The 72,089-nt window shown below is 41.1% G+C and overlaps 1 protein-coding gene across 1 annotated transcript; it reads right to left on the bottom strand.

Annotated features, from left to right (window-relative positions):
• Positions 1-30,059: 30,059 nt before the first annotated feature.
• LOC112865117 (fatty acid desaturase 2-like protein FADS2B) lies at positions 30,060-60,278 on the bottom strand. Its single transcript, XM_086677402.1, has 12 exons — positions 59,672-60,278; positions 50,976-51,086; positions 49,214-49,411; positions 47,613-47,714; positions 43,046-43,171; positions 40,184-40,244; positions 37,476-37,552; positions 37,184-37,281; positions 36,111-36,207; positions 33,542-33,621; positions 32,090-32,215; positions 30,060-30,663 (listed from the first exon to the last, which is right to left on the bottom strand). The coding sequence occupies exons 1-12, from the start codon at positions 59,996-59,998 to the stop codon at positions 30,612-30,614; spliced, it is 1,455 nt and encodes a 484-aa protein (XP_086533528.1). The 5' UTR covers positions 59,999-60,278; the 3' UTR covers positions 30,060-30,611.
• Positions 60,279-72,089: the final 11,811 nt, after the last annotated feature.

The raw sequence follows: 72,089 nt of genomic DNA, 5'->3' as shown, positions 1-72,089 counted from the left end.
ACTGTCAATTGTTCTTATCTTTCTATATTTGCTTCCAGTTTTAGCCTTACACACACACACACACACACACACACACACACACTCACACACTTATTTCCACATGCTTAAATTCAAATCATCATTAGACACAAGATTAGAACAAGATTTATTTTTTTAATGTTTATTTATTTTTGAGAGAGATAGAGTGCAAGTGGGGAGTGTGGCAGAGAGAGAGGAGACACAGAATCCAAAGCAGGCTCCAGGCTCTGAGCTGTCAGCAGAGAGCCCAATGCAGGGCTCGAACTCATGAACCATGAGATCGTGACCTGGGCTGAAGTTGGATGCTTAACTGACTGAGCCACTCAGTTGCCCCAGAAGTTATTTTTTTAAAAGCACCTGCCTCCCTTCACCGTGTCCTTCTGGAATTCTTACTTCTTTTCCAGCTGGCCATTCTCCTGTCTACATTCAAAGACCACTATTGCAGGCGAAGTTACTATCTGCCTATGTGATTCATTTCTGGAAAGTTCTGATCTCTTGCGCCATTTCACTTCATCTTTGATCCTATCCCGATGGACCATAGAGTAAATGTGAATTCTTCTTCCATAGTTGGTAGTATTTGAAGTAGGCTATTATATCCCCCACGAGATTTTTTTTTCTTTTTACCACAAACTTCAAGTATTCTGCAAATGATATAGCCACGAGTTCTCTCATTGGTTATCTTGGTCACTTTCTTCCAAACACAATCCTATTCTGTTGATTTCCTTTTTAAAGTAAGTTTAAGAGAATTAAACTCAAAACTCTCAAAGCATCCTTGCCCCTCATTCTAAGTACATATTAGCTTTCTGTGGAGTCAGATTGTAACTGACTCACAACAGACTTCCTGCTAGTCAGAGTCCCTAAACCCTTTCTGCACGTGCCAGAGTAAGTTCTCTTTTCTCCAACCTGTTTTTGGGCAATTAGTCTTTTTGAATGTAAGTGAAAGGTCTTCCATTGCCATCATCAACTTTCATCTTCGTATGTATAAACCATACCTTAGAAATTGGCAAAATTATTCTAGATTTTTCTCCCATCAGCCAAGACATTTACTCCCCTTCTTGGCTTTCCACCATTCACAGATTTGATGGTCTGACCTTTATATCACCGCTTGATGCAGGGATAAAAATCTTACCGTGAGCAAAGCCAGGAGCCCCTGGTGTGTGTTAGCAGGGACCTTCTTCTAGGCTAACACTGTTCTATTTTTTTTTTTCAACGTTTTTTATTTATTTTTTTGGGGACGGAGAGAGACAGAGCATGAACGGGGGAGGGGCAGAGAGAGAGGGAGACACAGAATCGGAAACAGGCTCCAGGCTCTGAGCCATCAGCCCAGAGCCTGGCGCGGGGCTCGAACTCACGGACCGCGAGACCGTAACCTGGCTGAAGTCGGACGCTTAACCACTGCGCCACCCAGGCGCCCCTGTTCTATTTTTAAAATAGTATTCTGTCTCCACCATTATTTGCCATAAATCTTCAAACTATCATCCAAAATAAAATTTACTAACCATCTACCGAGGACAAATTATGTGTCAGGCATTGTACTAAAAGTTCTTACATTATTTGAATTTGTTCTTTGCTGAATCTCAGAGACAAAAATGTCAGATAGAACAAGGCCAAGACCCTCATGCCTGACTCATGGTTTGCTGGTTTGTGTGGAACCTGAAAAAATTAAGTTCTAACGCTGTTGATAATAAACTTCGTATTTAACTTTTTTTAACCTTTAGTCATATTTTGATAGAGACAGAGTGTGAGTGGGGAGGGGCAGAGAGAGAAGAAGGCACAGAATCCCAAACAGGCTCCAGGCTCTGAGCTGTCAGCACCGAGCCCCACGTGGGGCTCAAACTCACGGACGGTGAGATCATGACCTGAGCTGAAGTCGGACGCTTAACTGACTGAGCCACCCAGGCGTCCCAATAAATTTAGTATTTAGTACTCAATGCATGCTGACACTAAAATGAAATTGGTTGGGGATGCCAAAAATAGTGAACTGTCTTTCACCTTCAGCCTTCAGCTATCAGGTTCAGCTGGAAAGAAGAGTGGGATTAAAGATGATATGCATTGCTGGAAAAAAAAGCCAGAAAGATTGTCTCAAGAAGGCAAGATGTATTTGAGATTTTACATATTTTTTTCATTTTGGAGAAGACAATCCTCTTCATGACATGCAAGTTAATTTCCCAACGCAGGCTTTTAAAACATTTTAGAGACAGAAATGCATTATCTACACAAATAGGGGATCGCCTTTAAGCTCTCTCTGGCTACTCAGTCAGTTTCTGAGGGAGCTGGAATCGGACATTCGTTCTTTTCTCCAACAATGAAGCCCTCATTTCTCCATCTTGCCTGAGAAGCTAATGTGATTGGTTTTGAAAATGCCTTGTTGGAGTCCCAAGGCACCACTTTGTGTTTCATTTTTTTCTTAGGTAACATGAGGTCACACAGACATTTCCAGAATCAGCGGAGTCTGGGAGTTCACCATTGTCTCTCTTTATGAAGTATTCCATCTGAGTTAATCGACCACTGTTTACTTAGCCATTCCCCTATTGTTGGCCATTTGGGTTCTTTCCAATTGCTAATTATTACAAATGGGCTTTGAGGACTGGTAAGTGCTAGACAGATGTAGGGCTCGCTCATTATTCTTTTGTTATCACACTCCCAGGATGCAGGCATTTTTCTGTCTTCCTGACCTTCTTCTTCTTAATGGCATTCTTATAAAAGCACCAAAGATCTGAAAACACATGCTTTATTGAATCATCCAAGGCTGCACTATTAATTTCTTTGTCTCTTCAAGTTCAGTACAGAAGTCTAAAAATTGTAGGTCTGCGTCTGCTCTTCTTCACAGAGTTGCTAATCACATCCTAGACTTTTCTATCCCACCTTTGTTATGCTTCACTGTCAAGTAAATTCATTTCAGTTCCCCAACCCATCCCTCATTTTTTAAAAGTAAAAAGCAAGGATAAATATAAATTAAGTGGGTTAATATTCTAAATGAAATATTTGCCCAGGAAACCAAAATATGAACATATACATATTGAATGAAGATTTACTTTCAAAGATCTCATATGGAATATATATTTATTGTACAAAAGTTGGAAGAATATTTAAAAGTAAGTAAAAGGGAACAAAAATGTTACATCCCATTTTCTCAGAGCCCCCATTACTAATATCTTGGTGGATTCCCTTCTAGTTTTCTTTTTCTCTGCAGAATTTTTTTCTTTGCAGAGCTGTTTTGAAAATTTTCAAAGTTTAATTCATTTGAAAGTATCTTTAGGCTGTGCGAAGGTGGAGAGACCATGGGATGGGGTCAGGACCCCTTAGGTGGGGTCATTTCTCAGGGTACATTTCTCGTGTATGCATTTTGTGGACAGACTGTCTGTATAGCTTTAAATTTTATAGATTTATCAGAGAGCTCCTTACTCAGCAAGATATCTGAGCCTTCCTTCATTGATCTAAGACCTCTTCCAGAAATCCCTCTGTCATGGTCCTCTGATGGCTGCGAGAAGTACCAGGTTGTCCCCGTGAACATCCTCCTTCTTCCACTGTGGCCAGAAAAGGCATGAGACTCTCCTCTTTCATTAGTTATGTGGCCTCAGGCCAGTTGCACAGCCCCTTGAGATAATTTCCCTCCGGCAGAACTTAGTAGTAGCATATTTTATTTCATACCTGCTATTTTACAGGCACTGCTGTAAGCACTTTTGACCAACTATCTCATTTCAGTCCACACGACGATCCTGTGAAAGAGGCACTCTTATTACCCCTCTTTTAAGAATGAGCAGGCAGGCACAGAGAAGTCAACTAACTTGCCCATGATCACACAGCTAATAGATGGTGCAGTTGTGACTCAAAACCACACTGGCTGCTTCTAAATCTATGCTAAGCGCAGCAGTCCCCCTTATCAGCAGGGGATACGTTCTAGGATCTCCACTGGATGCCTGAGACCTCAGATGATACTTCATCCTATATATACTCTGTTTTTCCTGCACATACTCATGTATGGTAAGGTTTGATTTGTAAACAAGGCACAGTGAGAGATGAACAGTAATCAAATAATAAAATAACACAATTAAAATAACATCTGCATATTGCTATAAGAATAGGGTCTCTAAAAATATCTTCCTTTTACAGTACTCATCCTTCTCTTGCGATGATATTGGATGATAAAATGCCTACGTGATGAGATGAAGGGAGGTGACTGGTGTAGACGTTCTGACCCAGCGTTAGGTACTACTGACCTTTGGATGATGTGTCAGAGGGATCATCTATTGCACGATCGTGGCTGACCACGGATAACTGAAACCGTGGGAAGCCAGGCAGCGGTTAAGGGGGGGCACTGTGGTGAGTACTGAGAGCATTAGGACTAATATCTCTTCTAATAATGCAATCAGTAATGAATGATACTAATTAACACTAACAGAACTCACAATATCACTGCTAATACCACTATCTACAGCAGACTAGAATGGAACTGCAAGTGGGCCCCAGCTGGGGGACCCTGACCAAGGGGACTCCTCCATTCTTCTGGGAACCTCTGGGAATTTCCACTTCTTCATTGTCCCCTGGGGATGGGAAATGCCGCCTGCCTCCCAGGGCCGCTGGCTCCCGGGCAGAGCACAACCTGCCACATAATATTACCGGATAGATTTTTTTGTTGTGGTAAAATATGTATAACATAGAATGTACCATTTTAACCATATATAAATGCACGGTTCCGTGGCATTAAATCATTCACATTGTAGTATATCTACTACATAGGTTTTGCTTGTATTTTCTTCACTGTGTAGAGTACTCAGCCCAGAATCTGGCACCTTGCAAGTATTCAACCTTCAGCTCGCCCCTCCCCTTCCCGGGCCCCTCCCCTCCCTCAGCCTTTGACAAGTGTCCCATGCCTCAGAGATTTCAGTTAGCATTCTCTGGTGTGGTGTGAGGCAGGATGACAGGTCTCTCCAAGTGATCGTGGGCACATGACTCCATAGCTCTCCACCTCAGTTTCCTTCTCTGTAAAATGGGGATGAGAGCAGCACCTACCAAAGAGGCTGTCACCTGAGCGAGGCTCTCGGCACAGTTCTAGCCCTGGCAAGCGCTCAGTAAAAGCCGGAGACGACTTTCATTATTTGGGGACCGCATCCTTCCTGGGAAGAGCACGCTGGCAGGGGTGCAGAGGAACTGGAGGCTGGCGCTGGCCCCAGAGGGCTGCTCGTCCTTGCTCCCTCCAGGCCGCCTTGATGGAGGGCGCTCTGGGGAACAAGTGACTGGGCGCTCAGGGAAACAAGTGACTGGGCGCTCAGGGGAACAAGTGGCAGAGTTGTGAGGAGGAGGAGGGAGGCCTTCGGGGCCCACGGAGCGCTTTGTTCCATAAAAAGCTTGGACTCAGGCTGTCATAGTGGCCTCGGATTTCTGTGTCTCTTCAGCTTCTATTTTGAGTGCGGAATTGGTGTGGCAATGTTTTCCTTGATTTCAAGCCCTAAGTAGTTGTTGGGGAACAGCTGTTTTGAAAGATCATCTTTGAGGCACTGAGATGCTGCTACAAAACAAATTTCCTGAACCAAGAAAGGCTCCCCTGTTCCATTTGCCTGACTTTACTTTTGTCCAGGTCTTCACTCCTGCCGTTGCTTCTTCCCAAATCCTCTTTTTCTACCCCGACTCCTGCACTTGGGCTCCCGTCGAAATCCCCCTCTTTGCCTCGCTGCCACTTCTCCAGTGGAACTTTCTCTGGTTCCCGCAAAGTATCTCGCTGGGTGGGCTTGGTTGTGAAGCCCTCTGACCTGGGTGTGGGTTGGTTGTGAAGCAGTCCCTTCCCACCTGGATCTCAGGTTCTGGAAGACTCCAGGGCCTTGTTTGAGTTATGACCCCTCCGTGCTGCCATTGAGCAGGAAACTAGTCAACCTTTCTCTTTGTCAGCTCAACATCCAGACGGTCTGCTCGTTCGGTTGGTGGAGGGAATCCTAAGGGGGTCGGTGGAAGGATCCCACCTCTTGCACAGAAGCCAGAAGAGGGACGAAGACATCCATGCTCCTTGGCCTCTGTCTGGCGGAACACAGGGAAGCCCTTGGCCGGGGTTAGCATTGCTCACTCGGGTGCAAGGCTGATTCTCCAGCTTTCTGACCTAGCAGAGACCCCAGAAAATTCATTTCTGTTTAAGTTAATGAACCCTTGTTTCCGTGGTTCATCGCCAGTAATTCTTACTAGTATAGTACCGTGAACAGAATGAAAACTTCAGGGATGTTGATAAACTTCAGGTTGCTGAAATCAATCCCACGCGATGATTATCCATCGTTTCTGCCTCCTCCACATCCCAGTACCCCTTCTGACGCTAGCAGCCTGAGTTTCCATTTCCAAACCACTGTCTCCATTCTGGGTCCACGCGGTTCAAGGGGAGCTGACTCCAGCCATGGCTGCAGGGTGGGTAAGTCTGGCCAAAGCACCGCACCCTCTGGCTACCGTGATTGGCTCAGAGATGGGCATGTGACCTCCTCCAGGCCAATAGATTCCGTCCCAGGACTTCTGCCAGAATGACTCAGAAGAGGCGTGTCTCTTTGCCAAGCCCCTAGGCTGGTGGCTTAGAAGACTGGAGTTCTCAGGGAGCGCCAGGAGGGTGAGTCGACACGAGGGCTCTTGAGGCTGAGTCCAGAGGAAAGCAAAGCTGAGAGATGAAGAGAAAGAAGTTCCTGATGACATTGGTTAAGGACCTGGATTGAATAGCATCTGAGTTGTAATAATAACAGCTGACATGTCTTAAATACTAGGTACCAGGCACTGGTGTCAACATTTCACAAGTTTCACAAGTTTCTCAGGCTGCCATAACCCATCGCTATGAACTGGGCGGTTGAAAACAACACGAATGTGTTGTCTCATAGTTCTGGAGGCTGAAGAGTCAGATTCAAGGTGTTGGCAGGGCCATGCTCTTGGCTACAGGCTGAATTAGGCCCCCACCCCCAATTTATATGTGAATCTTTAACCCTCAGGAGAAAGGGCATATAGGGAAGTAGTTATGGGTAAATAAGATCATAGAGTTGGCCATTGGTTTGATAGTATTACTGTCCTCATAAGAAGAGACACAAGAGAGTCTCTAGCTCTCTCTCTGCCACGTGAGAAGTTGGCCCCCTGCAAGCCAGGAAGAGAACTTGCACCAGAAACTGACCCTGCTGGACCTTGCTCTGGAACTTCCAGCCTGCAATCTGCCAGAAAACGAATTTCTGTTGTTCTAGCTGCCCAGTCCACGGTATTTGACTCCGGCAGCCTAACCAGACTGATATGCGACCTGTGACCTGAAGGAGAGATTCCTTCCTTGCCTCTTACAGGTTCTGGTAGCTCCAGGTGTTCCTTGTCTGATAGCTGTGGCACATCCTGCCTCCAAGAACCCATGGTGCTCTCCTCCTGTGTCTGTGTCCCTGCATCCCTTCTCCCCTTCTAGAAGGATAGCAGTCACATTGGATAAAGGGCCCACTCTACTCCGGTATGACCTCATCTTAATCGATCACATTTGTGAAGATCCTGTTTCCAAATAAGGTCACATTCTGATGTACTGAGGGTGAGCACTTCAATGTATCTTTTTTGGGCGGCATAATTCAACCCATAACACATGTGTTGATTTACCCAATCCCCACAACGAATCAATGAAGTAGGCATGAATTTATCATCGTGGCCTCACCCACATGAGCGAAGTAAGGCCCAGAGAAGTTAGGTTAACACGCTCAAGGTCCTATGGTGAGTAAGGGTTTGAGCAGAGATCTTACCTCAGACAAAGTGGTGGCAAAGCCTGCACATTTAGCTACTTCACAGTTTAGACCCGAAACATGATCCAGTCAATTCCCTAATTTGCTTAGGCCGGTTTGAATTGGGTTTTGGTGCCTTGTAATGATTCCTTCTTCCTAGCATGGGTCTCATCCTTTCCTGTGTCTTAGCTCTCACAGACATCTCAGCCTCAGGACTTCACTCAGACCTGCCCCTTTGGGGTCTATTTCAGGTTCTACAATTACTTCTTCCGCTTCCTTCCCCCTCCTTCCTCCCCATCAATACTCTGTGCATCAGATGCTAGCTCTCAGCTGGGTCAGAAGGAAGCCAAGGGAGTAAATCAATACAGAGTGAGGTGTGATTTATAGATTGTAATTTTCCTAGGGGCTTTTAGCTTTTAGATGCAAGTTGTTAACCCATTGCCTATCTGGAAGTTCAGATCTTAAGATAAAAAGATGGAGGCCTTCAGGTCAAAGGGAGAGAACTTTAGGGGCTGATGCTCTCTTTATCCCTTTAACAATTCCAAACAGATGGCATGTGTGGGAGTTTAGTGTGAGGGTCCTCCTGTTAGGGTATAGTTATTGATCTCTTCTGCAGAGTGCGGATGTGTATGTACCTTCGATCTTGTACATATGAAGATCATTGCTTTAGTCGATTCAAGATTTTCTCTTTTTTCAGGTTAGGTCTCTTCCCCTTGGGATTGCCTTTACCTCATATCAGTCTTTTAACCTTTCCTATAATTCAAACATAATTCAAATGTCTTATGCATAGAGGATACATGTTTTCCCTGACAGGTATCATTCCAGTGTTCAGCACACACAAAAAATCAGAGTTAGATGTTTTTCTGTTGGAAATCTCAGCTTCTGGGAACAAGGGGTGAGTCTGAATTTTACCCCCTCTTAACTTCTTAACCATCTTAGCTAAAGCTGGTCTGGCATACTAGGTAAGGACACATGGAGTCAGAGGGACTTGGATTGGAATTTCCACTGTGGTATTTATTTGTCTATGGCCTGTAGGAAGATGAGCTGACTTAGCTCCTAGTCATAACGTGGACATTATACCATGTTGCAGAGTTGCTGCAAGAATTAAATGATATACTGATTACCAAGCTCTTAGTTCAACACATAATACATTTCAAAATGGTATTATTTTCTTATTTTTATCTTACACCCATCTCTCAACAGAATAGACTGCCTTGCATACAGTTTAGCACTCAGCAAATGTGGAAATTCTATCAGTTTAATATAAAATTCCCAGACCAGTCAGGACACTGAATTTCTAGATAATGGTGCCCTGAAGGGGAGAGCTATATCAAGTTCAATTTCCACGAATGGATTTTCGTTTCGTGGTGGCCTTGTGAATTGAGATAAGGCCTGGTCTTCTCTGTGGGTGTAGTACTTATAGCAGGGTTGGTAATGGCTGTCTTGGTGTATATAAAGTCACTTTGCTCCCTGGAATTGCTGATTGCAACTTGGAATTTAGGGAGCTGTTTATGTGCTTCTTTATTCATAGGGCAGCAACTCTTCTTCTGTCTGTTTGGATCGACTAAATTAAAGATGAATAATAAGTCCTAGCAGGAGCACCGGGAAAACTTATTTCATAGGATTATAAATATTTTACGAGAATTCAGGAAGAATGGGAATCTTGGGCAACCTCTTCCAAACAGGCATGGAGAGTTTTCTATCCTGGCTTGGGAAGGATAGACGCCCATCTTGAAAACATGGGCGTCCTGAGAAGAGGCTTGCGTTCTAGCTGTGACACTTACTAGTTGTCACATTTGTAATTGGGAGAAATTACTAAAGTTACTGGAAACTCAGGTTCCATATTCATTCATTCATTCCTTCAAAGTTACTGTGCACTAAATACTGTTCTAGGCTCCAGATAGATGGTAATAAGGGAAACAGGCAAGAATCTCTGTCTTCATCAAGCTCATAGTTTAATTCAAAACAAATATACATAGTAAATTATAGTAATTTTCCTCCTCTGAAGGAAGAAAATAAAAGGTGAGGACAGGAGTAAGGGAATGTGTGTATATGAGGGTGAATTTTAGGTGAGGTATACAGGACAAGCCTCAGTGAGAAGCCAACATTTGAGTAAAGACCTGGAGGAAGTGAGGGAGTGAGGACGACCAATATCTGGGAGACTTGCAGGCAGAGGGAATACAGCCCGGGTAAGGATCCAGGGGCAGAGGCAAGTTTGGCATTTTGGAAAAGTTGCAAGAGGTCAGGATGGCTGGAATGGAGTGAGGGACACGGGGTGGTTGGTGCTGGGGTTAAAGAGGTGATAGGGTCAGCCTTGTAGCCCTGGAGCATGTGGTAAGGAGCTTGGCTTAGGACCCATTGGAGGGTCTTAAGCAGAGAGAGGGAGACAAGATCTGACTTGTTTTAGCATGCTCCTCTGGCTCCTGTGTGGGGAATAGCTTGTAGGAGGATACATACAGAAGCAGGGAGATAAGTTAGGCGATTATTACAAAGATACAGAAGGAGAGGTGATTGTAGCTTGGCTGAAATCAGGGTCATAGCAGAGGAAATGGTTGGAAGCAATAGAATTCAGGATATATCTTGAAGATATAGGCAAAAGAAGAGACTGTATCTGAGAGGATGTTCTGACATATTGAATGTGGGGAAAGGTAAGAATTAAGGATGACCCCAGTGTGTTTGATCTGAGAGACTGGAATCATGGAATCACTGTTAAATGAGATCAGAAATGGTTCAGGAGGAACAGGTTTTAGGGGGACTATCTGGGGATTTGCAATATTTATGTTAAATTTGAAATATCCATTAGATACTCCAGTAGAGGTGTAGAGTAATTGTTGAGTATAATTACTCAAAAGGGGGAGAGATCTGGGTTAGACATATGAGTTTGGAAGTCATGGGCATCGATGGTATTAAATGGTATTAAAGCTACGAATGCCTATGGATAAAAATAGAGATTCAAGGACTGATCCCTAGGACTCTCTTTCACTTAGAGGTCAAGGACATATGGAGGAACCAGTGAAGCAGGTTGAACAGCTAGGGAGGTCAGAGAAAAACCAGGCAACTGGAGGCCAAGTGAAGAAAGTGTTTGAGGTATAAGAGAATCACCAACTGTGTTAAGTGCTAATGAAAGGTGAGGTAAGCTCAGGACTGAGGATTGAGCATTGCAATTAGCCACATGAAGTTACTGGTGATCTTGAGAAAAGCAGTTGTGACAAAAACTTGTTTGGAGTAGATTTAAGTGGGAATGGGAAGAAAAAATTTAGACACAGTGAGTTTAGACAACTCTTTCAGTGAGTTTTGCTGTAAAGAGAAGAAAAGGGATGGACCAGTAAGGATTTTGGGTGTGTGTGTGTTATATTAATATTGGGAGAAATAGCAGCACATTTGGATGCTGATGGGAATGGTCCAGGAGAAAGGGGGAAGCTGAAGCTGTAAAAGAGGAAGGAGAAAATGCCAACAACGATGTTCATGACTAGGCAAGAAGAGATGGGATTTGGTGTGCAAATAGAGAGGTTAGCTTTAAATAGGAGCGTGAGCATGGGAGGGATGGTAGGAGTAGATGGACAGAGAATCAGGCAGGCGGGAAAGATTTGGTCAAGAAAAATTGCAGAAGTTCTTTTTAATTTTCTGTGAAATAACCGGATTCTCTAGCTATGAGGAAGGATGGGGCAGTCATGTTAGAGGTTGGAGGAGAGAAGAGATGGGATGAAACAGTTGGCTAAGAGAGCGGATGGACTGAGGAAACGCAGTGTGGTTGCCAGATAGCAGCAGGGGCTTTGGGATGGTGAGAGGATAGAGTGGGACCAGCCAACATGGTAGCCTGTGTTTCTGTTAGTTGAATGGGTAACAGTGCAGAGGGTCCAGCGGGTTGGATTAGAGCTATGCTTTAACCAAGTGAATATGACAAAGCAAGAGAGGGACAAAGGTGTTGAAAGTGTGTTCCCAGAGGATTGCAATGGTGATTGACCATGGAAGGTAAGCTAAAGAAGGAAGGACATGAGACATGAGACATAGTGAAAAAGTGGTAGGATAGAGTGACTTAGAATAATTTATGATTAATACCTATTTTGGCAATTATTCTATTGTTGCCTGTGTACCCCACAAGACTGTATGTTTCATGAGGACAATTACCGTGTCTGTCTCTTGCCAAACATTGTACCCTGGGCTTGGATCAGTGATTGACTCAAAAAAGCATTCAGTAATATTAATTGAGTACATGAATGAATAGTAGCTTCTATTTATTGAATGGTTATAGGCACTTTGTAAACATTTATCCCTCCAAGTAACCCTATGATGTGGGTATTATTATATCCCCTTTTGTAAATAAGAAAATAAGCTCAGAATCACTATGGACTTTCCAAATCTCTAGCTGGCTGGAATCCAGATCCATTTGTCTGCAAAGTCTACAACCCTATTAGCAGTGTCTGAGTGCCTGCTATGTCCTTCTACAGTTAAAAATGCTTTCTCCTCTGGTAAGGAGCCGGCCATGGCCTCCCGACCTTGAGATTTGATCCCTCCCATCCTGCCCTTCGTGATGTCCCTTCTTCCCCCTCCAGCACTACTCATGATTTTAATATTGATTCTTCAGGACTGTTGTGAAGATCCCATTAACTTATGATGTAAATGGATGTAAAAGTCCTTTTCAGATTTTTAATCTTTTGTATTAAGTAAAGAAACCACTTTGATTAGGATTTGCTCTTTGCCACTTCAGGCTGCTTATTCCTTTAATCCCTCCAAAGCTCATCTTCCATTTCTTCCCATTACTTCTTCTCCCTTTGCCACATGTTAACATCCACCCATGCTTTCCAGTTAAGAATGCAGGTGTAGCTTCTCCATAAAGATCCTAGGCCAGAGAAAGAAAGGCAGAGTATGGGTTACGTTGTCTTGGCCAGGGGGAAAATGATTTGAAGTTAAAAAAGTCATGGGAATTCCCAGAGCAGCACCGTAGACATTCCATTTGAAGATGATGGGATGTTATCTCCCATTGCAAGAGACAGTCTTTCCCGAGTGCAGGAAATGCTCTGACGTGGGAGGCTGATATTGGCAACTTTCCCCCTCTGAGGCTCAGTGCTCCTGGATTTGCCAGAAGGGGGCGCTCTATCTGTACCTTCTGTGCCTTTGCTCCTCCGTGGTGTGTGTGGGTTAGGGCTGCTCAGGATTTTTCTGGAGGCTTGATCTGCAGGACCTTCTAGTAGGGTTGTGCAGCTGCATCCTGAGCAAGAGTGCCCTGCTTGAGGGCATTCGTGGTGCCGACATCCAGCTTCCACTCTGCTTGCTGTGATCTGTGTGCTTTGTTACAACTGAGTTTGTCCAGGGGAAGGGGCACCAGTTTATAATTGCGTAAGTGGGCCAGGTAGGCTAGTGCAGGCTTGAAGCTCCTGTTTTCCTGATGTCCCATTCGGACATTTAAACTTGTGTGTCTGTGCGTGTTGTGCACGTGTGCACACTGCTCATAACTTTACCTTTGAGAATTCATATCAAATAACGTGATGCCTTTTTTTTTTTTTTTTTTTTTACCAACAGTGATCTGACCCTTCCAGAATTTCAGATGCAATGTTCGCTGGCAAATTTCTGCATATTTTGTTTGGTCTTTGCTCCCCCAACCCCACCCCCCGCTGATGATGCAAAATCACCATTGGGTGTTCATGATGTGTTTTGTCTCTTTAAATTTTATGCATGCTTTTTTTTAAAGAGCATTAATTTTTTCTTTGTTTGTTTTAGGACCACTTAACTAAAATACAAAATTGCCTTATACTATGGAACATTTCTTTTCAAATTTTTGTTTAAATTCTAGTTAGTTAACGTACAGTGCAATATTGGTTTCCGGAGTAGAATTCAATGATTCATCACTTACATACAACAACACAAAGGGCTCATTATTATAAGGGCCCCCCCCCCTTAATTTCTATCACCCATCTAGCCCATCCCCTAGCCAACTCCTTCCAGCAAACCTCAGTTTGTTCTCTATCATTAAAAGGCTTTTAAGGTTTGTTTCCCTGTCTCTTTTTCCCTCTCTAATGTTCATCTGTGTGTTTTTTTCTTAAATTCCACACATGAATGAAATTATGTGCTGTCTTTCTCTGACTGACTTATTTTGCTGAGTATTATACTCTCTAGCTCCATCCATGTTATTGCAAACTGCAAGATTGCGTCCTTTTTGATGGCCGAGTAATATTCCATCGTATATATGTACCCCTTCTTCTTTATCCACTCATTAGTTAATGGATATTTGAGCTCTCTCCGTAGTTTGGCTTTAGTTGATAATAAAGCTATAAACATCAGGATGCAGGTGCTCCTTTGAATCTGTATTTTAGTATCCTTTGGATAAATACCTAGTAGTACAATTGCTGGATCATAAGGTAGTTCTATTTTTAATGTTTTGAGGAACCTCCGCCCTGTTTTCTAGAGTGGCTATACCACTTTGCATTCCCACCAACAGTGCAAGAGGGTTCCCCTTTCTCCACGTCTCTGCCAACCCTGGTTGTTTCTTGTGTTGTTCCTATTAGCCATTCTGACAGATGTGAGGCAGTATCTCATCATGGATTTGATTTGCAGTTCCATGACGATGGATGATATTGAGCATATTTTCATGTGTCCTGTAGCCATCTGGATGTCTCCTTTGGAAAAGTGTCTATTCACGCCTTCTGCCCCTTTCTTCACTGGATTATTTGTTTCTCGGGTGTTGAATTTGCTAAGTTCTTTATACATTTTGGATATTAACCTTTTATTAAGTATGTCATTTGCAAATATCTTCTCCCATTCCATAGGCTGCCTTTTGGTTTTGTTGATTGTTTCCTTCGCCGTGCAGAAGCTTTTTATCTTGCTTAAGTCCCAATAGTTCATTTTTGCCTTTGTTTCCCTTGCCTCCAGTGATATGTCTAGTAGAAGTTGCTCTGGTCAAGGTCAGAGTGGTCGCTACCTGTGTTCTCTAAGATTTTGATGATCCTATCTTACATCTAGGTCTTTCATCCATTTTGAATTTAGTTTTGTGTATGGTGTAAGAAAGTGGTCCAGTTCCATTCTTTTGCATGTCACTATCCAGTTTTCCCAACATCATTTGTTGAAGAGACTGGCTTTTTCCATTCCATTTCTTTCCTGTTTTGTCAAAGATTGGTTGACTATATAGTTATAGGTCCATTTATGGATTTTCTATTCTGTTCCATTGATCTATGTGTCTGTTTTTGTGCCAGTACCATACTGTCTTCATGACTACAGCTTTGTTATACAGATTGAAGTCCAGAATTGTGATGACTCCAGCTTTGCTTTTCTTTTTCAGGATTGCTTTGGCTATTTGGGGTCTTTTGTGGTTCCATAAAAATTTTAGAATTGTTTCTTCTATCTCTGCAAAAAATGCTGCTGGTATTTTGATAGGGATTGCATTAAATGTGTAGATTACTTTGGGTACCCTAGATATTTTAGCAATGTTTGTTCTTCCAATTTGTGAGCATGGAATTTTTTCCCCATTTCTTCACATTCTCATCGGTTTCTTTTATAAGTGTTCTATAGTTTTCAGAGTACATATCTTTTACCTCTTTGGTTAGGTTTATTTTTAAGTATCTTACTGTTTTGGTGCAATTGTAAATTGGGTCAATTCATTGATTGCTTTTTCTGCTTCTTCATTATTGGTGGATACAAATGGAACCAATTTCTAAATGTTGATTTTATATCCTGCAACTTTGCTTAATTCATGTATTAGTTCTAGCAATTTTTTGGTGGTCTTTTGGGTTTTCTACATAAAGTGTCATGTTGTCTGCAAATAATGAAAGTTTGACTTCTTCTTTGTCAATTTGGATGTGTTTTATTTCTTTTTGTTGTCTGATTAATTACGCTAAGACTTCCAGTACTGTGTTAAATAGTAATAGTGGGAGTGGACATCCCTGTCTTGTTCCTGACCATAGGGGAAAAGTTTTTCATTTTTTTCCCATTGAGGATGCTATTAGCTGTGGGCCTTTCATATATGGCCTTTATGATGGTGAGGTATGTTTCTTCTGTCCCTACTTTGTTGAGGGTTTTTATCAAGAACAGATGCTGTATTTTGTCAAGTGCTTTTTCTGTATCTATTGACAGGATCATATGGCTCTTATTCTTTCTTTTATTAATGTGGCACATGACACTGATTGATTTGTAAATATTGAACCAGCCCTATAGCTGAGGAATAACCCCCACTTGATCGTAGTGACAATTCTTTTAAGAATTTGGAAGTTTTCCTTTAATTTCTTTTTTTTTTTTTTGGAACAATTTGAGAAAATTAGGTATTAACTCTTCTTTAAATGTCTGGTAGCAAATCCTGGGAAGGTGTCTGGCCCTGGCCGTGTGTTTTTGACAGATTCTTGATTACTGAATCTGTCTTGATTACAAATCAATTTCTTTGCTGATTAGAGGTCTGATCAAATTTTATATTTCTTCCTGTTTCAGTTTTGATTGTTTGTATGTTTCTGGGAACTTTTCCATCTCTTCAAGATTGCCCAGTTTGTTGACATACAATTTTTTCATAGTATTCTCTTATAATTGTTTTTCTGCAGTGTTGGTTGTGATCTCTCCTCTTTCATTTGTGATTTTTTTTTTTTAATTTGGGTCCTTTCTTTTTTCTTTTTGATAAGTATGGATGGGGGGGTCTATCAATTGTATTAATTCTTTCAAAGAACCAGATCTTACTCTCATTGATCTCTTCTACAGTTTTTGTTTGTTTGTTTGTATATCCTCTATTTATGCTCTAATCTTTATTATTTCCCTTCTGCTGCCTTCACTGTTCCTATTTTAGCTCTTTTAGGTATAAGGTGTGGTTGTGTATTTGAGACTTTCTTTGATTCTTGATGTAGGCCTGTATTGCAGTACACTTCCCTCTTGGGAATGGCTTTGTTGCATCCCTAGAAGCTAGATAAAAAATAAAAATAAATAATAAATAATAAAAGAATTTAAAAAAATGAAAATGGAAGCTAGATCCTATTTTCCGTTGAGCTGAAGCTTTTGACACTCGATGATCAGTATATGCGGTGCATGCAAGGGTTCTATGCTGGTCTTCTGGGGGTTTATGCTGCCCTGTTGCGTTGAATCTCAGGCCAACTTGCCCTAGTGGAGATGCACCTGCAGGGCGCAGGGGGTTGGAGCTTGGTGTAAGTAGCTCCTGTCTCCACTTGGTGGCACTCTTCAACTCACTGAGTTTGGTCAGTGCTCATGCTTGTGGGGAGAGGGGAATGGCATTGCCCAACTCTCTCATCCCTGGAGCAGAGAGTTCACACCCTCCACTCTTCAGGAAGCCCTCACAGAAAACAAACAATCACCCCTCCTGTGTCCCCAGCTTTCTTCAGATTCGTGTCTTCACCCTGTCTACATCTCAGCTGTCCACCTGCCAGGAAGCATAATATTCCTGTTTGGTTTTGTTTTTGTTTTTGTTTTTGTAATCTCAGGCATGAGGCTGGATTTCAAAACCTAACTTTAGGGATTTGCACAGCACAGACCCACACTGATCTTCTGTGGCAAGGTTCCCCGCCCTTTTGCCATTTGCTCAGTTGCCCCAGGAAAGTGCATGACCATGCAGCTGTTGTCCCCATTCCTATGCTTCGGAATAGTGCGGCACGTTGATGCCAATTCTGTCCCCAGAGAGGCAATGACACAACTCCCAAATGCCCTCCAAGCAGGGGAAATATTTCCCCCCATGGGACCCTGGGGATCATCAGACCATAGGACCCACTCCTGTGTCTCTACTCTTCTTCCCCACCAGAGCACTACTAAACTGGCAAGGCATGAACCAAGCAATGGTGCAGACTTCTACAACCAGATTTTGCACTCTGCTGCTTATAATAATTTGCAGTAGTCTCCATAAGCATGTTCCTTCCCCTCCACAGCACCTGCGTTTCTTATCTCCTCCAAATCAAATCTCCGAAGCTACTACTTTCCACAAGGCAGTCGTTTATCCTCTTGTTCTCTCAGTCCTCAGATGGATTTATTGGGTGTAGAGAATGATTTGATGTTTATCTAGCTGTGTTTGAGAGAGGAGGCAAGCTTTAGGTTCCCCTGTTCCCCTACCATCTTAACTCCCTTTAACATGTTTTTAAATTGTGCCCTCCCATTCAGTATATTGCATGACCATTTTGTGTTTTTGTTTGTTTGGTTGGTTAGTTGGTTTTGTTTGTTTTGTATTTTTGCAAAACGGAAGTTGTCATGCATGCTTTGTGTTACAAAAATTGCATAATGTTATAAATCTCATTCTTACTTTTAATTTTACTCGGCATGATCTTTCTAAGATATGACTATTTTTAATTTTTCAACTGCTTTGCATCCCTCCCTGATTCTCTTTGGCCTTTGTGTTTCCATGGCTTATCAAAGTAAAGTGCAGTTGCATTGCCCCCTTCTCTGGGAAGACTTAACTTCCTTCTTCCAATGTTAGTCTCTCTCTTCTGGACTCCCATAGTATTTCAAAACTTCTGTTGCAGTAACTAGGATTTCATTTTGCAATTCAAAGAATCTTCTTATCTGTTTGTGTTGAGATGCTCCACAGAGGAGACCAACATATACATTTGTGCAATTCTAGCAGCTAGCATAGCTTTTACAACATATATTGTCAACAAATGTGCGTTCAGTGAATGAATGATCAATCTAATTGCTAACGTTTACTGAGTGTGAACTACGTGTTAGACACTTTATCGGGTATTTCATGTCTATTGAACTAATTCTATCCTCACAACAGCCTATGATTTAGGAACTTCTAGGGACTATTATTAACATAATTTTACTATTTATTAACATTATAGTAGAGAGAAAAACTGAGACATGGAATGTTCAAGTAACTTTGAAATTAATGTAACTTATTGGAGGGCCTGGGTGGTTCAGTCGGTTAAGCATCCGACTTCGACCTGGGTCATGATCTTTTGGTTTGTGATTTCGAGCCCCATGTCGGGCTTTGTGCTGACAGCTCAGAGCCTGGAGCCTACTTCTGATTCTGTGTCTCCCTCTCTTTCTGCCCCTCCCCTGTTCATGCTCTCTTAATAATAAATAAACGTTAAAAAATTAAACAAAAAAAGAAATTCATGTAACTTGTAAAATTTAAATTTATAATTTGAATTTCTTAACCTTCAGGGTTGAGTCAAAGTGGGGACTCCTCCTAAGGGATGGACCCCCTGCTTTTCAGCAACTGAAGCCACTTACCCAAGATGGTCATGCTGGGGCTTATGGAAGAACATTATGAACTGGTGAAAAGATTGTTTAAAACAGCTAATGACCCCAAATGATCTCTTGAGAGTCCATGAGGTTCATAAGTTTTCACCCACTAGCTGTTTTAGGGTATTTGCATGGACTTTGTTCCTCTTCTCATAGTCCAGGCTGCTTAATATGAAATGTGTGTACATCTAAACTAAGAGTGCAGTCTCTGGAATTGAAATTAAAACCCCGGTTCCATCACTTAGTTACGTGGCTTGAATAAACCTGTTCAAAACTTCTCTGAGTCACATAACATGAAAATAGATATTACTGGTTTTTCATAATTTGAAAATGGGGATTATCTTGTTAAAGGTCAATGAGATAATGTATTCCAGTTAGAAAGCTGTCCATATTATTATATTTTATCACCATTTATTCATTAATATTTATAGAATACCTACTGTGTCTGAGGCTCTATATCAGATGTTGAATGGTCACAGAAATGCAATGTAGTTTAGCTACCTTATAAAAGATAGTGAGCATCTTAGAGGTAAGTAAATAATTTAGATAGGAAGTGGTAAATAGTATAAAATATTTATTGCTACAAAGAAAGCCCTGTGGGTATTCAGTGGAAAAAAGGAATTACCTCCAGGGGTAGAAGTTGGCAGTAAACATGTGCTAAACTGGGAAAACTTCAGGGAGAGACTGACTCTTAAAGTAGCAGTGTGATTTGGGCATAAAAAGATATGTTGTTTCATATGGTATATGTAATATGTTATATATACTGATTAACTGTATATGGCTTCTTGGCTTTGAAGAAATTACTGCCATGTTATGAGAGGAATTGTGGAGAAGACCACACAGAAAAGACTGTGGGTAGCCTTTAAAAGCTGGAAGCAACCTCTGGCTGATGGCCAAGAGGAAGGCAGGAATCTCAGTCTTAATACTGCAAGGAGATGAGATCTGCCAATAACATTGGGGAGCTTAGATGTGATCCATCCCTAGCTGAGTCTCCAGATGAGTTCTCAGTCCTGGTTGACACCCTTATTGTAGCATCTCAGAGGATACAGTTAAGCAGTGTCCACATTTCTGACCCCTAAAGGTGTAATAAAATAATTGTGTTTTTAAGCCCTTAAATTTGTAGAAATTTGTTATGTAGCCATAGATACAGATTTTGGAATTACAACAATACAGCCCTATTGAGAAATACTCACTTTCTCGGTCTTCCTAAACAACGCTGCAATAAATATCTTTAACTATATGGTGTATTAGACTGGAACTTTTATTTCCATAGATCAATTTGCAAGTCTGAAATTCTGAACTAAAGATATTTTCTTTGTTTTAAAAAGATACTGTCAGATTCTTTCTAGGTTGAAGTAACACTTCAGTTTTCCATTAACAATGGGTGAGAGCATGGGGTGCCTGGGTGGCTCAGTCAGTTAAGCGTCCAACTTTGGCTCAGGTCATGATCTCACGGCTCATGAGTTTAAGCCTCGCATCAGGCTGTGTGCTGACAGCTCAGAGTCTGGAGCCTGCTTCAGATTCTGTGTGTCCCTCTCTCTCTTCTCCTCTCTCTCTCTCTCTCTGTCCCTCACTCCCTCTGTCTCCCTCTCTCAAAATAAACAAACTTAAAAAAAAATTTTGGAGGACGAATGATTGTTACATGAAGGTTCATTATAGTAGTCCCTTATGCATTTGAAAATTTTATAAATAAATAAATAGAAAGTAAATGAATAAAAAGTAGAGCAGGAGAATTCCTTGGGTGCTGGTTCCCCTGGTTCTATACTATCTCCTGGGATTCTTCTCAGGGACCATCAGCCTGTAGGCTGAGCCTGCAGAAAGCTTTGGGCAGAGCGCCCTACCACAGGGGCCACACCTCCTCTGGTGGGTTCTTAGCCAAGGACCATGAAAACGAACAAACACCACCTCCAAGAGGTAAAACAGAAAAAGAACATGGGGATGAAGGAGGAATCCCAAAGACATTTGTCCTGGCAGAGCAGTGGGATGCCTTCTTTGGGCCAGGGCCTAAGCTGCACTTGGCTACGAAGATAGACTCCTGGGTTCAAGTTCTGCCTCCACTACCCCCAACCGTGTGACCTTGGGCAAGTTGCTTAACTTCTCTGTGATTTCGTTTCCCCTCCTATAAAATAAGATAATAGTATCAATTTATTGGTGAGGGTATGTGTAAATGACTGACACACAGTAAGTGCTAAATAAACGTTAGTATTATAATTATTATTGCCCGAACTCCCCAATAATCTATGGCAAAGGGCATGTGGGGAGGTTGGAGGGGACGCCTTTCCTTCCAGCTCATCCATTAGACACAACAGTTCTGGGCCAGGTAGTAGGGCTGGTGGGGATGCCATTCTCCAGCAGGAACTCACCCAAGTACTCGTCTGCAGTCTGCACTCCAGGTAGAAAGACACGCCCTCAAATGGGAAGGTCGTGAATCCTGAATCCTAGATGCGCAGTAAGAAGGAAGCAGATTCACTGCTGCTGCATCATTTGCCTCCAGCTTTTCCAACTCCTTTTCTCAATTGAGGCGCCTCTCGCGTGAGGCCCATACCCCTGAACCCCTCCTTGTCGGTTCCCCCTTGCCCCTCTCCCGCCAACGCCCCACTTTTTCTCCCAAATCTCTCACCCCACCCCCCACTCTGCGACTTCCCCAGCCACTTTCCTCATGCTGCTGTTACCCATCCTCCCTTTCCCCAACTCCCCAACCCCCCATCATCCCATATGACTCCCCCTCCTGCATCCTGACTGGGGCAGCTCCTGCATAGGGGCCCAGTGGCACCCACCTTGCTCCCACCATTTTTGACAGCCCTGGACCATCTTAATTTTATCTTTTATATTAGTCTCGTCTTCTTTATGAAATTGTCAACTCCTTGGGGGCAGAACAATGGCATGTCCAAATTCCATGTGACCGCAGCACCTGGTAACTACAGTACTGGCTCTCCACAGTTATGTGTTGGATTGGATTCAGTTATCTCTGAAGTGGGCATCAGACATCCTTCTCCAAATATTACTCCACTGGATACCGCTGAAGGCTTTGACCTCGGAAATTCCAGCCAGACCCCGACCACGCACCCTCTGCAGGACCCCTGTGTGATGTGGTGGGTGGCTTCAAGAGGAAAAAAGCAGTCCTTCAAGAAAAGTATTTATCCAGCACCAGCTCTGGGCGCGAGATAGAACAGTGGACAAGTCTGTCAAAAATCTGCTCTCAAGGACCCGGTGTCATTTTCCAATTCTCCTTCCACTTTGTAAATGACAAAGACATAAATTCACTCATTGCTTTGGGAAGCACTCTTCCAGCCTTCTGTATTAAAACTTATTTTCCAGTGAGATGAGATGACCAGTAAATAAGATAATTTCAGATGGTGTAAAGATTATGAAGGAAAGAAAACAGTTACTGGTTAGGGAATCTAGGCAATGGTGGTGGGGTGGGGGTGGGGGTTGGGGAAGGCACATGGATTCTGTGCCTAAATTGGAGTGGATAGAAGGTGACCAGAATGATGAATAGGTACCTTTAGTGCAAACATCTGGGAGATTCCCAGTAGGTAGGACATCAAGTTCAAAGGTGCTAATAGAAGAGGAGAGGAAGCAAGAGAACAGTCAGGAAGCCAATGCAGTGACTCCTGAGAGCTGACCGGTGCCAGGCCTGGTTCTGATCATTTTAACATGCATTGTATTTTTAAAACCTCAAATACATTCATCCTGTATCAATAAAGGAGATTCTCTCTAGGAAGAGGCAAGCTCATGATCACATGTTGGTTAGTAGCTGTGTAACTTTTAAGAACCCTAGTTTGGGACTCTGGTGACTGCACCCCTCTGGCTAGAAGCCCCCCACTGTGGCTTAGGGCAGCCTCCCACCTTCCCTCCTCAGCTCTGCCTGGTCATGCCCCCATTAAATCCTGTGTCGGAACACTAATTCTTTAGTGTAAGTCAATGTTTGCGTTTGTCCCCATGAGAAAGGGACCCAAATTGTTCTTGTGCAACTTTTTCCAACTCCTTGAGCAGAGTTCCAAATTACAGGCTTTAATAATTCCAGCTAGTTAAGCATTTTTTGGTCCTCATACTGAACAGAAAGCACGAGTATGACAGTTGGATTCTGAGCAGCAATTATTACGAATGTTTATAATGCTTGTCATGAGCAACAGTAAGATCATTTACGGTTTTTCATTATTAGGTAGCAACATTTTGTGACTGTGGTCGTTGTGCTTAACTGGGAAATTTTGTTAGTAACATTGAAATATTCAAGCTCAAATTATCCAAAGGTTGGAGTTTACATTTTATTTTGGATAGGACATTTGTCTTTTGCAAATAAACTACTTACTTAGTACATTGGAGAGACCTTAAAAGGTATGGAAAATTACTACCCACCACCCCACTCACCCACCTCCATTTTGGGCCAAATGAGGGGTGTGTGTCCTGGGAGAAGGGGTGGGGATCAAGGAGAGGGAGTTGGTAGGAGTTAGGTAGAGAGTAGTGGCTATTGACCAACTGACATGGCAGTGTCTCGATCTTTTAATAAATGATACAGCTAAACGGGCTGTTTCCCATTTCTGTCTGCAAGAATAGCAATGAAATCCAGACTTGTCCCTTGAGGTGGTGTAGACCAGGACTTTCCAGCTCATGTGTTCCAGCCCATATGAGGTCATCCTCATATGCCGATATATTGATATCCTCATCTCTCAGTTCAGCTGCCTGGGGCCCAGAGAACAGAGTCCAGGGTGGGGCCTCTTGGGCAGTGAGCATCCTATCCATTTACCCTGGTGTTTTAGATGAACATTTTAATTTTGTGTCTGTGCCATTGCAGAAAAAACTTTGGGTGGTATGCAAATAGCAAATCCTTATGTCTACTTTTTATAAATGTTGACAAACTTGGAAACATTAGCAAAATCTTGCTTTTAGAATAAGGGAAACATGTTCAGGGCACATTCTTCAGCTTGGATATATCGTTTCTTCTTGAGATGAGCCAAACTCAGCTTTGCAAACTGAACAAAGTTCCACGAAATGAAACAGGCTTTCCTCTCTGATGCCTTCTCTCGGTATTGGACTTGTTTCCTAGCTGCTCCCCTAACTTTCTTCTTTCCCACCTTCTGCCTCTGACATTCCCTTGTATTTCTCATGAGGACCCAGTATACGTCTTTTTTTTTTTTTTTTTTTTTTTGCGGGGGGGGGGGGTCTGGCCTGTATTTGTCCCCACAACTCAGCTGAAAATATCCTTAAGACTCTCTGTCAAATCAAGTCTCTCCCTCTACTCTTTTTTCTCAGAGACTTCTCTGAAGACCATGTCCGAGCTGGCATCTTTTGCCCTTATGTCCCTTCCAAGGTCCAAAGGGTGTTCTCTACAATTACCTGCTAGCCATTCACACTTAGATTTTCCTTCAGTAGCATAAACTCGAGATGTTTAAAAGCAGTCCTTCACTTTTGCTTCTGTTCTACTTGTCAGCCCTTGGCTAATGTCACCACCTGCAACGTGAACTTTTGGTTGTCTAGATTCCCTAATGTTTAATTATGTGACATGTCCCATCGATCCAGCCTCTACAATGTGTCCCATTCATTCCTTTCCATTTCATTATTTATCCCACCAGCTGAATACACATTCTATCTCCCACCCAGGTTTTTGAATTAGTCACCTCACTGGCCTCCCTTCCTCCATGCCACTCATCTTCCAATCTTCCCTTTGTGTGGTTCCAGAAGGGTCTTTCCAGCTCATAGTTTCCCTGTGGGCCCACGTAGTCTACTAAACCAAGCATATATTTTCCAGCCTGGCATTTTAGATTTTGTTTCAGTGTGAACTCAGTTTAACTTCACAGGCATACCTACCATAGCTCTAATTAATTATTCATGAAAACATTTACTAGCACCCACTCAATGCCAAACAATGGGCGGGTCAGTAATAAAATGATGAGTGTAGTGGGTGTACTGGCAGGAATATGTTGTATCCGTAAGATGCACAGGGGATCAGAACTTATCAAGAGAGACTTAACCCGGTCAATTAAGTCTGGGAAAATGTCCCAGAGAAAACCATGCCTGTACAAAAAACAGGAAATTATTTTCGAATGCTGCAGAAAAACCAAGACAAACAAGACCCATTAAAAATGAAGTTGAAGTGTAAGTGAGGGAAAAAGCTGGTGCACTAGTTCACAGACTCACACACCTCTACTCTGTTCTTTAAACAGTAGCTCATTCCTACCTCAGGGACTTTGCACTTGTTTCTAATGATTTTGCTCATCAGGATCTCATGGCAGGCTCCTTCATGTTCTTCTCAAATTCACCTGCCCCTGACCACCTTATCTAAACTAGTCCCCAGTTTATCATTCTCTCTTACAACACCCTGTTTATGTGTTTGTGGGTAATCATCTTGCTTTTTCTTCATTTTACTTGTTTATTGACTGTCTTCTCCAGTAGAATGTAAAATTCAAAAGACCAGTCTACCCACTCTTGATCACATCACCTCTCCAACGCCTGACGCATGGTAGGTGCTCAATAAGTATTGCTAAATGAAAGCGAGTGATGAAAATAAATGTATATGAATAAGTGAAAAACAAAGAAAAATAAATGTGTGCATGGTGTTTATTGTTTTGAGTTAATAATTTTGCAGAAAGTTACATGCATTATATTCCTTTATAGGAAAATTCCCTTAAAATCCCTTCAAAGATGAAGCTGTTCCATGATGGTCACCAATTCTTTACTGAAGAAGAGGAATGTACTTTGTGGTTTGCATAATCTGAAGCTTATTTTTCAAAGTAAATTCCTGGAAATTTCCTTTGAAGCACATGCAAAAATCAGATGGACTAATAGATAGGTAGACGATAGGAATGAAATGAGGTAAGTTTTATAAAATGTTAATGTTGAATTTAGGTGATAGATACTCAGATGTTCACTGTAAGATTCTCTCCAACATCTCTATTTGTAAAATTCCATAAACACTGTTGGGAAAGAAAAAGTACCTGAATATATTCCTGCCATCATGAGGTTTTATATTCGATCTTTTATACTTTCTGCATCTTTAAAGTTGATGATTAGCATGGAAATAGTCAAGAGAGTCCTTTATAATGTCCTGATGAAACAACAAATGGTATACTTATATCTGGTATGATTTTCCTTTTTTTAAAGTTTATATATCTATTTATTTATTTATTGTGAGAGAGAGCACACATGTACGGGTGCACACGTGAGTGAGTGAGTGAGTGAGTGAGAGAATCCCAGGAGGCACCACACTGTCAGCACAGAGCCCAACACAAGGGTCGATGTCACAACCATAAGATCATGACCTGAGCCAAAATGAAGAGTCAGACGCTTAACTGACTGAGCCACTGAGGCGCCCCTGGTAGGATTTTCAACAGTGAGGCTTGTGCTGTCACCCAGTTAACCAGAGGTCGGCATAAGTAGAACCTCTGGCTCTCTGCTATCCCTCCAGCCTGAGATCTGGCGATTTTGGCTGGTCCCAGGGGATTTAACAGCCAAATGTGGAAAGTGCCTCAAGGGTGTTACTTGTCGCAACAGGAGAAATCATTTTCTGTCTTGTGACTCATAAGCTTCTCACTTGGTGAAAGGTGCCACTGTCATTATAAAATGATTAAGTGTCTGTCCATCTTGTGTTTCTGTGTGACTCTATGGCCCTCTTGCTTCTGGTGGGTCTGGGATTGGAGGAACCTCATTATAACATAATAGCAATAAGCATCAGAATGGGTGTTCTCAGCTTATGAAACTCTTCCGTTTGCCTTCTCCTTTGTCCCAGTCACGCTATGATATGGACGGGCCAGCTAATACTAGGCACACCTGTTACACAGATTGAGGTAGGAGGGTATAAATGACCTGGCCAATTTCGCTGTAGGGTGTTAAGGAGCTGAAATTAGGATCTGGGTTCTGACTTCTATTCTAGTCACTCTTACTTAATGCCCGACTGACAGTGCGTGCAAGTTCTTACTGCCTCATTTTACTAAGAAGAATGGTGCTTTTGAGGAAATAGGGTTTCAGGGAAGACCATATGAAGACAGCCACAGGGAAGACGAATTTTCCTTTGGCTGAATTCATGTTAAATCACCACAAAATCTCAAATCCGTTTCTTCATCCTGTTCCTCTACAGCTGATGCAGTGTCTATCATTTCTGAAAGCTTACATCTCAGCTTGCCCACTCCCAAGTGAAATTTTTTATGAGCAGGATACTCTTTTAGGACTGGTGAGTAGAAGTGAGTCAATAGGAATCTTTCTTTCTTTCTTCCTTCCTTCCTTCCTTTGTTTCTTTTTCTCTCTTTCTGTATATTTTACTTTCTTTCTTCAATGTTTATTTTTGAGAGAGAGAGAGAGAGAGCGAGAGAGAGAGTGCGAGCAGGGGAGGGGCATAGAGAGAGGGAGACACAGCAGGTTCCAGACTCTGAGCTGTCAGCACAGAGCCCGATGTGGGGCTCAGACTCACAAACTGTGACATCATGACCTGAGCCAAAGTTGGATGCTTAACCGACTGAGCCACCCAGGCACCTTACCAGGAATCCTTTCTGACTTGGTGCTGTGCCTGTCATATGCTCCTCTGGCCTTCCCTTCCCCGGGGCACCTGTTCCTGCTGAGGTGAAAAGATAACTATCTTAATGCTTATTCCATCACCTCCTGGCAAGTGATTGAAATTATTCCAGAAATGCCCACTGTCGGTATCTACTAATGTCACTTAATTCCCCTTTGCTTTGAATTCCTTGACTTGGAAATTAATGAAGGTTGACTATGGAGTCAGGCATCACTGGGTCTGAAACTACTCCAGCCATGTCCCATCTATAACATCAGGCAAGTTGTTTGGCCTGCCTAAGCCCCAAGTTTTTCTTCTATAAAGTGGGATTAATTATAGGACTTGCCCCAAGGGGCTATTATGAAGATTAAATGGAATAATGTCTACAAAGGGGGTAGCTCAGTACTTACTGCTTAGTAGATGTTCTTATGTTTTGATGATAATTTTAATAATTCGGAGTTAGAATATAGAAATGCTTTTCATATATATGACATTTTTTTCCTTTCTATCAAATTAGAAAGGATTACATTCACGTACTTGTCTTCCTCCTTTGCCTCCCTCTCTTCCTCCCTCCCTCCCTTCCTTCCACACATCTTTGTTATGTGTCTCCAACAGCTCAGACACTCCCTACTTTCATGGATATTGCAGGCTGGGGTAGAAGACAAACAAATTAATGAATCACACAAACGAATGTACAATTTTACCTGTAGTAATTGTTACAGAGTGTATAACAATAGGCCTTGACTTACAATAGGCCTTTAGTGTGGAGGCTGCCCTGAGATCAGCAGGTGAGTGGCAGGTAACCAGGAGAGAAGAAGTGAGGGCAGGGAGGGTGACAGAGGGGTTCACACACTGGGCTTAGGGGCAAAGACCCTGTAGCAGAGCAAGTATCATGACTGGAAGAAGCCACTGGGGCCGAAGCAGAGGGAACAAGGGTCAGTCTGGTACAAGGTAGGGGAGGGTATATGGGGAGGGGCCAATGCAGGCAAAGTCTGTTGGCCATCTGAGGGTTGGCTCTTTATTCCAAGAGCCATGAAAACCCATTGAACAGTTTCAGGTAAGGCTGTAACTCAATTCTCAGGAGTCATTTAGTTTAAAGACGCAGAAGTGTGGCCCAGCAAGCCACCTTCATTCAAGCGGCCATAGAGCAGAGAGGACAGAAATGAAATACCCTGAGGACTGACCATCTAGATTCTCGCTCAGTGCTCAGTGTTGTGGGAAGCTGTGAACGTGACAGGCCTTGGTTCTCCTTCTCCAGGAGGCTTGTTGAACAGGTAATAAAATGTAGTCACATTCCTCACCAAGTGCAAATACCTGTCAGCACAGGGTGAGGGAGAGAAATCAGTTGAGATAGTTCATGAAAATGACTACTATACTGACTTGGGACCCCCTAAGCAGGTTAAAGTTTACCCACCATAAATTTTTATTCTTACCTAGCAACTTGCTTGAACTAATTTCACATGTTTTCCCTACAAAATGTGTCAAAATCTCCCAAGATGTGTTCAGTCCCACAGTAACCAACTCCATTCAGGCAACTGCCAAGTGGTCTGGTCTCAACACAGAGAGGGATGCCTTTGAGTTACTGAGTCTGTCCAGGGAGAAGTCAACTTGCTATTTCTAGTGACCAGGAGGAGAAACAGGACTTGAGCACCTCTGGGGGTTGGACCAGACGAGGCAGAGAAAACAACCACTGTCCCCCACACCCACTTGCAGCCCTGATTTCCAGCAGGAGAAATCACTTATAGATCCACCAGTAGGTGGAATATGGGTTATGGCCATATCCATTAGGGCTTATATTACAAAGAATCATAAAACCAATAAAGCATTTCTTTCTTTCTATCCTCTGCTTAACTTCCCTGTTCAATATTATTACCATTTCAATGCTCCTCCCCCCCTCAACCAGTTCTTGCTTTCCTGGCTTTGACATACATGGTTAACTCCCCTGGACCTGTGAGTCACTTCACATACTGTCCTTCATTGCCCCATCTTGTACCTCTCTGGCCCCTGCTCCCTCTGCTTCAGCACCAGTGGCTTCTTTCAAGTCATAACACTCACTTCTGCCACAGGATCTGTGCTCCTGAACCTGGGGATTTAATTAAGAACAAAGAAAAAGAGTATTTTGCAGGGTTTGGAGTAAGGGAATGAAATGCTTCCTGGTAGCATTTCAGGCAACAGATAAATCCCTAATGCGGACTTGCCTGGAGCCACAGATGGGAGTTTATACTGTTTGCTTTCCCTCCTCACAGCTAGGGTGAGCTCCAACATGACCCCATGAACAGATGAGCAAAAGCACCAAAGCCAGACATCAGTATGGTCTTGAGAGTGTCCACTCATCCTTCTAGCATTGAAACTCTCTTATCTTAAGAAATGCATAACTCGGTGCTAAGCTTGGAAAATGCCTTGACACAGCCTGGGGCCTACATTACAGAAAACAAATCTCTTTCCTTCATCAGAGTTACTCAATAGCAAGGCACAGTATTTCCGCTCTTGTGGGTAGGAATTAGGCAAATCGGTCTTATACTCAGGACCGGTTTATGCTTTAGCAGAAGGCCAGTAATGCTAAAATACGGAAGCTTAACCTCCTGTGTCAGTGGATATTGGGCCTGGATGTAGGGAGCTCCTTAAGAGATTTTATAAGTTGGAAGAAAAATACATACACACCATAATTACACATATGCCATTACAATAAGAAAACTCCAAAGTGAAGATTGAAACATTTAAGGAGACTTTAATGTTAATTATGTTTAATTTTTAGAGAAAAAAGAGGCTCACACATTTAAGTAAGGAATAAGCAAAAATTTGTATGGTCAGCAGAAATTTCTTAAATACACCATTCTCTTCTAAGGGCAACCGTGCTGTTTTCCCAAGTGTCCATCAGAGGTCTCTCTTTTGTCCCACTTCTTCCTACAGCCAGTTTCTCAGTAAGACTTTTGCCTGGTTCCCTTGCATACGCCCCAGTGATGGAGATGATCTGATTAGGTCTATTAGTAGGACTAAGTTCAAGATTCTATAGAAGAAATAAAGAAAATTGGCTCCCATTTCCCTTTTGGCACCCTAACCATCTTGTGTTTCCATTGCTTTGCAATTGCAGAGAAAACCTTCAGGGAAGGGGTTATCATGTGCCCTTGGGATTCACACTCCTGGCACCGCAGGTATGCCTATGGCACCAGCAGCTAAGCAGGAAAGAGCTCTTGCACATTCATTAACCCCCTTCAGAGACACAGCTACATGTGTGTCGAGGTTGATGCTCTGCTTCATGTTTCATAGTAAGCATCCATCCAGAGGGTTGCAGATTTCTTCAAGTCCCTGTGGGAGAGGTAAACAAAATCATCAGTAGATGAGACTTTAATGTAAATGGAGATGCGCCATGGACCATGCACTCCTGTACTTGGCTCAGGGAAATGTTGTCATTTTCAGTTATGGCTGAAAGATGTCTTTTCTGTTGCCCAGTGGAGGGAAACAAATACACTGCATTGCATGTTAGCAGATGATTTCACATTTCCTTTAGGGAGGGGGTTCAGTTTTTCTTTCATTTTATTCTTTTTTGTACCCCAGACTATCAACAGTCCTTTTCCCTAGCATTAAAAAAGAGCTTCTCTGAATCTCTGTAAGATAAAGCATATACCTCTATACCAACCCATCCTATTATACACTCATCATATTTTACAATGTGAAAGGTATTTTTCTAGGCTCTGGGAATACAGCAGTGAGTAGGAGCAACATGAGTCCCACCTATGTGGAGTTCCTCGTCTAGCTTGGGAGACACGTATTAAATAATTTACTACCCACGATGTTATTTGTTCATGATTGTGATAAAGCTCACAAGTGAAGAGAAGCTTGTGCTAGAGCACCTGCAAAAGCAGGTGACAGGTGGAGTCCTGGGGTTGAGGAAAGACCAAGATGAGGAAAAGGCATTTATGAGCCTTGGAGAAGGGATGGAAATCGACAAGGTTTTATGAGGGGAGGCCATGGACTGGAAGAACATTCTAGGCAGAAGATAAGGGGACAAAGGACAGGAGATGGCAAGGGACAGGGAGTTCTGTAGCAACTGAAGAAGGGCCAGATCTCTGGAGGGCAGAAAAGTAAGATGGGCATGGTGAAGAGTATGTAACTGGAGCACCATCTAACGGTCAGATCAGGCCAGGCCTGGCCTAGTTGGCTTCACTCAAGACACTGGCAATTTTTTTCCTAATTCCAAAAGACAGGGAAACTTACTAAAGTCTGATCATAGGCTGTTAATGTTCTCTGTGGAGCTTTGAATGCACCAAGATGAGTACTGACTTTCAGTTCTGGTGGGTTTCTCTGCTCTTGGTCAGTCACCCCTCCCTGATCCATATAGTTATGTCCCTAGACCCTGTAGGCATTTACTTTGCAACTCTGGACCATGATTTGAGAGTCCCTCCCAGCACATAAATTCTAAAGCAGGTCAAGGTTCTGTAGGGGATACAGAGTTAAATAACATGCAGCCCTGGTTTTAAGAAGCTTGATACTTAATAGTAGGGTAGCAAGGCATTTTCACTAAGAAGTGCCCACAAGGCAGTAGGTAAATGGTAAGAATTGTTTTTTAACATTGCATTGTTGATGTTCCCTGAAGGGTCTCATGTCCATGCTGGACATACAGATGTCCCTTAATAAATAGCTTATGGGTAAGTAATTCACAAGCCAGTGAATAGTGTGGAGACAAGCAGTGAGGGGGAGATGAGAGCTACGGGCTGAGAGACTCTGTAAATACCTGGTGATATCTCCAAATGCTTTCAACAGGGGCTTGTTCACATACTGCAATCCATGCTTGGCACACAGCGACCTCACCAAGGGTGCCACCTTGTGATAATTATGGCATGGCATTGTGGGAAACAGACTAGGGAAACAGATACAGGAGATACAAAACTTAGATCAAAGGAGCAACTTGAAGGAGTTTTTGTTCCCCTATTATTGGATAAAATTCTATTAGCAATGCAGACCTTGACGTTGTACAATACTTCTGTTCCAGGAAGCTCAAAATCTGTTGCCAGAACACTCCAATCTTATCTCTCAACCCTCTGTAAGCCCTGTGGGTGGCTAATGTTTGGGAAGACCTAAGATAATTACCTCTATCAAATATATTAATTTGACCAAGTCATATGAAAGTATAAGATTTTCTACCATTCTGAATTATCTAGAGAGCTGGAGGGGTACCTAGCTGACTCAGTCAGTGGAGCATGGAACTCTTGATTTCAGGGTTGTAAATTCAAGCCCCACACTGAGTGTAGAGATTACTTAGGACTTAATTGCCTAGTGAGCTGGAGAAACCCCCCCTCCAATTCTGTCTCTGTCTCTCTCTGTGGATACCTCTAACTCCTGTACAATAAATGAGTATTCAGTAAGTTTTAGTCAAGGTGTATGGGGGAAAGTTCTAAGATAGGAATAAGAAGGGAGGAGAGATGGGTTTTATTCAAGGCTTTTAATTACCAGCCAGGTGAACTTTTTAGGTTTTAAACTTTACTTTGATAACATATGAATAATAAGCTTTCTTGCTTTGCCGAGATTTTGAAGGAATACCATGAGAGAAAGGATGAGAAAATCCCATGAATAGGTATAAGAACTTTTTCCTTCTCTATCACAGATACAGCTTAGATGAAGAGGAAAGATGAATAGGAAAGTCTCTTCCTTGAATATTCTGCCGCGATTGACTTTCAAAGTACTATCGTTTTCTCCTTCTTTGGTACATGTGCACATAACTACCTATTGGTAAAGTAGTTCAAATATCATTTGGAAATTGCAGCAGAAACTGGATTTCAGTTGATTGTTTTGTAACCTTGGCTCTAAAGATATAGATACAGGTTGATATTAAAAATAAAAATTAATTTCGACATAACTTTGTTACACAAGTATCATGATTTTTCTTGGGTTTTGCCAACAAACCACATGCAAAGAAAACAACCACCAATTCCTAAGTCCTTGGGAATCTATGAACTGAGTCATTGTTATTTTTCCAAGATTTCCCTCCATTTACTCAATTATTACGCCTTATGCTTTTCTTTCTTCACTTTCTTACCTTTGAAGTTAATAGAATTTAGAGAATTCTGATTCATTTTTTCCCTCTGAAACCCCTAGTCTAGGGCTCTGTTCTGGACTGTATGGAGGGTGGGGGACTGTTATAAGTGACAGCCTTTGCCTTTTATCATGGACTGTTTCTATCACTCACTGGTGCTCAATCTGGAAGTTCAGATGCCCAGTGAACCAGTCATTGAAAAAGGACTGTTCAACATTACAGGTGGCCAAGACCTGAAAAGAAAAAGCTTACATTAGATGTAAATAAGCCCACGTGTCAGATTAAACAAATTAAACCTTTATTTATTCTCTTTAAGTCAATTAGTCAACAAGTATCTATTTTATGTAAGAAACTTTGAAGGATAAGAAAGATACACAGTGGGGACCCTGGTGGCTCAGCGCATTAAGTGTGCAACTCTTGATTTCAGCTCAGGTCATGATCTCGCGATTCATGAGTTTAAACCCCTGGTCAAGCTCTGCACTGACAGTGAGAAGCCTGCTTGGTATTCACTCTTTGTCCCCCCCCCCCCCCCAACCCACACTGTTCCTCTCTCTGTCTCAAAAAATAAACAACAACAAAAAAAAGCACAGTGTCAGGTCTCAAGGAGCTTATGATTTATATAGGCTTAATTATAGCTTTATAATTTAAAAAAAGTGATAAGAGGGGCCCCTGGGTGGCTCAGTCGGTTGAGCGTCTGACTTCAGCTCAGGTCATGATCTCGCGTTCGTGAGTTCAAGCCCTGCATTGGGCTCTGTGATGACAGCTCGGGGCCTGGAGCCTGCTTCAGATTCTTTGCCTCCTCTCTGCCCCTCCCCTGCTCATACTCTGTCTCTCTCTGTCTCTCAAAAAATAAAGCGTTAAAATTTTTTTTTCAAAAAATAAATAAAAAGATGATAAGACATATTGCTAAGAAGTTTATGCAATGCAATAGATATGAAGAAGTATGTGGGATTTGAGGGGCTAAGTCACCATCAGCCCTTGGATACAGAAAGCTAAGGTGTCACGAATGATGACTGGCAAATGCGAAGTGGGATTGTAGGATTTGGGTAGAGACTGTAGAGATTAGAATACCATTTCCATACAGTACATTTGAAGGACTTCTAAGTGAGAAGTAAGGCAGTTAATTGTTCGACCATGGGTTCTGAGAATAGAAATGCATTTCAGTAGAAGTAGTTTCCTTTGAAATCTAATGTATTTTATTTACACATTTAAAACCATTATCCTGAGAAGGAGTTCATAGGCTTCTCTAGGCTTCCAAGATTTAGAATCTTTATGATTGCCATTTTATTCGCTGCCTTTCTAAGGTTGGGGTTGTCGCTATTTTGAATGTCATTTTTGTGGTTGTTCTATGTCAGCGTTTCTCAGAGTGTACTTCAGAGCACCCCAAGGTTCTCTAAGAACCTTTCAGGAGATCTGCAAAGTCAAAACTACTCCCAGAATACCTCTAATACAGCATTTGCATTTTTCATTTCCAATTTTTTTTTAATTTTTTTTCAACGTTTTTATTTATTTTTGGGACAGAGAAAGACAGAGCACGAACGGGGGAGGGGCAGAGAGAGAGGGAGACACAGAATCGGAAACAGGCTCCAGGCTCCGAGCCATCAGCCCAGAGCCTGACGCGGGGCTCGAACTCACGGACCGCGAGATCGTGACCTGGCTGAAGTCGGACGCTTAACGACTGCGCCACCCAGGCGCCCCACATTTCCAATTTCTGATGCTTGTGCAGTAGATTTTTTTTTCTTTCCAGAGGACTCTAAACCTAGAATGGCATCATCAGTTTGATGTTTAAAATGTACTGGCTTTATTCTTGTTGTTTGAAAGTTAATTAATAAATAAACTTTTAAAAATTCTCAGTTTTAGTTTCAAATATAGTAAATATCAATGGCTATAACCCACATTAAAAAAAAAAAAAAGCTCATTGAGGTCATCAAAAACTTGTACGAATTTAACTTTGCAGAGTGTAAGGTGGTCCGTGACCAAAAAGTCCACTGAATTTGGGAATGAGCTTGGAGAAGGAAGTGGTATAATCATGGCCTAACCACCAGAAGGCTTAGGAGTCAAGGGGATTCTATACTGATCATAACTCTGTTAATCATTAACTGCATTCTCAAAGAGCATGCCATGTCTCCTCTCTGGGTCTTTCTACCTATAAAATGACGTGAAGTGACTTCCAGGGACCATCTAGGTGTAAAATTCATTTTGTGATTCTAAGAGCTCAGATTCACTTGAAAGACTGGGTCGGGTGGGAGACAGGTCAGCAAATGTTTTCTATAAAGTGCAAGACAGTAAATATTTTACTTCTCTGTCATACTCTGTTTTTCTTTTATAGAATGAAAGCAGTCATATATAATATGTAAATGTACAAGCATGGCTGTGTTCCAATAAAATTTAATTTACAAAAGCAGGCAACGAGCTCCATTTGGCCCTTGGACCATAGTTTACTGACCCTTAGTTTAGAGCAAAGGCTCTGAAATCAGACTGCCCAGGTTTAAAACCTGCTTTCTACCACTTATTAGCTGGGCAATATCATACAAGGTACTCAACTTCTTCATGCCTTAGTTTTACCATCTGTAAAGTGGTAATAATCATAGCACTCGCAAAGCAGTGGGCAGTGCCTGCCTCTTAGCAAGCATTTCATAAGCATAAATTATTATCATCTGAGGTAACTAGACTCTAAATCAGTATAATCAGAAGGACCTTTTCCCAGGAATTCCACCATTACCTGAGCACTGAGCCAGTCCCGGTTCTCCTCTTTGCTTATTCTCATAGGTACATGGCTCATCTGGGTAACATATGCTACCCAGGGACTTTCGAGAAACCTTTCAGAGAATAAAAGGAGAAAGTGATGACTTCTTGGGGTGTTTCAGTTCCCAACACTGGGCTGGCACAACTGCTGGAAGATCTGGCTGAGCAATGGAGGAAATGGAAGGGAATCAAAGGTTCCAATAAAATGGAGGACACTTGTTTTCCTCTTCGGAGGCCCTTTATGTGTAGAGATGACACACTGGGTTTTGGGCACAAAACCAGCCTTGCGGCCTAATGTATGAGTGCAGTGACCCCAAAGTTTTCTGTAGCATTGGTGCAAGGATCAAAGGATACCTAGGGCATATGCAAAGTGATCGACAGCCTCGGCTTTGCCATCAGGTAGAACTTGGCTCAAGTTCTGGTGTGGCACTGCCACTGGCCCCTACTTGCTCTGTAAGTTTGACAAATGACCTAACTAACTCTCTGAGGTTTCGATCCCTTAGCAGAAAAATCAAGATGATGCTATCTACATTACAGGGAGGTGCAAGGATTACATCAAATAATATAATGCAGGTAAATCCTTTATCAAAGTTGTGATGCCTAGTAGTTGTCAATGGCATTATTATGTAAGATTTAGGATAATAATGTGAAAGAATGGGAGAGGAATAAATTGGGAAGTTGAAGAGAGCTGTTTAGTCTGAAGCCATTTTAGTTTTGGGGAAATCTCTAGTCATAAAGACTGTCCTTCCATTATTCTTGGCGAGGTTATGGTGTCCAACTGGATTACAATTCTAAAGAACTTGGGGATCAGATGGAATTCTTCAATCGAGAATTAAGTATGTAGGAAGAAAAGGACAAGATTGGGCAAACTCTTTTTTCAAACGACTCTTCTTATTCAACTATTTCAACTTAAACGTTTTTATGGAAATGTCTCAGCTACAGAGCTTGGGCATGGTGTTCCAATCTTCTGCTAATCACAGATATCTCAGATAAGGAATGTAGGAGAATCATATAGGTTATGGGAATAAAAGAATATTCTTGCTTTCTTACTTGACCAAAAATATGAGCAATATGGTTCCGAAGATTCCATAAAAAGGGCCAAACATGATAAAATAGTGGATATAAAAGCTGCTGACCCAGGCAAACTCCTGCAGAGAAAAGTAATTGACAGTTAAATGCCCTGGACACAATTTCATTTCCCCTTCCCCAGGTTAGGGCCCCTTCTCATACTGGCTAGATCTTATGCCTTATTGCTCAAGGAAGCTGCATCTAGAAGGAACCAGGCATTTTCCACCCCTTTTTCTACCTGATCTAGCTTCAGAGGATGAGTCAAGTTACTCACCCCCCAAGACTTTTGGAGGTACATCATTTCCATGGACATCAGGTTGGCATACACAGGCATTAGGAGAAAGAGCCCAACTGAAAAAGAACACAAAGAAAAGATGGTGAGTAAAAGATGATGTAAGTAAGCAGAAATCTATCTCCTTAACATGCTACTCCTGGAATGTTGCCCCTGAGAAGGGATGCAAAGTGGAGATCCACAACCACTTTCTGGACTCCATGGAGTTCTTTGAGTCTCTGAGGCTGAACCAGGTTTTGGGTCAAGCTCTCTCAAAGAGACTAAGAAAGAGGAAGCTTTGAAGATTTGAATCATTCTTGATGGAGCACCCCAGAAGAGCTTCTGCTGCAAAATTTCAAGCTTTCTCAAGGTCCATGTAATCCATCATCATCACAATTTTAGGAATGGGCCCTGTCACAATATGTCAAGGTGGCAGAAACACAGAACCTGTACTCACTTTCTGACCGGATGGTTATTTACCTGCTTCTCCAGGACCAGGGGTGCTGTCTAGAGCACAAAGCAGTGTGTTGGAGTCCTGACTTTAGTCAAGCCCTCTTTCTCCACTAGGTCTCAGTACTGGGTTTCTGACTCTCAAACTCTACAAACTCTTAGCATGAATGATTTGGTCCAACCTCCACACTGAGATACTTCAACAAACATGAGCATAGTTTTAACAGTTCAAGGCCATGCCTCTGGGATGACCCCAGCCCCCTTACAGTTCTGCCTGAGAAAGTTCAACATTGTCAACTGAATTTACTGTTTGTTCTAGCCAAAGCTGACTGCAGGCCTCAGGCTTAGACTATTTCTGTTAGAAAACTTACAATTGTAAAATACTTTCTCTGACTCTTTGTGATTGATCTTCTACAACCCATAAATGCCTTTATCAAAGACCTGAGAGTCATTCCTTTGAATGTAGTAAAATCAGGATAGGACCCTATCTCCCAGCCTCTGTATGGGGGGCAATAACCTGACATTTTTGTCTATGTCCCAGTAGGACAGTATTTTTTTGGTTGAGAACCACTGATCTAAAGGAAATGTTTGGGGTCTGCCCTAATTTTGTCTCATTTCTCAAATGCGTAAGCATGTTTAGGACGAGCATAGCTTGGGGTTCCACGAAAACTTTCTTTGTGAGTTGGTATGGGTTTGATTTTGGTTAAGAGCAAAGTATTTTTGCTTATGATATTTTATCATAGTCAGAATTATTTAACTTCCCTATTTTCTTTCAAGCCAGAACACATATTCAGGTTTATATATATTTCTTTCAAGCCTGAACACGCATATATATTATATATATATATATATTTGTACATACATATGATTTTCACTTAAATTGGGTGAAAATATCATAAAAGGTTTCCAGTGACTTGTGGTTTTGTTGTTGTTGATTTTTAGAGAGCACCTGAGTAGAGGAGGGGCAGAAAAAGAAGGAGAGAGACTCTTAAGCAGTCGCACACTCAGCACAGACCTCAACTTGGGGCTCAATCTCATGACCCTGGGATCACGACCTAAGCCCAAATCAAGAGTTGGGTATTTAACCAACTGAGCCAACCAGGTGCTCCATGTGACTTGTGTTTATGAAGCGGGCATTTAAACATTTGCAGGATTACTGAACCTCAAAGACTGGTTAGAAATGCCCTGTACTTTCCACTGAGAAACTGAACACATGTCTTAACAGTTATTATTGCTCCTCTTGAAAGCTTTTTAATTTTAGGTTTATTTATTTATAATCTCTGTACCCAACATGGGGCTCGAACTCACCACCCCAAGATCAAGAGACACATGGTCTGCCAACTGAGCCAGCCAGGAACCCTGAAAGCTTTTGATACACAAGATACCAGTTTAGAAATTAAAAATCCTTTATGTTACAAAATATACTTTGAATGATGGAAGGTTTCCTTTGTGTTTTAAAATATCTTTACAGTTGATTGTTCAAATACTGGCTTTCTGTAAAAAAACTTATGATAATTTAGACTGTTTGCATTAGAATATCAATACATTTTGTTGTTTGGGTAGTTTTAATGTATGTAGACCATGGGAGCAACCTGCTTCCTCTCACACAGTAGCTCTCAGGTGCCTTTTATTCCTGAGCTTCTATATTCTCTGGCTTCATAATGTCAGTGCTTTGGCATTCTTTTCCTATTTTTCCTCCCTATCAAAATACCAATTATTCTTTTCTTCTTGACAGGTGTTTAGTTTTCCTATGATAGTCTCAGATGCAAGGCTTAGATTGGCATCCTGACTTCATCCCTCTTGAACTATCTCATTAGACGCACATTAGAAGTACCTATTTGCAGGATGCCTGGGTGGTGCAGTCAGTGAAGCTTCCAACTTGGGCTCAAGTCATGATCTCATGGTTTGTGAGTTCAGGCCCTGCATCAGGCTCTGTGCTGACAGCTCAGTCTCAAGCCTGCTTCAGATTCTGTGTCTCCATCTCTCTCTCTGCCCCACTCCACTCACACTCTGTCTCACTCTTTCTCTATGAAAAATAAATAAATATTAAAAAAAAATTTTTTAAATACCTATTTGCTTTTTTTGCTTTCCTTTTCAGACTTTTGCCCCCAGGAAGTCTGAAATAAGACATGCTACTTTTCCAAGTCACGATAAAACATGGCCTGGTCTCTCTGTGAGAGCATTGCTGTTGTGCCGTCTGGCTTGACAACGGCTTGCTTCAAGGACATGGTATGATAAGGAAAGTGGCTCCAAGTACTCACCCATGTAGAAACACAGGTGCTGCTTTTCATAGTTGATGTAACTGATTTTCTTCTTGCCATTCTGAAAGGAGAGAGCATAAAACTAAAATAAGAGACAATGCTTGTGGTCGTTAATACTCAAGAACATTGTGTGTGTGTGTGTGTGTGTGTGTGTGTGTGTGTGTTTAAAATCTCTATGGAAAGAGCCATATGGTCAGAATTTGTTGGCTGTCACACTTGAGGCACTAGAAGAACAAGAACTGGAATAAGAGAAAATACTGCAGCATCTTTTTTCTTTAATTAAATGTGGGTAATTCTTGCATTTGACTACGGGGATTGTGATTTTTTAAAAATTCCTATGGTAGCCATTTTGAAATTTTTTTGTCCTTCTATGGAGTGGAGTGGTGATCAAAAGGGAATATTTCTGATGGGTTTTCCTAGCTTCTCTTCACTATGGTGTTTAGAAGTCTGCCTGAAGCTCAGTCTCCATCTCCATTCATTCATTCAACAGATATTTGTCAAATAGTCATGTGTAGAAGATATAGGCATGGCCCCTCTTATCTGTCCCATCTTCTCTCCTTTGTGTTCTCACTGTGGATCTCACACTGTGATGGACTATTTATAAGGTGCAATGATATTACTAAATCTTAATGCTGGTAATTCGATTCAGTTTCTAGAGGAGTCTCCTTAGTTAATTTATTGTATGCTTAGTGCACAAGGACAGCAAACACCCTGAGGGGAGGCATAGAGGTAATGGTTAAACTTCCAGTACCTAGTAAACATACAATTAATGTTCAGTTGAAAGAAAGAATGAATGAATCAAAATTTACATCTGCTCTATAGTTTTATGGTATGTTCACTTGGTCACAATACTATGGGAAGTGATTGATTTCTGCTGTCCCCCATTCTGCTGATACCTTCCCTCCTACATATAGATATCTTTTTGTATTTGGATGGCAGGGTTGGCCTTTTCTTCTCTTACTATGATAGGTAAAAATAAATAGCATAATGATGATGTAATAAGAACCATTTCCAGTTACTCTCAAACCTGCAGACATTTAAGTAGTGGGAAACATGGGGAAAAGAGCAGGTGGAAATTCCTGGGAGCTGGCACACCTAAACAGAGGACTGATTTTGAGTATCACTCCAAAGGAGGACTCTAAGTCTTTCAGAACATGAGCACAGAACCTGGAAAGTAGAATGTTTGAAGAAAATGGTAGAAATATGACAGTAAAATGAGAATGAAGAAAAAGTTCAGGGCTCATCAGAACCATTTTTTATGTAAAACAACTGAATTTTAGAGTTTAAATAATTTCAAGCAATGTCTCGGACAGTAGTAGCTCTGCAACTGTATTAAATGGAGCCCTAGGGTCTAGGGAGATGTTGACGAGCAGCTGTAAAACTTGGAGAGGTGACCTCCACCATTTGTGAAGAGGCAGCATGCATACTGAACATAGCCTTAAGGAGGTACTTCTGGGGAGGGGCAGCCTGCTTCATAAAATTCAGTAAGGCAAACCCTTCTTACTCTGTGGGGATGATTAGAGAAATCAAAGGATCACACTTTTGTTGATGAGCGTAGGAGTCCACAAACATCAGGCAAGTCCAATTTGTTTGTGGAGCCATTGTCAAAAGCAACTGATTTGTGATGGCAGCCAGAGATTTTTTTAATATTATTTATTTTGAGAGAGACAGAACAAGCAGTGGAGGGGCAGAGAGAGAATAGGAAAGAGGATCCAAAGCAGGGTCCCTGCTGACAGCAGTGAGCCTGATGTGGGGGTTCAAACTCAGGAACCATGAAATCATGACCTGAGAGGAAGTCAGATGCTTAACCGACTGAGCCACCCAGGCACCTTCAGAGACTTTTAAAAATCTAGTCAAGGGATTGTTTCCTAATTCAGTGGAGAAGAAAATTGGGTCTTCCAAAGCTGGGAAAGCTTATTTTCAAAAAGTTGCACAACTTTTGGTTTATGTAGCACAAACCACAGGCAGCAACTGACAGAGCTATTCTTACTTTTAATAAAACTCCTAAGTTGTTTTAGGAAATAGCAGCCTCTTCCTAAGCACCGGAATCTCGGGATCTACCATTTCCCTAGAGGGGGGAGATCTTTCTGTGATTATCCTCATATCTCCTTTGTTGAAGTAAGACTTTCTCCTAAAAAAAAAATTGGTAATAGTCCTTTACATGATGATTTTAAGTTGAGGCTAAATAAAATCAATAACTGAAAAATCCTGGAGTTGACTTTACCCTCCCTTTTCTATTGTTTAACAAGTCCAAATGAGAGGTGAGATCTCTAAGTGTCTTAGAAAACATTTGGGCTGTGGTTCATGTTTAAACGAACAAAATGAACATGAACTAAAAATACCAGCACAGCCTTTCCTCACTGAGCTAGACTTAGTTGAGATAGCTAGTTATTCAGATATTTGTGATTTAGTGCTTATTGGATGTACTGATATGTTTTTTTCTGAGCGAATGTCTCATCCTCGTCCAACTTTGGAAAGTCATCGCCAACCTCAGTCATGTGGTTTCACTACCTAACATTAACTTTTGTTGCCTTACAAGTAGTGAGGGCCACTGGGCAGGGATCTGTCTATCACCAGGATTGCTCAAGCAGAGTGATACGGGTTATCATATTTCCTGCTGTTGGAGGTTGGCGACATGTCCTTTCAAGTCACAGAGTCCCATGCTTCACATCTTCTTCTATTCATACAACCCCAGAATCAGTTACTTCACATCTCTATACCAGACATAAAAGAAGGAGACGTGTTCTGAGAACATGCTTGAAGTGGGAACCCTCAGCTCGATCTTTCCAGGACAAGACCATAGACATTTCCAGGAACCACTTCCGGGAACATTTCTCATGTTTGCAGCAGCTCTAAACATACCTGGGCAGGCTTCAAATATCCATTCACAAAAAGTGGGCCTGTATTAATATCTGGGTCTTTGGGGTAGATGTTTGTTTTTACATGATGTTGGAAGTGTCGGTGATTCCACCAGCATGTTGACAGGCCCTGAGGAGAAGAGAGGGTTCATTAGCTGCAAGATTTCTCTCCTGGGATGTCCTTCGCTCTCAGAGTTTTCTGCATGCATCTCCAAAGTCAAAGTAAGATATCTGAGCTTCTGGAACTTGTTCCCTGACTGCTGGGTCACAGAATGGCTCATTGGACAGAGCCTTTCAAAGCCTACAATCAAATAATCATGGGATCCAGGAACACAAATTCAGGCTAATGCAACTCCTGATCATGAAAATTCACAAAAACCGGTAAAATGAAATGTTTTTCCATCCTTTATTTTGGGTGGGGGTCCTCATTTAAAAAATCCTGAAGGTAGGAAGGGGAGTTAGTATTCTTATTTTACAAATAAAGAAAATTCAACTCTAAAACTTTAATTAGCTCTCGGGAAAAAACGGTCCTAAGAATCCTGCTTTAATCAGTATTTCAAAGAATCATGGATCTGAAATGATTTTGTAGGGGGCTTGGCTCAGATTCTTGCATGTTCAGGCTTCAATGATCTCATATAAATATAAATGAGAATAAAAATATTTTAACTGATGCCGACTTCAAATCATCTCTGATTAGGTTGCTTATGATTTTCTTTCTCTCAATGACAGTATAAAGGTTTTAATAGAGCAAGGATTAGAGCACATCAATGTGGTTTCATACCCTGGATATATAAATACTGCTGTGTGGCTTGGGTAAATTTCACCCTCTTTGAGGCTCTATTCCATCTGCAGTAATGACATTTACCTCCATGGGTTGTTTGGGGAGACATGAGATGATATATGCAAAATGTTGGCATACTGAGATATTCAATTTCTTCTCCTTTCCCCTATTACATAAATTATTACATAAGAATAAGCAGTATTTGGTTTTTATTGCATATTTGATATATCTCAATAACTGGCCTATACATGTTTTACATTGTCACTGTCCAATATGGTAGCCATGAGCCACATGCTGGCTTTTGAGCACTTGAAGTGTGACCAGTCAAATTAAGATGGCTGTATGTGTATAATATTGGATTTTGAGGCATGGTATGAAAAAAGGAGTGTAAAATATCTATTAACAACTTTTATATTGATTACATGTAGAAATTATAATATTTTGAATATATATGTGGTAATAAAGTTATCTTTTAAGATGTGGCTATGAGAAAATTTTAAATGATTTATATCATTTTAATGTGGCTTAGAATTATATTTCTGTTGGACTACACTCATCTAGACACTATACATCCATGGTAGAGGGGGAAGGGAATGTTTGAAAATCATGTGAGCATTGCCTTCTAGTCTTATTGCAGAGTCCTCTCTTAGCAAACCCTCGTGTTATCATCCCTCCGGAGTGATAGTCTCTTTTTACCACTAACACTCCCTACCATCCTTATGGTGGAATCTCTCTTCCTGCATCCCACATCTCTTCCCTGAATCTCATGCTTGAAAGGGAAATCACTTTCCAAACATTTCCTTGTGGGTGTTTCATGATATGTCAAACTCAAGGTGTACTCATCAATTTTCATTCCCCCTGTGGGGTCTCCATTGCACTCTGCTCGTCTCCTACTAAACTGCATACCACCCACTCACCCTTACAATTGTGCATTTTCTCTTTGTTTATCCATTCATTATTTATTTTGAAATACCTCCCATGCATCAGACACTGAGCCAAGTATTTGCTGTATAAAGTTAGACATGATAAAATGGAGCTCCCACACTTATGAAACATACAACCCAACAGGAGCAATACAGAAACAAGGGCACTGTGATAAACAATGATTCACTTTGTTAGTTTAATCCTTTGTGAGCTAACATTTTGACTGTACCCTTGCAGTCAATGACTATCTGTGGAAACTGGTAATGTCAGAGTAATTATTGGTGTGATAAGGCAGCTGGCTCTACCCTCACCCCTCGGTCTGGAAGCCACAATTACTGGAGGTGAGGGATAGTGATCCAGCTGGAAGTGAAGATAATCAGCTACATGCAAATAGGTTGCCCCTGTACCAAATTCCATATAAGAACCACCCTAAGTCATTCCTCATTTCCATGTTAGGTTCTTTCTTGGTGCGTTATAAGGATCCAAACATTGTTCTAAAGCCATTTTGGGGCTGAATTCAAATCCCTGCTACTGGGTGTATGTGGCGTTGGGTAATTTCCTCATCTGTGAAATGAATGAGAAAAATGTTACAGGAAATAACATACTTGACACTCCCCCCCCCCCAAAATTATTTTAGGATGTAGTCATGGAAACAGGAAAGGCCAGATTTTCAAGGCAGATCTTAATATCAAATATTCTATCTCTTTGTCCCTATAATGACACTTGATTCTTATAGTTTTCAAACTGGGCATGCTGGGTGTTGGGGAGGGGATGTCGAAAAATATGCTACAGGGAGTCCATTTTGATTTGAACATTGCACAGAAGTCCAAAATGTGTGCAGACATTTCAGAGTGTACTTTCAGAAGGGCTCTTTTGCTGCACACACACACAAAAAAGCAAAGACCAGACATGCACCATTACTAGCACAGGTAGTGAAAGCATATTCCAACAAAATCTCAATATATATTTATGCTTTTCCATGGGGGAGGGTAAATTGGCATGATTCAAGTTTTGAAATTTAACATTGTAATGTATGTAGAAGGTGAAGTTGTTGCTGCTTCTATTATAATTTTCTTTGTTACTTCCCTCCTTCCCAACTTTCCTTCCCCTAGGTAGTTTACTCTGCTGCAGATGATTGAAGCCTGTATTCATTTTGCTCACAAATTGCTGGTTTTGCCTGCAAAAGGCCCAGTGCACTCAATTAGCTTTTAGAGCATTTCCCATTTACTTCCTCTGTTCATGAGTTATCAAGGTTGTGTTCATTTCAACTAGTGCAAAACTTGTTTCTGGCAACACAACTCATAGAGAAAGAGCAGTGTACAAATTTGGACCAATGGAAAAGCAATGATTTGTTTTTAAAGCACCAGCAAGGGTAGAGCTTGAAACATTATATATACTGACACCAGATCAACTGTCAATTATCTCCAGGTCACATGAGTCTCCTTTTCCCTCTGACTTCCTCAAAACAGGGGAGGGAGAGTGGGAGGGTCCATTACCTAATTCTTTCTGTGGGATTTCCTTCTTTTATTCTGTGGTAAAGATTTCTGATTGAACACAGAAACAGTGTCAATTTAGCACTAGTGGATGGAGGGCAGAACAGTGCACCTACAGGAATTTCCCAGTTAAATAAAACATCAAATAAAATGACAATATGTTATTCATTCTAACAATTTTGAGTAACAGACATAATTCTAATAGGAACCCAGATCCCACTCAGTGTTACTGAATCTACTTAAACTTTGTTTGCTCGACTGGAAAGAGGATAAATAAGACGGTGATTTTAAGTATCTTCCAGTTCAATATAAAACAACAGTGCTAAGACAAAACAAAAGTGCCTGTGAGTTTTTTCTAAAATGAGCTGGCTTGAATGCAATATTTGGCTTAGTGGAAGGCTCAGAGGCATTTCCTCCCCCCCCCCCGCCCCCCGTCTGGGCCAGTGTACATAGTCACTAAATCCTAGAATGTCCTAGAAAAGCAGACATCCAGTTTAACTCCTAATATTAGAGATAAGGACATGGAGAGTCAGATATCAGACAAGATCACACAAGGGGCCTTTTCAGAGTCAGATCTAGCACCCACTCTTAGCAGTCCTGTACTGTTACCTTGGTTCACCCATCCATCCATCCACTCAACAAATGCTATTGAAGGCTTACTATGTGCCAAGCACTCTGCTAGGTGCTGCAGCATAGTGGCACATAGGACAAAGTATATGCTCTCCTGGAGTTTGTGCAGGGATACAAGGCCAACTGCCATCATCATCACTGCTGTTTCCAGCCTTCTGGGATTTGCAGCCCTTGACTCTTGAACAGTGCCATCTGACCTGTCTTGTCCACTTTTTCTCTCTCTTCACTATTATCTCTTCTGCATCCTTTCCTATTTCTTCATAGCCCTGTCCTTCTAAGACAAATCGGGCTTTGCTAGATTCCTGTAGCTTCCCAGCAGTAAATATTCAGACTCCTTCTAGAAACATTCCCATTCATGATTTTACAGAGCACCTCTTCATTTATAAAGGTACAATTGTTCTCCTCCAAGGTGGTTTCTTAATTGGGTACCAGGGACTGGGCCAAAGACTTTATTAGTGTAAGAAAAAAAAAAACTGTTGGAATTTACTAAATAAAAATAAACCTTCCCTCATAAAAATTCCAAATTTTAATTTTAACATATATATTATAATGTCATGTGTATATATATATATATATATATATATATATATATTAGTACCTACATTTTTATTATATTTATATTTATTTGCAAATCTATTTATGCACAAACACTTTTTTTACTCCTATCAGCACACAAATTTGGTAACCATAGTCTGAGAAAATGAGTTTTGAGAATTCCATCATGCTCCATGAACATCCTGTACCTTGAGATGACTCATCACAAACTTTTGCATCAAGCGGCTCCACTTGGACTTTGGAAATATAGAAGTGTGTCCGAAGTCATGTTGCAGAAAAAAACACTGAACCTAGAAGAGATTAAGTTGTTGTTAGAGAGGTTGAGGAGTTAAGAAGAAATTAATCAATGAGCCCACCCATAGATTCAGGAGCCCATTGGAGAAGAATGGTGGGGGATCTCATCTGGCCCCAAGCCAAGTTCACTTTCTATTTCCCACACATTGCTTTCTTTCCCACTTGTGTGCCTTTGTGAACTGAGTTCTTTCAGCCTAGAACATTTTCCTTACCACTGTCAAATCTTCCAGTGAGGAGGACAAAGAGTATGGCCTTTGGAGTCAGGCAGATTTGGGTTCTCAACTGTTCTTTACCATGTATGTGTTGCACAGATCTTGGCAGGTTACTCAGTAGCTCTGAACCTCAGCTCTTCATCTGATAGGTAGGGATAATAATACCTTACTCATGGACTGTTGGCAAACTTACATACCTCCAAAGTGTTTGGCTTATGTTAAGCACCAAACAAATATTTGCTTCCTTTCCAGTTTGCAAAAGAATTGCTTTTCAAGGAATAAAGCAAGTTGACTTTACAAAAAATAAATAAATAACATATCATAAATTCTGGAATTAACGTTGACATTAATTTTCCATAAAACCTTCCCCAGTTATCCCCATGAGAATTAAATGCCTCTTTCTGCTTTAACAGCATATGCTGGTTCCTCTCTTTGGCACCGATGTCATTCTGTCACATAGAATGTTTACCAGTTTGAACATCGGTTTCCCCAGTGGAAGACTCTTTTCCCCAGGGAAGGAACCAGGTGCATTTCCTTTTGTGTCCCCCCCACAGTGTTGTGCTTACAGAAAGCCATGTTCAGAGGTTCACACTTCATTCAACAAAGATTTATCCAATGCTCTGCTGGTGCCAGTCGTTGATTACAATTTATGGTGGAATCCATAAGTTCAGGTTTTTAAGTTTTTATATAAATTCCAGTTAGTTAATATACAGTGTAATGCTAGTTTCAGATATACGATACAGTGATTCGACACCTCCGTACAACCCCCAGTGCTCATCGTGACAAGTTCACTCCTTAATCCCCATCACCTATTTCATACATCCCCCCACCCCCTCTCCTTTGGTAACCATCAGTTTGTTCTCCATAGTTAAGATTCTGTTTCTTGATTTGCCTTTCTCTCTTTTTATTGGTTGGAAGATGAATAAAAGACAAAAGTGAGTGTTACATGGCTGAGAAACGACTTCAGTTACTGAACTGGTATGGATACAATTGGGCAAAGACGAACATCTGTCATAAATTAAATATTTCCTATGTGCTAGTCATTGTGCTAAGTGTTTTACACGTTAACTTGTTTAGTAGAGAATATTTACATAAAACTTGTTATCCCGTTTTACAGACAAAAGACTGGGGGCTGGCAAGATGTGGTAACTTGCTGGTGTCAGATGTGGATTAGTAGCTTGCCAGGAAGTGTCAGGAAGCACCTGGTGCAGGTCTAAAGGGAGAAGGAAACAATTCTGAATTGTCCCCTAAAGCCACTGCTTGATTTTAGGGTATGTGCTTACCTGGGAAATTGTGAGAAGGAAGGAGATGAATATTGTCACAGGCCAGCCACTGCCAAAATGCCACACTATTAGCCAAGCCAGAGTTTCTAAAATCAAGATCTGGGCAAACTGAAGGAAGAAGAACACTGGGTTGACCTTGAACATGTTCATGGCCTCTAATGTTCTCCGCAATTCTCGGAAATCTTCCACCAGCTGGGACTGAGAAATAAATGTTCAAGGAAGGAATTAGTTCCCTCAGGGAACACAAATGAACACAATTAATAATCTCTTTTATTACTTTATTAATACCTTACTTTTATGAATAGAAATTTAAGGATATTAACAAATTTAATTGAGCAAAATTAAAAACATAAAACTACGAGCAAACAAAACCTTTTAAAAAGGTTATGATAATTTTTTTTTTTCAGGAGAAGAGAAAAAATGGGTAGTGATTTGTAAACTGTCCTCAGAAAGAGTAGGGTTTGGGGGGGGGGCGATTCTAGGGAGTTATTGTCTAACAGTTGTCTTTTAACCATCAGTATTGTTTCAGGTATTGATTGATCACCGATGATGCTTCAGGGAACTGTGTGGTCTATATGGACTTGTGTTACCATACGTAGTGGTACACTTTACACAGAATTTTCTACTTCATCATCAGATCAGTTTGTGCAAAGAGCCCTTTCATTAAAGATGATTAACATAGAAAAATGCAGTTCATGTAAATTAGTTCAAAGGAAGACTTTCCTATGAGCTGCTTGATGGGTCCCTAGGCACAAGGCAGGATAGTGTGTGTGTGCTGATGTGTATGTGTGTCTGTATGTGTGGGGGCGGGTAAGTTTCCTTGTCCTGTGTGTGTGTAACATGCATATGTGCATGTGTGTGCATGGTCAAGGCTAGTATTGGTTTACAAGCTTGCCAATCAAACTGGAGAGTCAGTGCAAGAGATGGGAAGAAATATCTCTTAGCTTAATGACTAATGGGTTTGAAAACAGGACAGTTGACACAGTGACCAGGGTATAAGAAAGAAAACAAGACTGTTCAAGGAGATACACAAAAGGAGAGAAATTTGTAGCATAAAATGTAAAAGCTATGAACATAATTCTAGAAGCAAAATTTTCATTTGGATTGGGGCCAGAAATAAGTGACTTGGAATCCCAGTTTTCTGATACACCAACTATGGGACTTTCAGATAGCAATTTATTTTCCTTGGACTATAGTTTCACCAAATGTAGAAAGGGCTTCTGTTATGATATATTCACATCTTTCATTCAATAGCTATTTATGGAGTCCGTACTATATGTCTGATCCTGTGCAGGTGGGTTCTTGAGTACACAGAGATAAGCAATATAGATAGATAGATAGATAGATACATACATACATACATACATACATACATACATATTCCCTGCTATCATGGAACTTACTTTAAAAGGGAACATAGACACAGACATCAAACATTTTTATAATCAGTCACTGGACAAAAATTGTATCTAGATATATCTGGGCAAAAAAAGAGGTACTTGGAGACATGGAAATTCTGTTTGGTACAGGACCAAACATTTCTTTCCTTTTTACACAGAGGTTTAAGAATTCTGAGTGTCTAAGGAGGATGACGTTATATTGTAATATGTAGAAGCTACTCATTTATGGTATAGCAGGTTCACCCAGCCATGATGTCAGGCATCTCACAGAAAATGATCAATTCTTGGATATGTCAGGAAACGATCAGCTGGCCTTTGTCCTCATCCCTCCACATGTTTCTGAGTCCTGAGACCCCACTCACACTTTTGTGTCTCTCCTGGCTAGGCTCTTCTGGGGCAAGCTCTCCAATGAGCAGCAGCTTAAGGTACAATTTTGCAATGTCAAGGTCCAGGTGCATGGCTCTGAAGACATCCTGTAAATCACAGAGAATTGATAGAGGCTTAGGAGACACATGCTTATCTACAGAATAGTCCCCTTCCTTACCTTATCCTGTGCCCATCTTGGGAATCAGCAGACTCTATTACAGAGGATTTCTTCTAACCCCAGGTTGATGTCTCCAGTTGAACAATCAAAATTACCCTTGGAGATACTTTGTGAAAGCTTCATGCTGGAGATCCCCCAGCTTGATGCACTGCTTCATTAGGCAAGCCCAACACAGCCAGGATATTCCTGATCATTGGAAGGGATCGCTGTTTACTTTATTGAGCACCAGAAGAATTAATTTGCTGGAGTTAATAAGCCATGATGAATCCTTAAAGTCCAACATCAGGCTTGGTGGAAGTTGCCCACACAGAAACATGCAGCAACCATGACTAGCTGTGAAAAGCACATCTCCCATCAAATCTCCCTCTTGGTTCCTGGCCAAAGCCAAGAGGAATGAAACATTTGAATTAAGTTATTTTTAAAAAAACTGGTTAAAGTTGACATTGATAGTGTAGGATTAATTCACAGGAGAGAAAGGGAGCACAGCCCTTGAGGTCTGAGTTGTCTAAAGTACACGCTTTTCACAAAGTTTTTCACTGGAGGGGTCTCATTACTCTTTCTAAACAGTGCTAGGGCAGTCTCTGCAAGGGTTGTGACAGCCAGGCACATAGAGGTGACCAACTGCTTTTCCCCATCTCAGGTCCATGTTAAGCAGCACCTTGTGGGTAGAGGCTATGTGAAGTGTGGTGGTTCCTATATCCTGCTTATATTTGGAACTAAAAGATATTCTCTTTCCTTCCAGGGATTTAAACCATTTTGGGGGAAGGAAAATTCTCCAAGAGGTGGACTTTCTAGGCTTTCTGCTAATATGACTTTGGGTACAGGAGTTATTAAAAGTGAGGGAATATAATCAACATCATAAATTGAAAACATGGAAGCCACACCCACGACTCTAAAGTGCTGGTATCCCATAGTACTGACTAGGAAAATGGACCCTGGAGTGGCCTTTCTTCATTTAAATTCTGGTTTCTACTTACTAGCTGTGGAGCTATGAAGCTGTGGACAAGTCTCTTGACCTTGTCTGTGCTTCTGTTTTCTCTAACAGAAGGGTGATGACAATAGCCAACCAATTCATAAAGTTACTTTAGGGATTAAGCGAGTCAACATATTAGCCATCTTTCTTGTATGTATACTTCTAGTGCTAAGAACTTACTACCTACATTCCCTTCAATACAGCACCTCAGAGATTTTCTTCCTATACTCCAATGCTTAATGTGTAATGAACTCTGAATTATTTTAGTGAAGATAATGAAACTTCCAAGTTCAAAGTGCAAAGCAACTTTAGATACATCTAAGAACTATGTAGAAGCCTACTTTCTAAGAAGGTGTTTATGTAAAGAATAACATTAATTAGAAGGGTGCAATATCAGCTTTTTAGACTGACTTCTCCTTATGGTCTCTAGGTTCAATGATATAAAAAGGGCTTTGTATTTGCTAGAACCAGTCCAGTCCCTACTTTCCATTCTGCTTCTGCGTACTTTACTCTGACCCCCTTTGGAAATGCTATACTATATAATTTCACATTCTACAACTTTAAAACTTAGTTTCCTGAGCCAGGAAGACAGCCATCCAGTGATTAAGAAGGCTATTAAGTATTTCAGAATGATCCATAGTGGCAAAATATTCTACCTGTTCTTTAAGAGCAGATAGGATGGAAAACATTCTGGTGGATCAAGATAAGAAGGTAGAAGAAAGGTAAGCCATTGAAATTTCATTTTACTATAAGCAGTCATTCAGAACCCTGGAGCAGTGTGCTGACAAAAACATTCTTCTGGGTTCATTGTTTGTTTGTTTGTTTGTTTGTTTGTTTGTTTGTTTGTTTTGTTGGTTGGTTTTGGTGGGGGTTTATTCGTTTGTCTTTTGATTCACAGCAAAATCCATAGGCAACACTGCAATAACAGATCCTAAAGACCAACAGAGTTTTTCCAGAATAGTAAGCCTTGCCCTGCCATGTGGACCTCTTTTCATTGTACTGATGAGCAGTACAACAAAGGAGTTTATGTAGTCTTAGAATATTCAATGTAAAAGAATTTCCTAATAGAGTCTGGATATTGTGGAAGTTGTGAAATTCTCTTTTTGAAACACCTGTAAAAACAGGTTATGTTATCAACACACTTGGGTAAGTATATTCGTGCTGAAGGAAGGAGAGGGGGTAAAATGAAGGGGAGAGGGGATAGTTCTAACTTCTGTTGAGCGTATCTTGTGTACCAGACAATCTATGGGCCAACTCATAATCATCACCTTAGATCTGTGAGGTTCCATCATTTGTGCTATAAAGATAAAGATACAAAGTCTTTGAGGAGAGAAAGTCTTGTCCAAAATGCCACAGCAAATAGGTAAATAGTAGAGCCAAGATTTGAACTAAAGTCTATGTGACTTTAAAGCCATGAAGCTGTAACAATTTATTCTATCCTTAACATGTATAATTCTTTTTCTGAAAGGCCTCTCAAGAGAGAAGTGATGCCAGATTGTTTGGGGTGATGCAAAAATCTGTATGTATCTGCTGGGCATATAGTAATGATACCTCTCCATATTAGGTTTTAATCCCTGAATTGCTTTGCCTCTGGCTTCAATCTGTCTCTCCAGGCTTACCTTTCACTATCACCCTTCATGAGCCATTTGTCCACCAGACATCTTCCCATTCAATGAACATTCCATGCCTGTCTATTGTTCTGAAGCTTGGCACATACTGTTTCCTTTGTCTTAACTACCTTCCTCCATTTTCTCTATAAATACTCTTCCTCACTCCTCAAGATTCAGATTAAATAATGCCTCCACCTAACTTAGGAAAGTTATTTACCATCTCCTGTGGCTCCTGTAGCCCCTAGAGCTTTTCAAATTGTATTATAATGAAACTATGTACCTTCCCCCTTCTCTAGTGGTCTTTGTGTTTTTCTTTTTTAAAAATTAGTATAATATTCATATAGCCTTATATTGGCTTCAGGTGTACAAAAGAACGATTTGATATTTGCATGCATTGCAAAATAATCACCACAATAAGTCTGGTTAACATCTGCCCCCTTACATAGTTACCAAATTCTTTTTCTGGTGATGATAACTTGTAAGATTTAATCTCTCAACACTTTTCAAATACGCAACACAGTATTATTAACTATAATCACCATGCAAAACATTACAACCCCCATGAGTTATTTATTGTAGCTGGAAGTTTGCACTTTTGAACTCCTTCACCCTTTTATCCCACCCCGTACCTCCTGCCTCTGGTAACCACCAATTGGTTTTCTGTATCTATGAGCTTGATATTTTGTTTTCTTTCTTAGATTCCACATATAAGTGAAATCATATGCTATTTTTCTTCCTCTGTCTGACATATTTCAATTAGCATAATGCCTTCTGGGTCCATCCAGGTTGTTGCAAATGGCAGGATTTCGTTCTTTTTTATGGCTGAATAGTATTCTATCGGGTGTGTGTGTGTGTGTGTGTGTGTGTGTGTGTGTGTGTGGGCGCACGCGCACGCATGCATGTGCATCACATTTTCTTTATACATTCATCTGTAGCTTTGTAGCATGTACTGATATCAGGGAATCCAGGTGGGTTATTTCTCAAGATTGCTTTGGCTATTTGGGGTCATTTATGGTTCCAATACAAATTTTAGGATTATTTAATCTATTTTCATGAAAAATGCCATTGGAATTCTGATAGATAATGCATGGAACCTGTGGATTGTTTTAGGTAGAATGGACATTTCAACAGATTAAATCTTCCAACCCATGAGCACAGAATACCTTTCCATTTGTTTGTATCTTCCTCAATTTCTTTCATTAATGTCTTAGTTTCTAGTGTGCAGGTCTTTCACCTTCTTGGATAAATTTGTTCCAACGTATGTTAGAGTTATTGAAGACGAAAGCCATGTACTATTGATTAAATTATTCCTACTGTCTCGTTTTGACTGGAATATGGCATGTGGCTCAGTGGATGCCTGATGAATAAGGGAAAGGAGGAATGAAGAGATGAATATAAGCCTTCTCTAACAAAGAAAAAGTTGGGAACATTCAAAAGTGTTGAGCTCAGAGGATACAGGTCTTAAGAACCAGTGTCTCTTCCCTACCCAGCATCTCCCATTTTCATCTGTTAGCTTTTTGACTCCCTTCTTAACCATAATCTCTACTCCTTAATCTATTCATAAATTTGTACCAACATTCATTTCAAAACGGGTTATTTCGACACAGGCCTGAGACAAACCCCTGCATTTACAAACTTAAGTACTATCATGAGGTCGTCCCCTGCACAAAGGCACCCATCCAGGAGGCTAGGTATGGGCTGAAATCCAGCAAACATTCTGTTTGCCAAATCTTGTGCTGCAACCACCCAAGGAGTGTGCCTTCCTAATTCACACTAAGGCACAGTGCAGGGTAGCAAAGGACTAAGCTGCATTATATTGGGGAAATTACTTAATTTCTCAAGCCTCAGGGTTTTTTTCTAAATGAGGATAATAATGTCACCCACTCTGCCTAATGGGTTTACTAATGCTTGCATTCATTTATTCAGTCATTCTATAAAACCTGATTGAGGATCCTATCTTAGCCTAGTAGCTAAGGGATTTGGTTTTGAAAGCCAGACCAAGTAAATAAATTAATAAGTGATTGCACTTTTTGTATTATATTTAGTTTGTCTGGGGGAAGAAATTCTGGAAATAAAACACCAGTGAGAAATATATATACACACAGTCACAAAACAAGGTAACTAGAACATGGATTTTGATTTACTCACCTCACGAAAGCTCACCAGACTAGTCAACATCCAACCACATATGCATTCCCACATCTCTGAGTAATTTCTCTTATGCTTACTCTTCTCTGGTCTCATGTGCTCCAAGGCAAAGGCTAAAGCCCCCTCATATTTTGGGTAGTACATGAGTTGTGAATAGGTCAGTTTGTAAGGAGAATGCCGTCTTTGCCCTTTATCTGGGAGAAAGCCTTTTTGGAATGGAGAATGTTCACTTAAAGTCACCCAGATTCCCCTTCGCCCACAGGAATAAGCAGAGGGTTATTTTTCCACTGCAACTCATTTCATTGTTTGAGAACTTTCATTATTTGAAAGCTCTTCCTTATAGCAAGGTTTTTTTCTGCGATACTTTCTGCTGAGCTCCAGCCCCAGTTCTCTCTCTCTCTGCTCTCCCTCCCAAACCTGCTCATCCTCCTGGCTTCCCTATTCTGTCATGGATATAGTCACCTAGTTCACTATGTCACATATGCACAAGTCAGACAGACTGTTTCTCCACGATTACTCAACCAGTCACTCATCACATTTTATAAATTATGTCTCATAGACATCCTTTGCAGCTACCCCGTCTTTTCCATTCCTGTGGTCAGTACCTTGTTAGGACTTTCAACATGTTCCCTGGGCTCCCTCCTTCATTTTGGCTGACTGTTCTTCAGTACAGCCATCACTTAGCTGCCAGACTGGCCTTTCTGAAAGAAAGCATGTCCTCATGGCCCATCTTCACCTTTAGTGCCTCAGCACCCCCTCTCTCTACTTCTCCACCTATTTTCTACTTGAATCGTTGTTCTGGTGAGAACCAGATAATTTAAGAAATGTTGACAACCCAGAGAAGATGCAACTACTCGTACTGATTACTACTTTCACTTTCACTAATGCTTAGAAATCTGGGTTGGTTTTGTCGTGGTGATTGCCGATGGGGATGGATGCTGTGCTAGGGAAGTGTTATTATGTGTAGTGGAAGAGGAGAAAGAAGAGGAAGGCATGGCTCAGCTCTCAAGAACCTTCCTCTCCCTCTCCTTTCTCTTTTCTCTTTCTCTACCTCTCCTTTCTCACATTCTGTCCTCCTTATGCCATGATAGTCAATGACGCTAATTGAGCACATACCATGGGCCAATATTGTGCTAAGCAAAAGAAGTGGTTAAGCTGGGATGCCCATTCTGGCTGGGTGTTTAGTCCTGACGTGAATCCTGCTTTCACTCCACCTCTGTGAAAAATCCTCTCTTCCTCCAGCCCTAACCTCACCTCCACTGACTGCATGCCACTCTTCTGAACTGCATACAGCTCCCCTGTCTTCCACATGGTAGTCCTCCAAATAGCTGGATGAACTTTTCTATATTTCCTCTAAGTTTTGGTTATCCTTTCCCTGTCATATTGGCCTTTGACCATCATGAGAAATAACTTGAGCTTCCCAGTGTCTTTCTTAGAGTGGGGACTTCAGAGATAATAAGTGGGTTGAACAGCACTAGGATACGAACTTGTTTTCTTTGTTCTAGATATTTCGTTCATGTACATGTATCACAAGGTTGCATTTATGCCTTTCATGGAACCCAGAACATACTGTTGTCTTACATGAAGACTGTGCCCAACTATTGTTTCATAAGCATGTCTTATCCTCAAATGCTTTGTAATCCTATTTTAACAATTGCAAAACAGCCCATCATATGGATATATTGATAACTATATAATCAGTTCTTCTTGGACTTACAGGTTGTTTCTGACTTTTCCCCAGTGAACTCTTCTCAGGTAAAAATACTGGGCCTAGACTCTAATTATTACCACCATGCCATTAGTTTTAAATCATATAGTTTGAAAACAATCAGACAACTCATATGGGAAATAACAGGAACTTATGTACCCATTTTGTTTTGTGGATTTATCTGTCTTGCCTTTGGTTTGGAGAAAATTACAACCCATCTCAGAACTAAGTAATAATAAAACAAAAGCGCTGCTATTTTTTTTTTAGTTTTTAATCTCTGCCAAGCGAGATGAAGGTATTATGATCCCTAATTTCTAGATGAGGAAGCCAAAGCTTCAAGAGTTTCATCAACCTTCTCAACACATTCTTAGTAAGTAGTTGAGCTCAGATACAAGCCAACCCTTTTCCATTCCCAAACCTGTACTCTTAATCATTATGCTGGACCCTTAACAAGGGTTTTAGAATAGCTGACTACATGAACGAGTGAATTAATGATCTATCACTATTCAGCGTTTATGGGGAAAGTAGAAGCTTCAAGGAGAGTTTCCATGTAAATAAAGGAATGGTGCTCTTCACTGGGCAGGTGCGGTCACGGGTTGAGGGCCAGCTAACAGAGACTATGCTTTCTTTGGTCCACAGTTGCCTTTCAGGGCACAACCTGCAAACACGTCTTAGGTTGTAGAGTAAGTCTCTGATTGTAGGTCCTTTATGTCCTGCCCTCCTTCACTAGAGAGAATGATGCTTCTCCACCATGGGCTCCTCTGTTCCCAATCAGATGACACCAAATATAATCAAGATTTCTAAGCTGGTAGTAAACAGGAAATAATAATCACACCTCTGAGGCTATGGATGCCAGTGAGATAAATCATAATAGTTAAAATTTAATGAAACTTTATTAATTGTTTGGCATTGTGCTAAACACTTTACAAGCATTAGTCCCATTTACCATAAACCAGTTAGATTGGTAAGGTCATTTCCATTTTACAAATGATGAAGCAGAGGCTGCGAGCATTTTAACAACTTTCCCACGTTCATATATCCAGTTGCCAAGCTCAGGCTCCCTGAATTCTGAGTAGCTATGGGGTATTATATTTGTCAGAACTCTTCTGGAGCCTCCCATTCTTCTTGAACCATCTTCCTTTGCGAGAATCTTTTCTCCAAACATTTTTGGATTTACTTACATGAAGTCTAGGGTACATGGCTGCGCACGCTCAGGATTTTCATTCTTAAGATATGAATCCCAAGGTGGCATGGGTATTTTATCCTAAAGTCCTGATGGTTTTATTTTATTAATTAATTCCACCTTGTTGGCTAGAATTGGATGTGGAATCATGTTTTTTTTTCCCTAACTTCTTACAGATAAACATCATCAGAAAATTAAAGATTCATCAGCTCAGCTGTCTCAAGCTGAGTGAGTTTATCAGTTATTTCCAAGGTGGTTGAAGGCCTGCATCTTTGCCAACACATCATCTGAGCTGATCCTGTGACTTGGGTTAGAAAAGCACTATCCATAATTGTAGGTTTGTGTTATTAACATTTTGATGCCTATCATGTGAATTGCTGTCTTCCTTTTACACACCCCATTTATAAGAGTCTGAGAAATTTCTAGATGGGCACAGACGTGATTTTTCCCAAATTTTACTCATGCATTTGTAACTTTCTTCTTAAAAGACAGTGACAGATGGTAGCCACACTTATGGTGAGCATAGCCTGGTGTATCGAGTTGTTGAATCACTATATTGTACACTTGAACTAATGAAATGTTGTGTGTCAACTATACTAAACCAGGAAGCAAACAGTGACTCCAATTCAAAACACAACACCAAGAGAAAACAAAATCCAAAATGCACAAACAGTATCCACTGTCAGCATCTGAGCCCATCCCAAAATAGGAGCTAGTCCTTGAGGCTTATTTGGTTTCAGGTTCTTGCAGGATAGGAATCCTGAAAAATTGGTTTGGGAGGAGATGAGCAATTGTGGAGTTTGAACACGTACTCAAAATGCTTTGGGAATGAGAGCCAAGTCCCAGCCACCCACCAGTCGGAAGGGAGAAGGCAGAGCTTTGAGTTCCTTACCGTGGCATCTTCCCCAGCATAGTGGTTGAGGACTCGGCTCCCCCCTGGATGCTTGTTGGCCCAGCCAGTAACATCGTAGACCTTGCGATTGATCACCAGCCACTGATCAGCCTTCTGATTGTGTTTCTGGATCTCCTGCCAGCTGTACATGTTGAGACTTTTTCTGGGCACGCCACACTTTCCATTTGCCTCCTGCTTTACAGAGATTTCACCTCTCCCATTTACTACTGGTTTCCCATTCGCTTGATACTTCTCACCCAGGTATGGCTGACCCTCTCCTACAAGGTCCCCATTCCCTGCATGCTTGTCTTCAAGCTTCGTCGTCATTGCACCCCTCTGATTTCCGGGTTGGCTCCTGAAATTTCTAATATTTGCCTCTGATTAGACCATAAAATGACACTTTTCCTTCCTTCTTATTCTGCTTCAGTAGAATACTGCAGTAGAATACTACTGATGCCTGCACAGAAAACTTTTTAACCTGGTTATCTCTTCACCACCCTGACAGTGAGCTCATCCCCAGCCTCACACTTCTCTGTCTGTCCGGATTTTCTCTGCCCTGCTAGAGGCTTGGTCACCTTCCTTCTCTCTGCTGGCTGATGTCTTAGCAGCATCCTCTTTCATCATTAAATGTCCCCTGGTAAAGAGCTTGGACCAATCACAGTTGGTCTGAAAGTTGTGGCCCGCACCCAGGGCCGTGGGGCAAGGCTCAGGTCACAGGGCTGTCCTACACTGCCACTCCATGGAGTTGGGTTCACCAGCTCTCTGGCGTGCCTGTGGATAGAGACATTTAGGTTTGTTAATTCCACGTGTGATTGAAATGTATTAAATTGTCTTTCCATCATCTCTGTGTAATGGAATTGCCCCAACCTCTGTCTGAATGATATAGTTGACCCTTGAACAACACACAGTCAAAAAATCCACGTATAAAACTTGGACTGTCCCAAAACATAACCACTAATAGCCTAGTACTGAAGAAGCCTGATTGATAGTATAAAAGGTCCATTAACACAGATTGTGTATGTTACATGTATCATATACTTTACTCTTACAATAAAGTAAGCTAAAGAAAACAAATAATTAAGAAAATCATAAGGAAGATAAAGTGTATTTACAGTACTGTACTGCATTTGTTAGAAAAACATGGATATAAGTGGACCCACAGAGTTCAAACCTGTGTTGTTCAAGGATACACTGTATTTCATTGGAACCACATCCCTCTCCTCCAGGCCACAGAGGCTGATCCAGGAGAGCTACCCAACCTAAGCTGAACCAAGATCTCCTGGAATTGTCTAATATCTTGAATCGAGGAGATGTAAATTTAGGATATTAACAAGGGTTACTTTCTATCATTTGGACTGGGAAGCCAAAATTTTTGTCCATACCAAGTGCAAAAAGTAAGGAGATACCAGGAAAAAAATTTCAAGTTTATAAATTTCGGAAGTTTTCCTGGATAGAATTCTCATAATACTACAAAGTGTGATACCACATGCCTCATGAGAAAATGGAGATTTGTATCATGTTTACTATTGTATCCGTAGGTCTAGCACAGTATGCATTTAATAATTATTTGTTCAATGGTTGAACAAGTAGGGCACCAAGCAGAGGAAATAGCTGGATGAAGGAACTGGACATCTGGTCCCAATTACCTTGATCCTGGAAGGTCTTATATCTCATGGAGGATTATTTGACTACCATAGCTGATTTCATCAAAGTTCCCCAAAGAATTTTGCTGAGCAGCAGGTACTTATGAACCTTGCCCTGTGTTTCCACGAATCCCCCTACCCAGTAGTTCACTCACCTCCCAGTTCTAATTCGATCATATATTTTATTAAATGGGTGTTTGAGGTAACATCGATTTGCCATTCATTCAGTGACCACTTATGAAGTTCAAATATGTGTAAAGCACAGCAAAAATTGATTGTTTCCTCTGCTTTAAAAGTGTCCTAATAGGAAAGCAGTTACTACCTGCTTCAACAAACAAAATAGCAATACCTACTTTAGGATCAGCAGTTTCATGGTATCATCTCATCATAACATAAGAAATCTCCCACGTATATATGTGAAGTCATGAATTCCATCATATGAGAGACTCAGAGAGTGAGGATTTTTTTTAAAAAAAACAATTTTAATTATCCCAAGCTTGAGTAATTTATCTTGACTTTTTCTGCTTGCTTCTCAGAGAGGTGGGGCACAGACCTCATCTGAGATAAACTAGAAGATGATTCTCTGGCCATAAAGGTAAATTGCATTGCTGTGAATTATGAAGTTGGATGTGTAATTAGAGACCCTAAAGGTCATGGGACTTGTGGTTGCCTGTTCAGAGGGGTGGTGGCCGACCTGTGTTAAACAAATGCTGAACCACTCATCTGGGCTTCTAGTCCCCATTACTGATTAACTGGATGCATTTCAAAGCCATTTTCCCCTTCTGGGTCTCCAGATCCTCACCTCACATTGAGAGATTGCATCAGATAAAGCTGTTCTCAAACTTGAGAACTTGGAGATCCCAAAGAATAAGAAGCCAAAAACTATCACGTTGGCCGATCATTATCAGATAAAGTTGTTCTCAAACTTGAGAACTTGGAGATCCCAAAGAATAAGAAGCCAAAAACTATCACTTTGGCTGATCATTTGGTATCAAAATATTCAGGACCACAAACACAAAACACTTGAACACCAAATTGCATAGCAGAATTTGCTAGAAGTTGGTCATCCTAATACACATATTATTTTTTATAACTCAAATGAAACCAGAATCCTTCACAGAGTACTTGAGGATGCCAAGAAATACTATATTGGATAGTATCTGAGTTTCCTTCCAGCTCTCACATAAAAAGAAACCATGTCTGAAAAACTCCTTTTTCCTTTCTCAGTAGTAGAACGTAGTGATTCATCATTTATACATAACATCCAGTGCTCACCCCAATAAGTGCCCTCCTTAATACCCATCACTGATCTAGCCCATCCCCTGATGAATCTCCCCTCCAGCAACCCTCAGTTTGTCCTCTGTATTTAAAAGTCTTACCGACGGATGTTGAAACTATTGTGGTAACCATTTCACAATATATGTAAATCACATCATCATGCTATTTACCTTAAACTTATTTAGTGATGTATGTCAATTAGTTTTTAATAAAACTATAAAATATTTTTTTTAAAAAAGAAACCATATCTGATTTCCCTGGTATGATAATTTCTTCAATGCTCTTCTGTGACGATAGCTGAAGCACACTTCTGATTCTGCTCTATCATATGTGGAGATTAAGCCTACAGATAACATGAGATTTCATAATAAACACTCCTCTCCTGAGAACATATGTGGCAAACATTTAACTAGACATTTTTGGACCATCCACAAGAAAGGGTGAACGTGTGACCTCTGCCCACCGCTGGTTTACCATCTGCTATCCTTTTGTATTTTCTGTGCTCCTACACTAGACTGTGTGTGGACTCACAAAGGGGACTCCGTGCATGCTGGCGCGTGCCACCCTGCCTACCCAGGGACTCCTGTTAATGCTTCAAAACTCGGGTTAAGCAGCACTTTTAGTTTTTCATGATCCACCTTGCTAGAGTTGGATCCCCTCTGTGCTCTCCCCGTCCCTCCAGCACAGTGTGATTGTAGCTCTTGTTGCGTCTTGACTGAACTTTGTCTATTTCCGCCATGAGTTCGTGAGTTATTTGAGGGACAAGCCACTTTCATTCCTGCATTTTTCAAACCTGGCACAGCCTAATCCTCAGTACTTGAGGACAGAGTGATTGAGTGGCTCGACGGATAACAAAGACTCAGAAATGTTCACATTCTCCTCTGTCATATATTCTCTGTGATGAACGGGGCAAGTCTCAGTTAATGCCTGGCTCCCTTCCCATATTGGCAGTGCCAGGCCTTGGGACTCATTTCAGTGCTGTCCCTGCTTCTTCTCTCCCACTCTCATTAGAAGTGTCCTTAGGTCTTTCATTCCAGGTGTGTTCATTTTGTTTTGTTTTGTTTTTTTGTTTTTGTTTCTGTTGTGTTTCTGTTGGTTTTTTTTGGATGTGCTGTTCACAGTCTTGTGTCATCTGCATCATCTTTAGATCTGATGAAAATTGGGAAGCCTGCAAAAAAGGAGGAAAGGTGATTTCTGAAGGCTTAAAAAACCCTTCAGATGACAAGACAAAGACCCAAACTTTGGGTTTCTAACAGGTGTTTGCTGCTGCAAATGGCTATTTCATGCCTGCGGGGAATGATTTCAGTAATAAATACTCAGCTCTGCAGTTGATTTTCTGATTCTTGTCGTTTTGTTACTTTTTATGGCAGAAGTATTAGGTTCCAAAGTGTTAATTACCATTTCTCAGGCAGTTTGCACAGCTGACCCTTAGCCTGGTTTTGCAGGAAAGATTCAGAATAGTTAGGAACCTGCTCAAAGTCACAGAGCTAGAAAGTGACTTGACCAGGATTTGGACATGGTTCCAAATGGCTCCAAATGGCTCTTTCTATTTTGTCACAGTGTCATCTGTCTATAACTAACTTTATTGGATGTCTGTTTGTTGTCAGGCTGCATCCTGGTAACCCTCTGTGTTTCACCCTCTGTTTGGGCAGAGCCTTTGAATATTTCATAAAGGAATTTTTTTTCAATTTCTGACCTCGTGTCTGTGCGTCAATCCCAAACTGGAGGAATGGAATACTGAGGATCTCCCAGTCTTGTCCTTTCACCAAATCAGGTGCCAAACACTCACTGTGCCCCTGGCATTGTGTGAGGCCCTACAGGAGATGCCAAGATCAGTAGATTAGTTCTTCCCTTACAATATATAAGGGGAACAAAATAATTTTGCAAATAATGATAACACAGCATCTTACAACTGCCATAAAAGTGGTATAAAACCCACTGTGGGGAGTCAAAGTTGGAAGAATTCTTATTTGTTTGCCATGAGAAAGGAAACCTTCATAATGGAGATATCATAGAATTAGACCATGAAAGACGGAGAAGCTCTCCAATGGCAGTTCTCAGGGAGAACACATGGGCACAGGTGATAAGCAAATATTTACGTTTGCAAAAATAAAGAGCAGAGTGTGGGAATGAAGAACACTCAAACTTTCTGGGTCACAGCATGAAAAAAAAGCAGGTTTGGAGAAAAAATAGGAATTATTGCAAAGGTTTGGATCACAAAAGGCTTTGAATACCGAGCTTGAGTAATTGAATCCACACGTTCTTGGAGATTCTAGGATTTCTACAATTTTATTTGTAGGAGAACCTCAGATTGTGTGTGAAGAGGCATGTTTTTGTAAGAGCTTTATTTGAAAGATGATGAATTGGGAAAGACTGAAGAAAGCAGACTGGAATGGGGAAAGACCAGAGGCCGAGAAAACACTGATGGTTTGCACCATGGATTAAGGTGAAATGTAATAAGGATTTGAAAACGACTAAGAGTGGTGAGAGTAGAGGGGGAAGGGGGTTGGCATCTCCTAGCGTTTTCATCACAACCACATGCACCATGCCTTGACTCTTGTAGAGATATTAAGAAATGATATTGCTTGTAGCAGCTCCAGTTGGTAGAATTGACAGCTGCAAAGATTCACTTTTTCCTTTCTTAACTTAACACTGTCAAATGTAGCATTTATTACCCTGAGCAGGTAGTCCAGATTTCTGCTTTGTCTCATTAGCTGGGTACAAAAATAAGTTGGTGAAAACCCAGCGACACTGCATTTAAAAAGAACATCAAATATCTGAAGAAAAAAAATAAACTTACTGAAGATTAGAGATGGGTGACTTATGAACTGCTGGAATGAGCCCCAGAATGGGAACCAGGAGGTTGGAATTCTTGCAATGGTCTGTCCCTATCTAACTGTGGCTTGGGGACAGCCATACACTCTTTCTGAGCTTCAGTGTCCTTCTGATCAAAGGGTGAGGTTGGGGCTCTGTAGGCTTTCAACTCTTCCCAGTGATAGAGCCCTTGGTTCAAGTAAGTCCTTGTGAGGAATCCAAGACGTAAAACAGATACATGAGGGGTGCCCCAGTGGCTCAGTCAGTTAAGCATCTGACTTTGGCTCAGGTCATGATCTCACAGTTCATGGGTTCACACCCCACGTTGGGCTCTGTGCTGACAGCTCAGACCCTGGAGCCTGCTTCGAATTCTGTGTCTCCCTCTCTCTATTCCCTACACCCTCTCTCAAAAAATAAATAAACATTAAAGTTTTTTTTAAACAGATATATGAAACATGCAGTGGTAAGACTGGGGTGAGAAGCTTGAATCTTGCTTGGCCTCTGTATAAGCTTCCCTGCCTCCAATCTCTGGGGCTCTACGAGGCATATCAGAATTCTAGTGACATTGCAGATTATTAGATCGTCTCACATATTTCTTTAAGCTCATCATAGTGACTCATGAGTTTCCAGGCAGAAGTTCCACATTGAGTTACTTATTGCTTTCATGATCCTGAGTTTTCCAGAAAGATAAAGTTACATTCTATACATGGCAGCTTTCTCTCAATGCCTTAGACATCTCAAATTTCTTCTTGCTTTGAGATTTTGCTTTAGTTGAGCCAGGGCAATCTTTTCCCAAGTTTCTCCATATTTTCACATGATTTTCTTCTTTCTCATCATTTAAACCTCTACCTAGATAGGTTCCCAAGGAGTCCTTCCATTAGAGGCCAATTTGCCAGGAAGCTCTTCCTGCAAGGGACCCCAGGAATGTGCTCACACAATGATATGTTTGGAAAAGTTACTTGATTATAATGACTGTGTCCTCCTCTCATTTTTCCCACTGTCACACTTTTCCTTGTGGATATCTTTTGAAACATCATGCCTTAATTTCCCCCTCCACAAAATGAGAATAATAACAGTGTCTAACTCCCAGTGTGCTTGTAAAGATTACGCATGCTCATACATGAAGAGTGCTTACAACAGTTAGCAACTGGTATGCAATAAATGCTCATTATTTTATTGTTGTCACCGTCCCGAGAAATCAGCGCAACAGTAGACATCCTGCTGGGCTCAAGTTCAGGCCAGGCCACCGTAGACTGTAAGTAACTTACTAATACTAAAGTCTCCCCGCCCCCTTATCTGAAACTTCATGTTCTGTACTTCCAGTTACCCACAGTCAATATAGTCAGGAGTCAGACGATCCCCTTTCTGATGTATTTTCAGAGGGTCAGTAGTAGCTTAACACCACATCACAATGCCTACATCATTCACCTCCCTTCATCTTATCAGGTATACATTTTACAATCTCACATCATCACAAGAAGAAGGTAAGTAGAGTACAATTAGATATGTTGAGAGAGAGACAGAAAGCAAGACACCACAGCACATAACTTTTGTTACAGTCTATTGCTATCATTGTTCTTATTTTTAGTTATTGCTAACCTCTTACTGTACCTAATTTATGGATTAAGCTTTATTACTGGTACTTAGGTATAGGAAAAAACAGAGTATATACAGCATTTGGCACTATCTTGGTTTCAGGCATCCTCTGGGTGTCTTGGAATGTACCCCTGTGGGCAAATGGAGATAATTGTACTAAGAATATCAAAGCACAAATGGCTGAAACTCCTTCTCCTAGAGTTGTTGTAACTTTCAGAGAGAAGGAGCTTAATTATCTCCCTCTGCGATATCTCTAGACAGAAAATTCAGTGTATGTTTTTCTTATTTTTTTCTCCTTAAGAAAAGTACTATCTTTGAACTTGATATAACATTGGGATGGAAGCAGGAGAGGGAAAAATCCCATATATATATATATATATATATATATATATATATATATATATATATATAAAATCTGAGTTGTGTGTGTGTGTGTGTCGCGCAAATATTAAAAAAATGGTTTTCTGGTTTTGTAGATAGGTATTTAGAGTGACAGGGAATTATACCCTTAAACACAAGATGTGTGCAGTGGTATAAGTTGAATTCTAATTCACATATTTTTTCCTTTGGACTCACCTACCCCACACCCAAGCATGGTGGGGCTTATGGGAGGCTTATCCTCATGCTTCATTTACGGTGAATATAATAATTAAAAATTAATATTAATTAAATATCATGAAAATAAATTAATACAATTAATATGAAATTAAAATACAATAATTACATCATGTGTGACAAAAGCTTCAAAAGTGAAGTAAGCATCACTAGGAGCATCATTCAGAATAGGGTGGGAGGATATTGAGGAAGCAGGACAGATTCACTTCCCCTGCTTCCATTTTTGAAAAACCATGGGTTTGTGAATTTTGTCACTTGCTGCTTGTCAACTGCACCTCGACCACCTCCTGGAACACATCCTTCCAATTTGGACTGAAACAGAGATAATACAACATCTGTTCACTAAATGGCCACTCGTGTCTTAGAGAGTCATTTTAACCCTGTCAGCACCAATCTTAGTTCCTTCAAACCAACTTATGTAACCTCGTGGTTTCTGCCTTTCTAAGCCTGCACTCACCGCTTGCAATTCAGAGCACACTTTCAATTTCTGGCCTCTCTGCATCTCCCAGATTGCAATCCCTAAACTCCAAATAAACACTTTTGGTTGTTTTACAGCCTCTTCTTGCTCAGCATATGTTAATATACCATTATATAAGCGTGTGTGTGTGTGTGTGTGTGTGTGTGTGTGTGTGTGTGGTTTTAGCAAAGTAAGATGGAAAAAGTTATTTTCCAGCCACTTTGCCCAGTGTCACCAGCTTCTCTGGATAATTCCGAGCCCCGGCGCCTGGGTGGCGCAGTCGGTTAAGCGCCCGACTTCAGCCAGGTCACGATCTCGCGGTCCGTGAGTTCGAGCCCCGCGTCAGGCTCTGGGCTGACGGCTCAGAGCCTGGAGCCTGTTTCCGATTCTGTGTCTCCCTCTCTCTCTGCCCCTCCCCCGTTCATGCTCTGTCTCTCTCTGTCCCAAAAATAAATAAAAACGTTAAAAAAAAAAATTAAAAAAAAAATAATAATTCCGAGCCCCACAATAGCAAATTTTCAGGTGTGCATTATTTGGTCAGTTACTTCAATTTCTCACTACATGGATACAGACTGAATTAATTAGGTAAAAAAAAAAAACCTCTGGGAGATGTGTATACAATATTACCAACATTATGCAAGGGACTCTCTAAAGATTTTCCTTTGCACTTGAGACAATTGTAGAGATGTCCAAGGTGAGAATTTGGAGAGACAGAGCCATTTTGGTCCCTCTGTGCTTGTGTGTGCGTATCTGTGTCATATCTCAGGGATCAGGGAATTGTATGCAGTCAAGTAACTCATTCCAGGGTAAGAAACTGGAACCAAACTGCAGTATTAACTGTCTTTCTCAGCATGAATCAATGGATTTCTAACAAGCCAGAGCAAGACACAGAAGGTAAGCCAGATGAACCTAAGGCATGTGTCTTGTTCAACTTTGCACCATGCAGTAGTATAAGTGGGCAACCAAGTGATGGTACTTTTAGTATTCCTAATAATGTCCTACATTTGAAATGCGCCAATCTCTTTCATATTTGAAATGTGCCAATCTCTTTCATATTTGAAATGTGCCAATCTCTTTCATATTTACTTTGGAATTTAATTCAAATGCCAGTAATTAAAAGCTGGGTATATTATTTTTATTTTACAGATGAGGAAACAGACTCAGAGAAGTTAAGGTACTGCCCAAGTCACAGAGCAGGTAACACTTAATGGCTCTGAGGCCTGGCACCAGCTCTTTTCTCTCTAAATTGACTCTTCTTATGTCTCAGATGCCTTCATTTATTGGAGTAATTTAAAGAAAATGAACAAACGAATGAATGAATGCATGCGTGCATGATGGCCTAGGTAGGCCTGCCTCAGGATTGGAGAGACTAGCCTGGGAGAGAGGACCCAGACAGAAGACCCATCAGGATCCCTTTGAGAAATCTAGACTGTGGTGTTGGAAGTAAATGACAAATGTAGCAAGGAAGAAGCAATTTATAGTGTACTCAGATGTACAAATAATCTGTATTTTGACATTTTTTTCTGTAGCTGACTTCATCTTAAGTAGCACTCAACATGCCGCTGAGTGGCAGTGACCACTACACTTGAGATCAATCCGTTAAACACAACTGAACCGATCTTTTAAGGTCCTGCCTTCCAGATGCCTCATCTCCCTGCTTCTTTCCAAGTTGACCTCTAGAGGTATAAGGAAGGGGTCTCAGCAGACTGTAAGGTGATTGAAATAGGAGGGGTCTCTTGGAGTCACCTATGGGAACTTGTCCTCTTGGCATCCTGGTGGCGACAGTACCTTTCCTACCAACCTACTTGTTTCTCATCATCTAGCAGCTGCTGGCTTCTTCATTAGCTGGTGATCACCAGTTGTCTTATCTCTTGCATGGGAAGGGTACTGTGGACTTTTTTGTCTTCGTGGTCTCACTCTCGTCTTGTTGGCGATGATGGCGTCAGTTATAAGAAGAGGTGCAGAGAGTCTGGGAAGGTTCTGGGATACCTATAGATTGAGTCCATTTATGGGGCCAATATCCCTCAGTGTCCAAGCAAACTGGATCTCCAACTACTCCTGCCTATGAGAGCACCCGCTACCCACTGTCCTACCATTTCACATCTCTCTTGAAACCTTAGTGCCCATCACCCAACTTCCCAGCATGTGCCTATATACGTGAGGTGGTCTCTATATATAGTTGAGTTAGCCAGCCATGAGGGCCTTTGGATCCTGGATAGATAATGCCTGGATATTGGCTAGTAGGGAACATCTAGGTTTGACCCAGACTTATGAACCTCAGAGTCTCTTGACCTACCCCAGGGAAACTTATTGCAAATTCAGAGATGGGGTGAATGTAGTATGAGAACTTAGAACAATTAAAATATGAATGAGTATTTATTGAGTATCTACAGTATGCCAGACACTATTCTAGGTACTAGAGAAAAAGCGAGTGGGAGTTGGAGGTTAGGAGAAGAAAAAAGACAGAAAAAATGCACACCTTCACGTAGCTTATATTCAAGAATGAGTGTCAGATAATAAGTAAAATAACTAAATAAAATATATGGTGCCTTAACTGGTGATGATTGTTGCAGACAAAGCAATGAAGGAGGAGAGAGGGAGTACGCGGAGTGGAGTTGAAGTTGATCTGGTCAAGAAACATCTCATGAATGAATGAAATTTGAACGAAAAATTGAAGGAGGTGAAGTGAGCCATGTGAATATTTGGAAGTAGAGTTCCGGGTGGAAGGTAATGCTGTATCTGGTATATGTTGAAGGAACAGGAAAGAGGTCAGTGGGCGGGAAAGTCATGAGTCAGGAGAAAAGGAAGTGTAAACAGGTAAGAAAAATAAAGGACCATAATCAGTGAAAGGGCTTTTGGTTCTATTCTAGATGATATGGGAGCCTCTGAGGTCTTGAGCAGAGGAGTGACCTGATCTGACTTCTTTTCTTAAAGAATCATTTGGTTGCTGTGCTGAGATTTGACTCCATTACTGAGGGGGAAAGGTGAAAGCAGAAAAAACAGTTAGGAGACTGTACCAATCATTCCAGTGAAAGAGTTATTAATAATTTAGACCAGAGTGTTAGCAAGGAAGAGAGTATGAAAAAATGGATATGGATATATTTAGTAGTACAGCAAATAGCATTGATGAATGGATTGGATGTGGGGCAGAAGAGGAGGAGGAAAATCAAGGTAACTTCCACATTTTTTGGCTTGAGTAACTAGAAAAATGGAAATACCATTAGGATGTGGAAGGCAGTTCTGCATCGGGCTCTGTGCTGACAGCTCAGAGCCTGGAGCCTTCTTCGGATTTTGTGTCTCCCTCTCTCTCTGCCCTTCCCCACTCGCACTCTGTCTCTCTCTGTCTCAAAAATAATGTATTTTTATATAGAGTCTAAAATTTTTTTTAAAGATGTGGAAGGCTGTAGGTGTATCAGGTTAAGGGAGGGAAATCTGAAGTTTATTTTTGAATGTATCAATTTTGAAATGCCAAAAAAATCCAAGAGTATTTGTTGAGTAGATGTTTGGAGTCTGTGTTTGGGGAGAGGTCTCAACTGGACATATAAACTTGGGAGTTATAGGTATATATCAATGAGTCCATCAAAGGAGTGAGTGAGCCAGAAACAAAAACTTAATAACATAGCAGAGCACAACAATTCCAGCTGAACAACCAAACCTCCATAATTGTCCCAGAGAAGATGAGTTAGTTGGTCTTTACCCACTTTAAACCCAGAAGCTCATTTTTCCTTGGGTATCTTTGTGTGCCAAAGCATTTTCATCTCATATAGATATTTGGTCTGTGTTGAACATTTATCCTGGTCCATAACCTCCATAATGAGACTCTTTGGCTTTTTAATCTAGGACAAAAAAAAAATAAACTTAAAAACAATTGATAGGTAAGGAAGTCAGTTGATACTCTTTCTTCTATTCGATTTACATTAAACAAGCAAAACCGGTTCTTAAAATATTCCCAGGAACCATTGCTTAGTGGTAAACATTGGGAATGTTCCCAGTAGCCTCACCATTTACAATTTAA

This window comes from Puma concolor, chromosome D1, assembly GCF_028749965.1.
Source record: "Puma concolor isolate L17-30 chromosome D1, mPumCon1.1.hap2, whole genome shotgun sequence".
In the NCBI taxonomy this organism is placed as follows: domain Eukaryota; kingdom Metazoa; phylum Chordata; class Mammalia; order Carnivora; family Felidae; genus Puma; species Puma concolor.
This window is presented reverse-complemented; position numbering and strand designations above follow the sequence as displayed.

Bases quoted from the DNA above. Each gene is read 5' to 3' on its own strand.
- LOC112865117 (XM_086677402.1), bottom strand. From the start codon at position 59,998: ATGACGACGAAGCTTGAAGACAAGCATGCAGGGAATGGGGACCTTGTA. The intron at 49,412-50,975 runs GTGAGTGGGGTC...TTTATTTCTCAG, and splicing joins GCCAGGAGAGACACAAAAGT to TCCCAGCTGGTGGAAGATTT. The intron at 37,282-37,475 runs GTGAGTAACTTG...TTTTCTCTGCAG, and splicing joins ACCTCCAAAAGTCTTGGGGG to GAGTTTGCCTGGGTCAGCAG.